At 44.9% G+C, this 50,520-nt stretch overlaps 1 protein-coding gene and 13 non-coding genes across 14 annotated transcripts; 1 reads left to right on the top strand and 13 right to left on the bottom strand.

The window, feature by feature from the left end:
* The first annotated feature begins 55 nt into the window (after positions 1 to 55).
* Positions 56 to 129, top strand: trnan-guu (transfer RNA asparagine (anticodon GUU)). Its single transcript has one exon. It is a non-coding gene; the product is annotated as a tRNA-Asn (tRNA).
* Positions 130 to 9,043: 8,914 nt separating this feature from the next.
* On the bottom strand, positions 9,044 to 11,305 carry LOC137336003 (zona pellucida sperm-binding protein 4-like). Its single transcript, XM_068001506.1, has 7 exons — positions 11,074 to 11,305; positions 10,276 to 10,454; positions 10,109 to 10,206; positions 9,900 to 10,033; positions 9,628 to 9,817; positions 9,284 to 9,431; positions 9,044 to 9,139 (listed from the first exon to the last, which is right to left on the bottom strand). The coding sequence occupies exons 1-7, from the start codon at positions 11,294 to 11,296 to the stop codon at positions 9,044 to 9,046; spliced, it is 1,068 nt and encodes a 355-aa protein (XP_067857607.1). The 5' UTR covers positions 11,297 to 11,305.
* Positions 11,306 to 16,176: 4,871 nt separating this feature from the next.
* On the bottom strand, positions 16,177 to 16,249 carry trnak-cuu (transfer RNA lysine (anticodon CUU)). The gene has a single exon. It is a non-coding gene; the product is annotated as a tRNA-Lys (tRNA).
* Positions 16,250 to 21,535: 5,286 nt separating this feature from the next.
* On the bottom strand, positions 21,536 to 21,608 carry trnaf-gaa (transfer RNA phenylalanine (anticodon GAA)). The gene has a single exon. It is a non-coding gene; the product is annotated as a tRNA-Phe (tRNA).
* A 1,018-nt stretch (positions 21,609 to 22,626) lies between these two features.
* Positions 22,627 to 22,699, bottom strand: trnak-cuu (transfer RNA lysine (anticodon CUU)). Its single transcript has one exon. It is a non-coding gene; the product is annotated as a tRNA-Lys (tRNA).
* A 2,838-nt stretch (positions 22,700 to 25,537) lies between these two features.
* On the bottom strand, positions 25,538 to 25,610 carry trnaf-gaa (transfer RNA phenylalanine (anticodon GAA)). Its single transcript has one exon. It is a non-coding gene; the product is annotated as a tRNA-Phe (tRNA).
* A 1,018-nt stretch (positions 25,611 to 26,628) lies between these two features.
* On the bottom strand, positions 26,629 to 26,701 carry trnak-cuu (transfer RNA lysine (anticodon CUU)). Its single transcript has one exon. It is a non-coding gene; the product is annotated as a tRNA-Lys (tRNA).
* Positions 26,702 to 29,558: 2,857 nt separating this feature from the next.
* Positions 29,559 to 29,631, bottom strand: trnaf-gaa (transfer RNA phenylalanine (anticodon GAA)). Its single transcript has one exon. It is a non-coding gene; the product is annotated as a tRNA-Phe (tRNA).
* Positions 29,632 to 30,649: 1,018 nt separating this feature from the next.
* Positions 30,650 to 30,722, bottom strand: trnak-cuu (transfer RNA lysine (anticodon CUU)). Its single transcript has one exon. It is a non-coding gene; the product is annotated as a tRNA-Lys (tRNA).
* Positions 30,723 to 33,571: 2,849 nt separating this feature from the next.
* trnaf-gaa (transfer RNA phenylalanine (anticodon GAA)) lies at positions 33,572 to 33,644 on the bottom strand. The gene has a single exon. It is a non-coding gene; the product is annotated as a tRNA-Phe (tRNA).
* A 1,018-nt stretch (positions 33,645 to 34,662) lies between these two features.
* trnak-cuu (transfer RNA lysine (anticodon CUU)) lies at positions 34,663 to 34,735 on the bottom strand. Its single transcript has one exon. It is a non-coding gene; the product is annotated as a tRNA-Lys (tRNA).
* Positions 34,736 to 37,584: 2,849 nt separating this feature from the next.
* Positions 37,585 to 37,657, bottom strand: trnaf-gaa (transfer RNA phenylalanine (anticodon GAA)). The gene has a single exon. It is a non-coding gene; the product is annotated as a tRNA-Phe (tRNA).
* A 1,182-nt stretch (positions 37,658 to 38,839) lies between these two features.
* On the bottom strand, positions 38,840 to 38,912 carry trnak-cuu (transfer RNA lysine (anticodon CUU)). The gene has a single exon. It is a non-coding gene; the product is annotated as a tRNA-Lys (tRNA).
* A 7,844-nt stretch (positions 38,913 to 46,756) lies between these two features.
* On the bottom strand, positions 46,757 to 46,829 carry trnaf-gaa (transfer RNA phenylalanine (anticodon GAA)). Its single transcript has one exon. It is a non-coding gene; the product is annotated as a tRNA-Phe (tRNA).
* Between the last annotated feature and the right edge of the window lie 3,691 nt (positions 46,830 to 50,520).

Genomic DNA, 50,520 nt, shown 5'->3' with positions numbered 1-50,520 from the left:
CTGCAACCTGAATTTTTAGTTCGTTGAATCAGTAGTTCAACAAGAAACGTGTGTTGTCTCTGTGGCGCAATCGGTTAGTGCGTTCGGCTGTTAACCGAAAGGTTGGTGGTTCGAGCCCACCCAGGGACGGTTGGGAAACTTTTATCTTCATGGTCTCGCATTTCCTGGTTCTGATGTTTGTTTTGGCTGCAAAACAAATGCCCGGTTTCGATGCCAGCTGAGTGCGGCCGATCTTCCACCATTTCACCTGTGATTGGCTTCGCCGAAATCTGAATTCTTCTTGACAGACAAGGTCTGACATCGATATTTCTGCAGTGACCGACACCAGACTGTTTCCACAATGAATGTCACTCCCTTTTATTTTGGAAACGCAAAATTGTATTCACATTCCGAACGGTTTCAGTTGATTTGTGAGAGATCATGAAAGGATCCTGCAGCGCTGCCTTGGATAATAACAACAGTTCTAAGCCGCATTTCAGTCGCGGCAACAAATCCTTACATCCGAGTATCTGCACCCTTAAATCGGAGTATCTGCACCTTTGCAGCAGAGTATCTGCACCCTCACACTGGCGTATCTGCACCGTTGCACCGGAGTATCTTCGCCCTTACAACCATTAACTCATCAACTGTCCCCAATCACCTTTATCAGCGTCAGGAGCCCTAAACAAAACCCAACAGTGAAGAAATTGGCTTTATGATTCTTCACTAATGTACGGACACATTTTTATTAACGGAACTTTGAAGGAGATTTGGGGAAAGTGGCCGCTGATACTCAGAAACTACTGCTTGTTTTTGTTGCTCAGCGGTCTCGTTGGTCTGGGGGTATGATTCTCGCTTCGGGTGTGTTGTTTGAAATATGTGAGAGATCCCGGGTTCAAATCCCGGACAAGCCCTCATTTCCCCCCCCCCCCCCGACTTTTGATCTTGAGCTGCTGTTCAAACTGGCAGGGTGTTTGTCGGTATCTCAACAATCTCACGTCCTCTGAATGCATTCTGCTTGCAATTGCAATTGACCTTGAAACCGCTCTCGGATTTCATCTCACTGAAGCAGAATGTGGCCCCTTTTTGTTTCAGCGTGGAGGTGACGAGGTTGTGGTTGATAACCGCGGGCACACCTGTCCGGACATTGGTATTCAGAATGTATAAAATGCTGTCTCAAATATTCTGTTGTCATCCAGGGAGCTCGAGTTTTGCATGCCCAACCTTTCCCCAAGTAAGAATGTGTCCAGTCTGTACCCGAACTATCTCCTCACTCAAAGCCTCCCATTGCTCATTTACTGTTTTACCTGCCAATTTTTGATTCCAATCCACCTGGACCCGATCACTTTTCAACTCGCTGAAATTCGCTCTTCCCAGTTCAGTATTTTCATGCTTGATATTTCCTTGCATTTTCCATAACTATACTAAACCTGCTGCAAATGCTCCCCCAGAGAATCATGCTCCACTTGCCCCACTTCTTTCCCCTAAATAAATCCAGCACTGCTTCCTTCCTCGTTGGGCTGAAAACATACAGATTAAGAAAGTTCTCTTGGACACATTTCGGGAATTGCTCGCCCTCTTTGACTTTTGCACTGCTCTTTCCCAGTCTATATTCGGATAAATGAAGTTCCCTTTTATCAATGCTCTAAAATTATTGCATCTTTCTGCAATTTGCTGCCAATTTGCTCCTCCATCTCCTTCCCACAAGTTGGCCCCCTATAGTCTGCATCCAGCAGCGTAATAGCTCCTCGATTGTTCCTTAATTCTAAACAAATAGATTCTGCCTTTGAACCCTTAAGCATGGCGACCCTTTCTACCGCTGTAACAGTACTTTTGATCAATAGTGCCTGGCCCACACGCCCCCCCCCCCCCCAACTTTTATCCCCTGCCTTTCCTGAATACGTTGTAGCCAGGAATATGTAAGTGGCCACTCCTCCGCTTGTTTGAGCCAGGTCTCCATTATTGACACAATAACATAATCCCATGTTACCACTTGTGTCTGCAGCTCACCAACCTTATTTACCAAGTATGTTAAACACAACATCAGGGCATAAGGGTAGGACAAGTTCTAATGCCCAATTAAATGTTCTATACACTAATGTCCGTAGCATAAGAAATAAAACAAGGGAATTAGAAGCGTAAATTGAGCTTATAGTGCATGACTTAGTGCTCATCACTGAGACCTGGCTACAAACTGGGCATGACTGGGAGATAAATATTTCAAGTTATAAGCCGTTTAGAAAGGATAGGGACATTGGAAAAGGCGGTGGAGTAGCGATATTGAGGAGGGATACTATTATTGCATGAGAAAGAAGACATATCAGTAAAGGTGAGCACGCAGTAGAAAGGCTTTGCGTGGAAATGAGTAACAGAATAGAATGCAAGACTTTGGTGGGAGTTGTTCATAGACTTCCGGACAGCAGTGAAAAAGTAACAGGATACACAGAAGCGGACAGGATGTTAGGGGTCTGGAACTCACTGTCTGAAAGGGTGGTCGAGGCAGAACTTAGATGTGCATTTGAAGTGCCGTAACCTACAGGGCTATGACCAAGTGTTGGAAAGTGCGATTAAGTTGGATAGCTCTTTTTCGGCCATCATAGACACGATAGGCCGAATGGCTTCCTTCTGTTTTGTAACTTTCTATGATTCTATGTGTGTGAAGGGATTCGTTCAGTCATCACACGTGCTGAGACACCAGCGAGTTCACAAGTGACTGCAGGGGTTGGATTCTGCTGTTAATCCCATCCAGGACTGAACCATATTCATTCTGACATTTGGGGTTTGTTTCTGCTGATGTTAATAACCGCTTTAACTGGGCTGGAGTTTAAGATTCTGGATATGTTAAATAAATCAGCTATGTTTTATACACCTTGTTGTAGATTTTGGTCTTTCCCACCTGAGTGTTTAGCATCACCTGACTGGAGCTCAGAAAGCACAATCTTGGGGGAGGATCGTCCGGTGGGAACAGAACTTCAGCCTGGAGACAGTCCTTCAGGGCCACACTGAGGGGGGCAAACAGCACTTTGGTCTTTCCCGTCGCTCTTCACTGACAGCAAAGTCACCGTGCGGCGTCCAGTCTAAAAATGACTGTGGTAATTATTCTATGTTTGTTTGACAGTCCTGAGTCTACCATTTAAAGCAGGCGTTAACTGATTTAAAGTAAACCCGCTTAAAAGAAATGGGTTATCAGTTGTGATATCCGTGAAGCCAGTGTTCCATTCCTTTATATGATTGATGTGCCTGATTTCCGACCGCAGTTTCAGTGGTGGAATATCAGCACTGCTCAGCCGGCTATGATCACGGTACATTTTCTTGCAACCCAAACAGATTGAAACCCTGGAACTTTGAGGCGATGAATCCTTAGAGAAAAAATAAATAAGGGTTCGAACCATCAAACTTTCTCGCTAAATGAGAGCACCACCGAAACATACAAAGAGGTCACCTGCTAAACCAGCAATTCACTGAGCGAAACTATGAGATTGCAGCCACCAATATAACAGTTGTCTACTGTCAGTTTACTTCTCCAAAATGACTGGATTTTTACTCCTGCAAGCTTCAACCAACGAGCTGGTCTTCACTCCGGAAACAGCAACTGTGAAGTTCAGAGAAACGTGTTCGATTTCAGCGCGGTGACACAAGACCAGTGTAAAGCTCAGTTAATGAGATCGCCGAGTGGCGAGAGGGTGGATTTGGAATGCCTGAGCGCCTGCACTGCGCACTTTTCAGATCTGCTTGGAGCACCAATCCCTTCAATTCATCACTTACAGGGACAGGTCGATTCTCTGTTTCTTTTCCTTGAGGCTTGGTGAAATTTTAAAAATTGATAGAGACCAATGTTAAAGCGAACCTCGTCAGTGACATGCTCACAGATACAAAGCGGCCACACTCTGCTTCAGTGAGATGAAAGGCCAGAGCGGTTTCAAGGTCGAATGCAATTGCAAGCAAAGCTCGTTCAATGAAAGTGGAAGTCATTGAGGTGCCTTTAAGGTCCTGATTGTTTGAAATGAACTTCTTCAGAAAGCGTTTGAGATTGAGGTAGAGTGATTTGGGGATTTCTTTTCCCTATTTGCAAAAGTCTGAACCGCCACTAAAGATAAAAAGTCAAGGGCTAAATTGGGGATTCTACGGGATATGGACCTCGAATCGAGAATTATACCCCGACCTCAACGAGCCCAGAAACAAGAACGTGTCCTTACATTAACGTGTTACGCTCACATTCTCTGAGGGGTCTGTCTGCAAAATAAAAGGGCATTTTGAAGAGATATTCTGAGCAGTTCCGTATTGGACCCCGAACAAAGTACAAACACCGCACGATGCTTTTGCTGGTCAAATTCACTAAACATCATAAATTCCACAAAAGCACCACGGGGAGTTGAATCTGTGACCGGAGTTCTTTAAGCAACTAAGCCACGGAGCCAATTCACGGGCACGCTTCTCACTTCCTCATTAATATCTGTGCTACACATTCTGTTGGGGGTTTAGACTGTTTTATCTTTGTCAATTTCATAGAAAATGAAAGCAAGAGTGGATCATTCAGCTCTGCCATTCAAAATGATCATGGCTGATCGTCTAGTTCTGTACCCTGTTCCCGCTTTTTCCCCATATCCCTTGAGCATTAAGAAATATATCTATCTGCTTATTGAATAAGTCTAATGACTTGGCCTCCACTGCCTTCTGTGGTAGTGAATTCCACAGGTTCACCACCCACTGAGTTAATACATTTCTCCTCATCTCGGTTCTAAATGACATACCCCGTATCCTGAGACTGTGACCCCTGGTTCTGGACTCCCCAGCCACCGGGAACATCCTCCCTGCATCTAGTCTGTCTCGTCCTGTTAGAATTTTATATGTTTCGATGAGATCACCCTTCATTCTTCTAAACTCGAGCGAATATAGGCCTGGTCGACCCAATCTCTCCTCATACGTCAGTCCTGCCATCCTCGGAACAAGTCTGCAAAACCTTCGTTGCACTCCCTCCATGGCAATGACATCTTTCCTCAGATAAGGAGACCAAAACTGCACACAATACTCCAGATGGCGTCTCACCAAGGCCCCGTACAACTGCAGTAAGACATTCCCTGTTCCTGTACTCAAATCCTCTTGCACTGAACGCCAACATACCATTCGCCTTCCTAACTGCTTGCTGCACCTGAATGCTCGCTTTCAGCGACTGGTGTACAAGGACACCCAGGTCTCGTTGCATCTCCCCATTTTCCCAATCTATCACCATTCAGATAATAAACTGCCTTTCTGTTTTGACAAAAAAAGTAGATAACCTCACATTTATCCACGTTATACTGCATCTGCCATGTTCTTGCCCACTCACCCAACTTGTCGAAATCACATTGGACGCTCTTTGCATCCTCCTCACAGCTTTGCGTCGTCTGCAAACTTGGAAATGTTACATTCCGTTCCGTTCGCTCATCCAAATCATTGACATATATTGTGAATAGCTGGGGTCCCAAGCACTGATCCCTGCCGTGCCCCACTCGTCACTGCCTGCCACCCGAGAAAAGACCAGTTTATTCCCACTCTTTCCAGTCTGTCAACCAATTCTCAATCCAGGCCAGTCTATTCCCCGAATCCCATGTGCTTTACTTTTGCACACGGTCCTCTTCTGTGGCACCATATCAAAGGCCTTCTGAAAATCCATGTATACCACATCCACTGGTTCTCACCTATCTAATCTACTAGTTACATCCTCAAAAAACTCCAGTAGATTTGTTAAGCATGATTTCCCTTTCATAAACCTATGCTGACTTTATCAAATCCCATTAATGCCTTCTAATTGTTCTGTTATCACATCTTTTAAAATAGACTCGAGCATTTTCCCCACTACTGATGTTAGGCGAACTGGTCTTTAATTCCCTGTTTTTTCTCCCCTCCTTTTTTAAAAAAAAAGTGCAGTTACATTTGCAACCCTCCAATCGGTAGGAACTGTTCCAGAGTATAGAATTTTGGAAGATGATCACCAATGCATGCACTCTTTCCAGGGCCACTTCGTTTGGTACTCTGGGGTGTAGATTATCAGGCCCTGGGCATTTGTCAGCCTTTAACTCCATTAATTTCCCAAGCATTTTTTCTTTAAAAGTAATACTGGTTTCCTTCAGTAGAAACTTGGTTCCTCACATTTCTGGAAGGTTGTTTGTGTCCTACTTTGAGAACAGAACCAAAGTATGTTTTTAATTGTCTTCACTAATCTTTTTCTCTTGACATTTAGAGAAATTTTTACAGTCAATTTTTATGTTCCTGCTTGTTTACTCTCATACTCTAATTTTTCCCTCTTAGTCAATCTCTGTCCTCCTTTGCTGAATTTTAAACTGCTTCCAATCCTCAGGCTTGTTGCTTTTTCTAGCAATTTTATATGTCTCCTCTTTGGATAAATACTATCCCTAATTTATTTTTTATTTTTGTGCCAGACAGGAATCAATAATTGTTGTAATTCCTGCACATGTTCTTTAAATATTAGCCATTGCCTATCCACCGTCATCCCTTTGTGAAGTTCCCCAATCCATCCTAGCCAACTCACACTTTCATAATTTCCTTCATTTAGATTCAGGACCCCAGTTTCGGATTCAACTACTTCAGTCTCCATCTGAAATAAGGAATTCTATCATGTTATGGTCGCTCTTCTCTAAGGGAGCCCGCAAAAGATTGTGAATCAATCCTTTCTCATCGCACAATACCCAATCTAGGATCGCCTGTTCTCTGGTTGGTTCCTCAATGCATTGGTCTAGAAATCAATCATGTGCACTCCAGGAATTCCTTCCCCACAGTATTATTGCTAATTTGGTTTGACCAAACTACATGTTAAATTAAGTCAGCGTGATTACAGTTGTACCCTACTTGCATGCGTCTCCTATTTCCTGTTTAATGCCCTCTCCTACATCACTACTGTTTGGGGGGCAATAGACAACCCCCACCGTTTTCTGCCTCTTGGTATTGTAGCTCCACCCATACAGATTCCACATCGTGATTTTCTGAGCCAATATCCTTCCTCACTATTGCGTTGATTTCCTCCTTTACTAACAACGCTACCTCACATCATTTCCCTTTTTGCCTGTCCTTCCTAAATATTGACTACCCCTGGATGTTCAGTTCCTATCCTTGGTCACCCTGCAGCCATGTCTCCATAATCGTAACTTTTTCATACCCATTAATCTCTGTGCTGTTAATTCATCGACCTTATTGCAAATGCTCCACACATTAAGACAATGCCTTCAGACTGGTCTTGAAGATTGCTAGTTATCTAGTTTTTTTTTGCACTATGGCCCTATTTGTTTTTTGCTCTTGTTTTCTCCGCCTGCCACTATTGCTTCCTCCCTTTGTCTTGTTTCTATCCTTGTTTTCCCCTCCTGTCTCCCTGCTCAGGTTCCCATCACCCTGCCATTCCAGTTTAAACCTTCCCCAACAGCACGAGCAAACTCCCCTGCGAGGACATCAGTCCTGGTCCGGCTCCGGTGTAACCCGTCCCACTTGTACAGGTCCCACCTTCTGCAGAACGGTCCCAATGTCCCATGAATTTAAATCCCTCCCTCCGACACAATCCATGCAGCCACACATTCATCTGGTCTATTCTCCTGTTCCGATAGCCGGAGAGACCAGCAGCCAGTGGTCATGCGAGGAGAGCCCAACACTCGCCAGGCTTGGCAAATTGGTCAATCGATGCAGTCAGGGAAGAGCCAATTCCGGCGACATGTGCCCAGGACCAGTGTTAGAGGCAAGTGAACCAGTCATTCCTGACCGACACTATTTTGCTACAAACCCACCACAGCTTTGCCCTGGATCTCAATGCGAATCGTTGGGGGCTGGAATTGTTTGCTGCAGCCGTGGGATGCTGCAAAAACAATTCTCAAACCAGGTACCAAGTTAACTCACTGCAAACAGTACAATCCAGCGAGCATTTGAAAGATAACGAGACCAGCAATCGTCTATAACAGGAGTTTATTATCCAACAGACACATGTACAGTTCCATAGAGCTGCACTCGGAGCCCACCCTGCGGCCCTGCTCCATTTTCCACAAAGCAACAGTCCCGACCAACAGGGCCACGGAGAGCAGTGCTACCCCAACCGCTAATCCAGGAACAAGGGAGGTGGAATCAACAGCAGTATCTGTGGGGAGAAGCCAGGGTTAGATGGGCACCAGTTACTCCATCACGAGAGACAGGTGGAAGCTCCCTGTTTACCTTTCTCATCCTGGTGGATCCGAGCAGCCAATCTCTCCTCACCTTCCAAGAAAAGGATGGGTCCATCAGCGGTCACCAAGGCCCCAGACCGGTTATCGACGCTTCTTCGCCTCTCTGGGGGCGAAGGAGAACAAGAGACAAGAGTTGATGTTGAATAATTAAATCTTCAGTTGTCTGCAAATCCTGAATCAGATGGCCTCATGCAAAAAACATCAGGGCCCTGGGTACCGGACAGAGTTTAGAATTCCGGCTATAATTGCATCTGGTTCTCACCAAACCGATTCTCAGAAGGACGCACCAACTGAGCAGAGTTTGCAATTGCTGCTGCTACAATGGCCAGTCTGGTCTCCTGTGAAGGAAACACTGTTTGATGCATTACTTTGACCCGCAGTTTCAGGAGACCTTCAAATTGGCCAGGTGTCCGGCCCCGGGACATCTTTTCAGTTGCACCCTGAATTCCCGGTGTCAGAAAGACGACAATTAGATGCTGGTAAAACGTTCTCCAGTGCCAAGGGTGGACTATTCCGAACCGGATGCGGAACACACCCGTGCCAACAATGGGAGGATTCTGCTCTTCAGCGGTCGGCAAGTAGGGCAGCTCAGCATCCGGGCAATTAGCAAGGAACCAGAAATACTTCATTCATCCCATTTCAAGGAACAGAGCGTCCTTCACAATTACTGACCTGGTGCAAGGTGTGCTCAGAACCGCTGCCCTAGATTGCCATTCTAAATGGAAACCTGCACCGAATGCAACTGGGAAAGTTCCCAGAACCGCCAGATTCAGGACACTCCTCCTGTGCCCAGTGTTCGGCCTCTTGCTGAGGGAGCCCCGTGTTCAGATGACCCACACCCACCCCTCCCCATCAGGGTTTAGTTTCTAGTCAGATTGCAGGTACTTACTGGGGCTGCAGGGAGCCGTGCAGTTCTCTCGAGTGGAAGGGTAGCAAACCTCAGCACTGCAGTGGAAATAAACCTGCAAAGCGACAGTGCAGTATGGTCAATCCCACAGCTCCCAGTCCGGAGATTAATGCTTCTACAGTCAACTGACCAACAGGGGCCTGCTCACTTAACACCCAGGGAACAAGTGACCGGGAAAGAAGCACTGAAGGAAACTCACCTCCCCGGTCAGAGCCCGGCCCGAAACTCGGTCCCAGAAAGCGAACGTGCTGACTACAAAACGATTATGGTGAGTTGGGAACCGCAAATGGGAATCAGCGTTTACCGGAAGGAGGCGGGTTTTGTAGTTATCACCAGCAAAGGGGCACCTGGAACAGAGACAGTGAGTCACACGATTATAGGTTTACATGAAACCAATTATACCAGCGTCTGGAACAAAATATCAACTTCGAAGGAATATTTCCCCAATCACTAACCCGGACTGAAGTAACGATTTCTGTATTAATCCCCGCCCATGTCGCCCCCTCCCCAATCTGCCTCAAGCCCTCTCACTCGCTCCCTTACCTCTCCACCAGGAGGTCCCATCGGATCCCCGAATACGGCTCGGCGGTGGGGGTCGCCCAGCAGTCATTGAGCACCAGCACAAGGGACGGATCGTTCCGATTCAGAACACGAACCTCCATAAACACGGGGTCCCGGAGCACACTCAGGATCGGGTAGTCACTGGCCACGTACCAGCTCCGGTAGCCACCATCTGGAAAGAGAAAGATGAAGGGCGGGCACTATTTGGAGAGAGAGCCTGAATTTGGACACTACTATCAGCGAGCACTCGTTACCTCTCGCTATTCTCAGCTCCAGAAGCAGGATCCCGGCCTCAGTGGCAGGCAGTGGTGGAGAAAGGGTGTAAACTCTGGGCTTCACCTGCAGATCAGACTCCTGGCTTCCCCTGTAACTGCACTGGACATGGAGCCTGCAAGAGAACGGACACGGCTGGAGAATTCAGGTCCTCACTGTCTCTACCCGCTGAATGTGCTCCTATTCTCACCTGAAAGGGCTGTCCCGGGTCACCGATCCCAAAGCGCCATCCAAAATCTCAAACTCACCCAACACATCCGTTTCATACAGGATGTTCACGCCGTCCAGCTACAAGAGACAGAAGGCCATCAGTCCCGAACTGAGCCATTGATGGGACTCCCAGCCCGCAATACCTACCCGCTGAGTAGCACCACATTCAGTGACTGCGAACTGAAAGAGCACAGTGTCTGCAGAGGCCACGGTCGGACTGCACTCAGCTCCGTCTCCCTCCTTCAGATGGACCGTTGTCAGGTTTACAGGAGGCAGCGTCAAATCCTTGGAGATAGCGATGAGGACCTGCCCATCCTTGGTGCAGACTGCAAGAGAGTCAATGAAAGGCGGTTAGTTGACCCACGGGGAGGGTCAAGGGAACCGTTACAGGGAAGGGGACAAGCCCCATCCATGTTTCAGTTTCTAACCCGTCCCATTATCTGTCTAACGGAAACCAGTTGACTAATTACAGCTCGTCACCACGCTGCTTGGATTTAAATTGCTCGCATCTCCGATAGAAATTAAATATCAAATTCAAATGGTCAGTGGCAACAGGGGCCGGGGCTCATTCACTCTGCCCCTCCCTCCCCCAACTACCTGGACAATTACACAGGGCAGAATTCAACCAGTGTGAGTCCCAAGTCACCGAGCAACGGTGGAATGATTCTAACTGCAGATATTGTGTCAAAGCCCGATTAACTATTTCCCTTTCTGTTTCTGATTACCAGCCCCCAATCCCACAATCAATTATACTCTGCCGGATTAGAGACTCAATCACACCACCATTTCCACTCTCCGGACTGGAAAGGTTTGAAATTCCAACTGACGTTGTAGGACAGGAAGGAGAAAGAGGAAACTGTCCAGGGAAACCCCGAGTACAGCTAGATTGCGGGTGAACCTGGAAAGTCCTGGCCCAGAATATAAACCGACTGAGAATACACCCACCTGGAAGACTGTCCAGTGAATAGAAACACGGCGGTGCATCCCGGTTCCCCGCATCAAAGCAGCAGCCTCTCTGCACACACTCACTGGCTTCAATTCCCGGAAATCCGCAGTCTTTGCGGTTTTTGGGAGACAGCCAACATTTATCGGCGGGGAAAAGGAGAGAGGGCGGCTGAGCTGAACAGATTACAACAAGTAACAAACCAAGAATGCCCGAACCCTCCATTATAACAAACAAACCCTCCCAGGTCAGTGAGAGTAGAAAACCGACTCCCTCTTTTTATCGCAGCGCTGTTAACTGGCAGTGATTGTCTGTTCCAATCAGCCTCAGTCACAGTCCGAGGCCCACGGGCTCCGGAACATAAACCAGCATTCGCACGGCTCACACGGAGATGGGCCTGTTTTTAATGGAAGAAAAAAGGTGAGACTTGGTCCAACGACAGCTCCACAATTCGCCCCCGGACTTTTTGTTTGGTTGCATTGAAATTGTTGCTTTTTTCCCCCTTGACACCTTTATTTCTTCATCACACAATTAAAAGAAACTTGAACCACATCACATTATTAGTTTCTATTTTGCTTTTTTAGTCGCTTTTATTTCTTGGACCCAACGTCACCTTTAATAGTTGATAAAAAAAATAGGCCCCATCTCAGTGTGACCCGTGGGAATGCGTTTTTTTAAAAATACTAATTAATAAACAGAGTCAAATCAATATGTTATTGTCCAGATACAGTACGGGAGCATTAGTGGTTATGTTACTGAACTTGTAATCTAGCAGGCCTGGACGAATAATCTACGTGTCATAAGTTCAAATTCAGCCACGGCAGCTGGGGAATTTAAATTCAATTGATTAATTAAAATCTGGAATTAAAATACTACTATCAGTAATGCTGGCGATGAACCGACCGGATTGTCATAAATAAAACCTATCTGGTTCACTAATGTCCTTCAGAGAAGGAAACCTGCCGTACTTACCCGGTTGGCCTATGATGTGACTTCAGGCCCACAGCAATGTGGTTGATTCGTAATTGCCCTCTGAAATGGCCTAGCAAGCCATTCAGTTGTAAAAACTCGTTTAAAAAAAGTCATACTCAGAATAAAACTGGACATGAAAAAGGCACCCAAGCCCAGTTGACCCTGCAAAGTCCTCCTCACTAAAATCTGGGGACCAGTGCCAAAATTGGGAGAGCAGTCAAGCAACAGCCTGACATAGCCATACTCACAGAATCATGCCTTTCAGCAGAGGTCCGTGACTCTTCCATCACAATCCCTGGGTATGTGCTGTCCCACTGGCAGGACAGACAAACCAGAGGTGGCGGTGCAGTGATATACAGTCAGGAGGGAATGGCCCTGGCAGTCCTCTACATTGACTCTGGACCAAATGCAAATCTCATGGCATCAGGTCAAACATGAGCAAGGAAACCTCCTGCTGATTACCACCAACCGCCCTCCCTCAGCTGATGAATCAGTCCTCCTCCATGTTGAGCACCACTCGGAGAAAGCGCTGAGGGTAGCAAGGGCCACAGAAGGTACTCTGAGTGGGGGACTTCAATGTCCATCACCAAGAGTGGCTCGGTAGCACGACTACTGGCCGAGTCCTGAAGGACAAAGCTGCCAGACTGGGCCTGCAGCAGATGGTGAGCGAACCAACACGAGGGGAAAAATTTACTTGACCTCGTCCTCACAAATCTACCTGTCGGAAATGCATCTGTACATGACAGTATTGGTGGGAGTGACCACCGCACAGTTCTCGTGGAGACGAACTCCCGTTTTCGCACTGAGGACACCATCCAACCTGTTGTGTGAACAGATCGTGGAAGCTCAAAACTGGGCCTCAGATACCTGTTATCTGGGGCAGATTAAATGGTGGAATATCAGCCGGGCTCAGCTGGCAATGTTTACGGTACATTTTCATGCAAACAGAACACACATTCGAAACCTGGAAATGCGAAACAACGAATGTTAAGGTAAAAACTCCCTGACATCCCCGGGTGGGCTCAAACGAACATTTTCAGTTAACAGCCGAACGCGCTTACCAATTGGACCACAGAGACACGACGTTTGGTTTCCTGAACCACGAATTCACCGAGCTAACGCTTCAGCTTGAAACGATCAATGTAACAGCTGTCTTACCATCAGTTTACTTTTCCAAAATAAATGGTGTGCAGCTTGCACGAGTGAAAATCAATGCTGTCTTAATTCTGAACATCAAACTCCCCTTGTCCCTCAACGCCTGTATGTTGGAAGACTCGGTCACCCAGTGGTAGAGAGGATTGATTTTTCGAGCTGTGATTCACCATTCTCTGTTCCAGTAATATTCAGGTTTGCTGAAAATGAGATGAGATGAAATGAGCAGGTCCAACGAGCAGGTCTGTGACACTACACGGTATCTACAAAGTTGTCTGTTGCACTTGCAGTGAAGCGGACGGCAGTTTTCACTCTTAAACCAGTCACTATGATGTTCAGAAAATATGTGGCCGAGAAAGACTTGATTTCAGCCGAGTGACACTGGGCCAGAGTAAAATTGTGATTGTCGAGTGGTGAGAGGGTGGATTCGGAACTCCCGTGCGGCTGCACTGCGCATTGTCCAGATCTGTTTGGAGCGATATTCATTCAATTCATCACTTACAGGGACAATTTGATTTCAAGTTTCTTTTTTCTGGTGCTTGGTGAGATTTCAAAATTGAAAGCGACCCATACCGACCCCAAACTCGTCACTTACACACTGACAGATACAAGGCGGTCACACTCTTCACTTCAGTGAGATGAAAGCCGAGAGCGATTTCACGGTTGAATGTAATGGCGAAGAAAACTCACCCAAAGAAAGTGCAGCTCATTGAGGTGCCTTTAAATTCCTGATTGTTTGCACTGAACTTCTTCCCAAAGCGTTGGAGATTCAGGTTGAGCGATTTGGGGACTTCTCCCTCTTCGCGAAAGTTTCAACCGCAGTTCGAGATCAAAAGTCGAGGGCAGAATGAGACACCTCCCTGAAACCGGGGAACAAAGAAACCAAACTTTAGAGCAAGGTTCTGTTTGTTGAGAAAAAGAAAATAAAAGATTTATTTTGGAAAGATCCAGAATGCTATCAGCTCAAAAAGCAACTGTTACCCCGGCGGGATTTGAAGACGCAGCCTTCTGGGGGAGCAATCAGTAATGCAGATAGAAGCAGGAAGTTGAAAAGTGTGAATTGATAGATTAAGTGAGTGGCCAAAACTGCGGCAAATGGAGGTCAATGTGTGGGAGAGCGAAGTCATCCATTTAAATCGAAAAAAGATAAATGGTGAGAAGCTGGGAACTGTGGAGGAGCAGAGAGATTTCCGGGTCCGTGCACATAAACCGCTACCAACCACTGTAGGCACAAAAACGATTGAAAATCGTTAATGGGATGTTCGCAACGGTTCGTTCGTTTGCTTTGACGTGTCATAATATCCCGATCGCGGTTTGATTCCTGTATGGGCTGAGAAGGGGCTTTGGTTCGTGTTTATGTGACTTTTAAAATCCAAGCTTTACAAACAGATCCACAGACTAAGTCACGGGGACAATTTTTGGAATAACATCCATTGTAGCTTTTACCCCTGGGCCGGAGAAACACGTCTTTCTATTTATTTGTCTTTCTCCGGTTTGCAGAGAAACGTTTAACTCGCGGCCTGTTCCCGTTAATGATCATCAGCAGCAACAGACAAACAGAGCGGGTCTGACCGCCCCGAGATGTGGAAAAGGCATCGGCTTTGGAGAAGTGAATCAAATCAAATAATCACCCGGCACCGAGAGAGAGAAAACCAAGAGAAAAAGATAGAAGGGAATCGAGAAATTAAAACTAAATCAAGTCGATAGAAATATTTCCCATCCTTGATGTCTCTCTATTCAATCCCCAATCCTTCAGTGGCGGGAATCAAACTTCACTGTAAATAAATGCGAGAATCGACCCAAAGAAGAAGAAACCAAATAACCAAAAACTGCCGAAACCCGGGATTGAATGAACAACCTTTAGATCTTCAGTTTAACGCAATTCCAACTCAGCGATTTTGACCCAACAGCAAATTCAACTTTGCCTCATTGTCCTGCAAGAAAATATCACCGCCGCGACGCCTTGCTCTTCCTGTTCATTACCGCACTTCATATATAAACATCGCACTCACATATACCCAACCACAGTTCATATATAAACACCGCACTCATATATAAAACCCCACAGTTCGTTTATAAACACCGCACTCATACACGCACCCACAGTTCATATATATTGACATAGCAATCAGATATACACACCTGCAGTTCATATATAAATATCGCACTCATACATCCACACCCAGTTTATAGGAGGAAGTTCGGTACCGACCGCCGATACACCTCTCAGACTGGGAGAGGCGGAAGTAGCAGCGACCGAACAAACTCTGGATCTCATCCTTAAGACAGACCGGTAGATCCACCTGTGAAATTACATCGCATTTGTGTATCAGTGAGGGTAATGGGTTCTTAGTGGCGATCGATCGGGCCAAGGGGATCTCAGAGAGGGGAAGGGACAGTCAGATGGCATCAGAGAGTGTAAGGGGGCTCAGAGAGAGGAAGGGACAGTCAGATGGCATCAGAGCGTGTATTAAGATCTGAGAGAGGGGAAGGACTGCCGAGTATGGGAGAGTGTAAGGGGGCTCAGGACGTATCTGTGTAAGGGGCACTCAGTGGGCATCAGAGCAGGTAAATGGCGCTGACAGGTTTCAAAGAGGATCATGGACTCACTGACGGTATCGGAGAAGGTAAGAGACAGAGCGTATCAGAGAAGATAAGCAGCTCAGGGTGAACCAAAGAGGGTAAGGTGGGCTCAGGAGGTATCAGAGAGGCGAATGGATCCAGAGTTGGCATCTTCTTAATATTACATTTTCTAACCTTCAACATTTTTAATAACGGCAAAAAATGAAGCGGACTGAACCGATAACCTGTCCGTGTCCCATGTGGAGGGAACGAGAAGGCAGAATCAGGAGGGAGTGGATAATTGGCAAGGCTCACGGTTTCCTTTCAGACAGCTCAGGGTTGTGTCTGGTGATATGACTGGAGAGAAGGGGTTGCACTTTGAAACTTTTATCACACAGTGTGAAAAATACAACACAAATCACCCAAAGTGGGGCTCGAACCCACGACCTTAAGATTAAGAGTCTCATGCTCGACAGACTGAGCTAGCCGGGCCGACGATCAAAATTCTTCCCATCCTATTATTGCAGAGAGACAGCTGTTGGCTTTGCTGCAGGAGTTCAGTTCGTTCCACAATCTCAGGGTATCTCCTTCTGAACACCCGTTTTTTTTTCTGGAGTTAGTCTGATGCCGTCACACTCTTCACTTCAGTCAGATGAAAGCGGAGAGCGATTTCACGATCGAATGCAATGACGAACAAAACTCATTCAATGAAAGTGCAGGTCATTGAGGGGCCTTTAAAGTCCTGATTGTTTGAACTGAACTTCATCCCAAAGCGTTTGAGATTCACGTGGAGTGATTTGGGGACATCTTTCCCCTCTTTGCAAAAGTTTCAACTGCAGGTCAAGATCAAAAGTCGAGGGCAGAATGAGACGCCTTCCTGAAATTTGAGAACTCGGGAAGCAGACTTTAGAGCAAGGTTCTCTTAATTGTGAAAAAGCAGATAAAACATTAATTCCGGAACGATCCAGAATCCAGCTCTAAAATTAACGGTTACCCATGATTTATACACGCAGCCTTCTGGTGGCACAATAAGTCATGTAGCTTAAAAACCGGAAGTTGAAAAGTGGGAATTGATAGATGAAGTGAGTGGGCAAAACTGCGGCAAATAGAGTTCAATGTGGGGGAGAGCGAGGTCATGCACTGTAAATCTGTGAAAGATAAATCAGAGTATTTTCTAAAGTGGTGAGAATCTCGGAACTGTGGACGAGCAGAGAGATTTAGAGGGCCATGTACAGAAACCGCTACCAGCCAGCGTACAGGTAAAAAAATAATTAAATAACCGAATGTGCCGTTAGTCGGGCCGGTTAGCTCATTTGCATAGAGTATACCGTAATGTCATGATCACGGATTCGATTCTTGTGATTTACTTTATTTATTTCGGGTTTTTTTAACTTTTAAAATCGAAGCTTTACAAAAAAACCCACAGACAAATGCACGGGGACAGTTTTTTTGAATAACATCCATTGCAACTTTGCCCTCGGAGAAACAAGTCTTTTTTTGTCTTTCTCCGGTTTCAGATAAACGTTTAACTCGCGGCCTGTTCCCATTAATGATCATCAGCAGCAACAGACAGACAGAGCGGGTCTGACCGCCCCGAGATGTGGAAAAGGGATCAGTTTAGAACAAATGCATCAAATCAAATATCACCCGGCACGAGAGAGACAAAACCAAGAGAAAAAGGCAGAAGGTAACAGAAATAAAAACTACATAGAGACGATAGAAATATTTCCCATCCTTGATGCCTTTCTATTCCATCCCCAATCCTTCAGTGTCGGGTATCAAATTTTACGATAAATAAATGCGAGAATCGAAGCAAGGAAGGAGATACTAAACAACCATAAACTGCCGAAACTCGGGATTGAACTAAGGACCTTAACACTCTCCCAACTGAGCTATTTCGGATCCACATCCATCGTTTATTTCGTGTTATTGTCGTGGAAGGAAATATCGCCCCAGGTGGAATTGCCCCTCCTGTTCATTCCACAGTTCATATATAAACATTGCACTCATATATACACACCCACAGAGCATATATAAGCATCGCTGTCATACATAAACTCCCAAAGTTTATCAAGCAGCAGCGCACTCATAGATCCACACCCAGTTTATAGGAGGAAGATCAGTACCGACTGCCAATAGAGCTCTCAGAGTGGGAGAGGCGGAAGCAACAGCGACCGAACAAATCTGGATCTCATTCTTAACACAGACCGGTAGATCCACTGCACTTTGAAAGCAGGGACGGTAATGTGTTCTGACAAGGCATCGGGGGTCTGATCGCTTCTTAGTGGCGATCCATTGGGGCAAGGGCATCTCAGAGAGGGGAGCGGGCATTCAGAGGGTATCAGAGAGCATATTGAGATCTCGCAGAGGGGAAGGACTGCCAGAGGGTATCAGAGAGTGTAAGGACGCTTAGGGCGTGTCAGTGGGTGAGGGGCTCTCAGCGGGTACCAGAGAGTGTAAAGGGCGCTGACATGGTTCAAAGAGGATCATGGGCTCTCTGAGGATATCACAGAAGATGAGCAGCTCATGGAGAATCAAAGAGGGTAAGGTGGGCTCAGGAGGTATCAGAGAGGCGAATGGATCCAGAGTTGGCATCTTCTAAATATTACACTTCCTAACCATCAACATTTTTAATAACAGCAAAAATGAAAACTATTGAAACGGTATCGGGCGTGTCCCATGTGGAGGGAATGAGAAGATAGTACCGGGAGGGGCTGGATATTTGGCAACGCTCACGGTTTCCTTTCACACAGCTCAGTGTTTTGTCTGTTTATATAACTGGATTTCGTGAACTGGAGATAAGAGGTTGCACTTTGAACCTTTCATCACCCACTGTGAAAAATAGAACACAAAACGCCCAAGCTGTGGTTTAAACCCACGACACTGAGGTTAGGAATTTCGTGCTTTACCGACTGATCGAGCCGGGCCAGCGACAGGGCTCCTTCTCATCCTATTATTGCAGAGAGGCAGATGGTGACGTTGGTGTTGGGGTTCAGTTTGTCCGATAATCCCAAAGTGGCTGAATCTGAACACCCACTTCTCATTCTCGAGTCAATCTGATGCCTTTTACCAGTCGTCCAGCCCCGCGCTGAGCAGGAGAGGAACATCGGGACAGGAGAAGACCATTCAGCCCCTCGAACCTGCTGTCTCATTCAATTTGATCATGAGATGATCAGTAATTCATGTCTGTTTCCCCGCCTTGGACTCATATCCCTTGGTAACCGAAACGGAAAAAGATCTGTCAATATCAGATTTGAAAATTTGATTTGAGCCACAATCCACATCCTTTGGGATGAGAGATTTCCAGCTTCCGGCTGTATTTTGTTTGCGAAAGTGATTCCTGATTTCTTGCATGATTAGTCCAGCTCCAATTTCATTTTGGATTCGGCAAACAGAGAGAGAGAAAAAGGCCGCCTTAACCGGAGATTGATCCTTTAACGATCTCTCACAAAGCAACTGAAAACTGTGGGAATGTGAATACCATTTCACTTCTCCAAAATGAAGGGAGTGACATTCATTGTGGAAACAGTCTGATGTCGCTCACTGTAGAAATATCCATGTTAGTGTGATTCAGTCTGAAGGAGCTCGCCTGCAATCTTCGAAACTTCTCTGTCAAGAAGTATTCCGAATTCGTTCAAGCCAATCTCGTTTTTTTGGATATTTTTCATATGCCTGTTATCCAACCGCAGAATAAATGGTGGAAAATCAGACGCACTAAGCTGGCAATGTTTACGGTACATTTTCTGGCAGATAAGACACACATTCGAACCCAAGAAATGCAAGACAATGAATTTTAAGGTAAAAGGTTGCTCTAGCGTCCCCGGCTGAGTTCGAAGCACCAACTTTTTAGTTGACTGCCAGAACGCGCGAACCAATTGCGCCACAGAGACAGAGTTTGCTATTGCGCAAGGACGACTTCACAGAGCTGACGCTTCAGGTTGCCGCGCTCAATGTAACAGCTTTCTTCCAATCAGTTTACTTTTCCAAAATAAAGGGTGTGCAGCTTGCACGAGTGAAAATCTGTGCTGTATTATTTCTGAAAATTAAACTCACCTTGCCATTAAACACCTGCATGTTGAAAGACTCAGTCCCCTCGGAGTAGAGAGGATTGAATTCTGAGCTGTGATTCACCATTCTCTGTTCCAGTAATATTCAGGTTTGCTGAAAATGAGATGAGATTAATTGAGCAGGACAAACCAGCAGGTCTGTGACACTACACGGTGTCTAAAAAGTTGTCTCTTGCACTTACAGTGAAGCGGACGAAAATTTTCACTCTTAAACCAGTAATTATTATGTTAAGAAAAAATGTGGCCGAGAAATACTCGATTTCAGCGCGGTGACACGGGCCAGAGTAAAGTTCAGTTCATGCGATTGCCGAATGGCGAGAGGGTCGATTTGGAACTCCTGTGCGGCTGCGCTGCACATTGTCCAGATCTGTTTGGAGCGATATTCCCTTCAATTCATCACTTACAGGGACAGTTTGATTCTAAGTTTCTTTTCCCCGGTGCTTGGTGAGATTTCAGAAATAAACGCGACCCGTGCTTAACCCAAACTCGTCACTAACACGTTGACCGATACAAGGCGGCCACACTCTCCACTTCCGTGAGATGAAAGCCGACAGCGATTTCTCGTCGATTCCAATGGCGAAAAAAACTAATTCGTTGAGGTGCCTTTAAATTCCTGATTGTTTTCACAGAACCTCTTCCCAACGCGTTTGAGATACACGTGGGGCGATTTGGGGACTTCTTCTCCCTCTTTGCAAAAGTTTCATCCGCAGCACAAGATCAAAAGTCGAGAGCAAAATGAAACGATTTGCTCAAATTTGAGCACCAGAGAACCAGAATTTAGAGCAAGGTTCTGTTTATTGAGAAAAAGCCGATGAAACATTCATTTCGGAACGATACAGAATCCTATCAGCTCTGAAGGCAACGGTTACCCCGTGTTTTGAACACGCAGCCTTCTGGTGACGCAGGAAGAAATGCAGATGGTAGCAGGAAATTGAAAAGTGGGAATTGATAGATTAAGAGTGAGGACAAAACTGTGGCAAATAGAGTTCAATGTGGGGGAGACCGAGGTCATACACTTTAAATCTAAGAAAGATAAATCAGAGTATTTTCTAAATGGTGAGAAACTCGGTGCTGTGGAGGAGCAGAGAGATTTAGGGGTCCAAGTACAGAAATCGCTGCAGGTACAAAAATTAATTAAACAGCCTAATGTGCCGTTGGTACGGCCGGTTAACTCGTTTGCGAAGAGTATACTGTAACATAATGATCACGGACTCGATTCTTGTAATTTACTTTATTTATTACCGTTTTTGTAACTTTTGAAATCGAAGCTTTAAAAAGAAAATCCACAGAAAAATTCACGGGGACCGTTTTTGAATTACATCCGTTGTAACTTTGCCCCTGGGCAGGATAAACACGTCTTTCTTTTTATTTGTCTTTCTCCAATTTGCAGATAAACGTTTGACTCGCGGCCTGTTCCCATTCATGATCATCAGCAGCAACAGACAGACAGAGCGGGTCTGACCGCCCCAAGATGGAGAAAATGGATCAGTTTCGGACAAATCAAATAGTCACCTGGCACCGAGAGAGACAAAACCAAGAGAAAAAGGCAGAAGGTAACAGTGAAATAACAGCCAAATACAAACGATATAAATATTTCCCATTCTTGATGTCTCTCTATTCAATCCACAATCATACAGTGGCGGGAATTAAATTTCACTGCAAATAAATCCGAGAATTGAAGCAAGGAAGAAGAAAGTAAACAACCAAAAACTGCTGAAACTCGGGATTGAACCAAGGACCTTCAAAGCTTCAGTCGAATGCTCTCCCAACTGAGCTATTTCGGCTCTGTACCCAACGATTACTTTGTGTTATTTTGGTGGAATAAAATATAACCACAGGAGGAATTGACCCTCCTGTTCATTCCACAATTCATATATAAACATCGTACTCATAGAGATACACCCACAGTTCATATATAAACATCGTTGTCATACGTAAACTACCAACGTTTATAAATGAACAGCGCACTCATACATCCACACCCAGTTTATGGGAGGAAGATCGGGACCGGCCGCCTAGAGAGCTCTCAGAGGCGGAAGCAGCAGCGACCGATCAAACTCTTGATCTCATCCTTAACACAGACCGGTAGATCCACCTGTGAAGTTACACCGCACTTTGATAGCAGGGACGGTAATTGGTTCTGAGAAGGCCTCAGGGCGTCTAATCGCTTCTTAGTGGCGATCCATTGGGGCAAGGGCATCTCAGAGAGGGGAAGGTACTATCAGAGGGCATCAGAGAGTGTTAGGCGGCTCAGAGAGAGGAAGGGACAGTCAGATTGCATCAGAGAGTGTATTAAGATCTGAGAGAGGGGAAGGACTGCCGAGTATGGGAGAGTGTAAGGCGGCTCAGGGCGCATCTGTGCAAGGGGCAATCAATAGGTATCAGAGCAGGTGAATGGCGCTGACAAGGTTCAAAGCGGATCATGGACTCTCTGAGGGTATCGGAGAAGGGAAGAGACAGAGCGTATCAGCGATGATAAGGAGCACAGGGAGAATCAAATAGGGTAAGGGCGGATCAGGAGGTATCAGAGAGGCGAATTGTTCCAGCGTTGGCATCTCCTAAATATTACATTTTCTGACCTTCAACATTTTTAATAACAACAAAAAGAAAATCCAATTGAATCGATACCCTGTCCGTGTCCGATGTGGAGGGAACGAGAAGGAAGAATCGGGAGGGAGTGGATATTTGGCAACGCTCACGGTTTCCTTTCACACAGCTCAGGGTTGTGCCTGTTTCGAATCTGGAGACAAGAGGTTGCACTTTATAAATTTTATCACCGAGTATGAAAAGTTGAAAACAAATCGCCCAACGTGGGGCTCGAACCCACGACCCTGAGATTAAGAGTCTCATGCTCGACCGACTGAGCGAGCCGGGCCGACTGCTGAAATTCTTCCCATCTTATTATTGCAGAGAGACAGCTGTTGGCTTTGCTGCAGGAGTTCAGTTCGTTCCACAATCTCAGGGTATCTACTTCTGAACACCCGTTTTTTCATTCTGGAGTTAGTCTGATGTCTTTTACCATTCGTCCAGCTCCGCGCTGAGCAGTATCGGAACATCGGGACAAGAGAAGGCCATTCAGCCCCTCGAACCTGCTGCCCCATTCAATTGGATCATGAGTTGATCTGCAATTCATCTCTGTTTCTCCGTCTTGGACTCATATTCCTTGGTACCCGAATCGAAAAACGATCTGTCAATATCAGACTTCAAATTATGAATTGAACCACAATCCACATCCTTTGGGATGAGAGAGTTCCAGCTTTCGGCCGTATTTTGTTTGCTAAAGTGATTCCTGATTTCTTGCATGATTAGTCCAGCTCCAATTTCATTTTGGATTCGGCCAACAGAGAGAGAGAAAAAGGCCGTCTTCACCGGAGATTGATCCTTCAGCGATCTCTCACAAATCAACTGAAACCAGTCGGAATGTGAATACCATTTCACTTTTCCAAAATAAAGGGAGTGACATTCATTGTGGAAACAGTCTGATGTCGCTCACTGCAGAAATATCCATGTCAGTGTGAAGGAGCTCGCTTGCAACCTTCGAACCTTCTCTGTCAAGAAGTATTCCGACTTCGTTCAAGCCAACCTCGTTTTTTTGGATATTTTTCATATGCCTGTTATCCAACCGCAGAATAAATGGTGGAAAATCAGACGCACTCAGCTGGCAATGCTTGCGGTACATTTTCTGGCAGACAAGACACACATTCGAACCCAATAATTTGCGAGACAATGAATGTTAAGGTAAAAGGTTGCCTTCGTGTCCTCCAACGACCAACTTTTCATTTCGCAGCGAAATGCGCTAACCATTGCGCCACAGAAACAGAACTTGCAAATGTTCAAGGACGAATTCATCGAGCTAAAGCTTCAGGTTGCCGCACTCAATGTAACAGCTTTCTTCCAATCAGTTTACTTTTCCAAAATAAAATGTGTGCAGCTTGCACGAGTCAAAATCTGTGCTGTATTATTTCTGAAAATTAAACTCACCTTGCCATTAAACACCTGTATGTTGAAAGACTCAGTCCGCTCGTGGAAGAGAGGATTGATTTTTGAGCTGTGATTCGCCATTCTCTGTTCCAGTAATATTCAGGTTTGCGGAAAATGAGATGAGATGAAATGAGCAGGACAAACCAGCCGGTCTGTGACACTACACGGTGTCTACAAAGTTGTCTCTTGCACTTGCAGTGAAGTGGACGACAATTTTCACTCTTAAATCAGTAATTATTATGTTAAGAAAAAATGTGGCCGTGAAAGACTCGATTTCAGCGCGGTGACACGGGCCAGAGTAAAGTTCAGTTCATGCGATTGCCGAGTGGCGAGAGGGTGGATTTGTAACTCCTGTGCGGCTGCGCTGCACATTGTCCAGATCTGTTTGGAGCGATATTCCCTTCAATTCATCACTTACAGGGACAGTTTGATTCTAAGTTTCTTTTCCCCGGTGCTTGGTGAGATTTCAGAAATAAACGCGACCCGTGCTTAACCCAAACTCGTCACTAACACGTTGACCGATACAAGGCGGCCACACTCTGCACTTCAGTGAGATGAAAGCCGACAGCGATTTCTCGTCGATTCCAATGGCGAAAAAAAGTCATTCAATGAAAGTGCAGGTCATTGAGGTGCCTTTAAATTCCTGATTGTTTACACAGAACTTCTTCCCAAAGCGTTTGAGATACACGTGGGGCGATTTGGGGACTTCTTCTCCCTCTTTGCAAAAGTTTCATCCGCAGCACAAGATCAAAAGTCGAGGGCAAAATGAAACGATTTGCTGAAATTTGAGATCCAGTGAACCAGAATATCGAGCAAGGTTCTGTTTATTGAGAAAAAGCAGATGAAACATTCATTCCGGAACGATACAGAACCCTATCAGCTCTAAAGGCAACGGTGACCCCGTGTTTTGAACACGCAGCCTTCTGGTGACGCAGGAAGTGATGCAGATGGTGGCAGGAAATTGAAAAGTGGGAATTGATAGATTAAGTGTGTGGACAAAAGTGTGGAAAATAGAGTTCAATGTGGGGGAGACCGAGGTCATACACTTTAAATCTAAGAAAGATAAATCAGAGTATTTTCTAAATGGTGAGAAACTCGGTGCTGTGGAGGAGCAGAGAGATTTAGGAGTCCAAGTACAGGAATCGCTGCAGGTACAAAAATTAATTAAACAGCCTAATGTGCCGTTGGTACGGCCGGTTAACTCGTTTGCAAAGAGTATACTGTAACATAATGATCACGGACTCGATTCTTGTAATTTACTTTATTTATTTCGCGTTTTTGTAACTTTTGAAATCGAAGCTTTACAAAGAAAATCCACAGAAAAATTCACGGTGTCGGTTTTTTGAATTACATCCGTTGTAACTTTGCCCCTGGGCAGGATAAACACGTCTTTCTTTTTATTTGTCTTTCTCCAATTTGCAGATAAACGTTTAACTCGCGGCCTGTTCCCATTAATGATCATCAGCAGCAACAAACAGTCAGAGCGGGTCTGACCGCCCCGAGATGTGGAAAATGGATCAGTTTAGGACAAATCAAATAGTCACCTGGCACCGAGTGAGACAAAACCATGAGAAAAAGGCAGAAGGGAACAAAGAAATAACAGCCAAATTCAAACGATATAAATATTTCCCATCCTTGATGTCCCTCTATTCAATCCCCAATCCTTCAGTGGCGGGAATTAAATTTCACTGCAAAGAAATGCGAGAATCGAAGCAAGGAAGCAACCATAAACTGCCGAAACTAGGGATTGAACCAAGGACTTTCAGATTTTCAATCTAACACTCTCTCAACTGAGCTATTTCGGCTCTAAATCCAGCCATTACTTTGTGTTATTGTCGTGGAAGAAAATATAACCCCAGGAGGAATTGCCCCTCCTGCTCATTCCACAATTCATATAGAAACTTCACACTCATAGAGATACACCCACAGTTCAGATATAAACATCGCTGTCATACGAAAAATACCAAAGTTTATAAATCAACAGCGCACTCATACATCCACACCCAGTTTATGGGAGGAAGATCGGTACCGACCGCCGATCGAGCTCTCAGAGGCGGAAGCAGCAGCGACCGATCAAACTCTGGATCTCATCCTTAACACAGAACGGTAGATCCACCTGTGAAGTTACACCGCACTTTGATAGCAGGGACGGTAATGGGTTCTGAGAAGGCCTCAGGGCGTCTCATCGCTTCTTAATGGCGATCCATTGGGGCAAGGGTATCTCAGAGAGGGGAAGGTACTATCAGAGGGCATCAGAGAGTGTCAGGGGGCTCAAAGAGGAGAGCGGGCAGTCAGATGGTATCAGAGAGTGTATTAAGATCTGAGAGAGGGGAAGGACTGCCGAGTATGGGAGAGTGTAAGGCGGCTCAGGGCGCATCTGTGTGAGGGGCAATCAATAGGTATCAGAGCAGGTGAATGGCGCTGACAAGGTTCAAAGTGGATCATGGACTCTCTGATGGTATCGGAGAAGGTAAGAGACAGAGCGTATCAGCGATGATAAGGAGCACAGGGAGAATCAAATGGGGTAAGGGGGGATCAGGAGGTATCAGAGAGGCGAATTGTTCCAGCGTTGGCATCTCCTAAATATTACATTTTCTGACCTTCAACATTTTTAATAACAACAAAAAGTGAAGCCAATTGAACCGATAACCTGTCCGTGTCCCATGTGGAGGGAACGAGAAGGTAGAATCGGGAGGGAGTGGATATTTGGCAACGCTCACGGTTTCCTTTCACACAGCTCAGGGTTGTGCCTGTTTCGAATCTGGAGACAAGAGGTTGCACTTTATAAATTTTATCACCGAGTATGAAAAGTTGAAAACAAATCGCCCAACGTGGGGCTCGAACCCACGACCCTGAGATTAAGAGTCTCATGCTCGACCGACTGAGCTAGCCGGGCCGACTGGTGAAATTCTTCCCATCTTATTATTGCAGAGAGACAGCTGTTGGCTTTGCTGCAGGAGTTCAGTTCGTTCCACAATCTCAGGTATCTGCTTCTGAACATCCGTTTTTACATTCTGGAGTTAGTCTGATGTCTTTTACCATTCGTCCAGCCCCGCGCTGAGCAGTATAGGAACATCGGGACAAGAGAAGGCCATTCAGCCCCTCGAACCTGCTGCCCCATTCAATTTGATCATGAGTTGATCTGCAATTCATCTCTGTTTCTCCGTCTTGGCCTCATATTCCTTGGTACCCGAATCGAAAAACGATCTATCAATATCAGACTTCAAATTATGAATTGAACCACAATCCACATCCTTTGGGATGAGAGAGTTCCAGCTTTCGGCCGTATTTTGTTTGCTGAAGTGATTCCTGATTTCTTGCATGATTAGTCCAGCTTCAATTTCATTTTGGATTAGGCCAACAGAGAGAGAGAAACAGGCCGTCTGAACCGGAGATTGATCCTTTCACGATCTCTCACAAATCAACTGAAACCAGTCGGAATGTGAATACCATTTCACTTTTCCAAAATAAAGGGAGTGACATTCATTGTGGAAACAGTCTGATGTCGCTCAATGCAGAAATATCCATGTCAGTGTGAAGGAGCTCGCTTGCAACCTTCGAACCTTCTCTGTCAAGAAGTATTCCGACTTCTTTCAAACCAACCTCGTTTTTTTGGATATTTTTCATGTGCCTGTTATCCAACCGCAGAATAAATGGTGGAAAATCAGACGCACTCAGCTGGCAATGTTTGCGGTACATTTTCAGGCAGACAAGACACACATTCGAACCCAAGAAATGCGAGACAATGAATGTTAAGGTGAAAGGTTGCCTTAGAGTCCTCCAGTGGGTTCGAACGACCAACTTTTCAGTTAGCAGTTTAACGCGCGAACCAATTGCGCTACAGAAACAGAACTTGCAAATGATCAAGGACTAATTCATCGAGCTGTAGCTTCAGGTTGCCGCACTCAATGTCACAGCTTTCTTCCAATCAGTTCACTTTTCCAAAATAAAATGTGTGCAGCTTGCACGAGTGAAAATCTGTGCTGTATTATTTCTGAAAATTAAACTCACCTTGCAATTAAACACCTGTATGTTGAAAGACTCAGTCCGCTCGTGGAAGAGAGGATTGATTTTTGAGCTGTGATTCGCCATTCTCTGTTCCAGTAATATTCAGGTTTGCCGAAAATGAGATGAGATGAAATGAGCAGGACAAACCAGCAGGTCTGTGACACTACACGGTGTCTGCAAAGTTGTCGCTTGCACTTACAGTGAAGTGGACGACAATTTTCACTCTTAAACCAGTAATTATTATGTTAAGAAAAAATGTGGCCGTGAAAGACTCGATTTCAGCGCGGTGACAGGGGCCAGAGTAAAGTTCAGTTAATGCGATTGCCGAGTGGCGAGAGGGTGGATTTGTAACTCCTGTGCGGCTGCGCTGCACATTGTCCAGATCTGTTTGGAGCGATATTCCCTTCAATTCATCACTTACAGGGACAGTTTGATTCTAAGTTTCTTTTCCCCGGTGCTTGGTGAGATTTCAGAAATAAACGCGACCCGTGCTTAACCCAAACTCGTCACTAACACGTTGACCGATACAAGGCGGCCACACTCTCCACTTCAGTGAGATGAAAGCCGACAGCGATTTCTCGTCGATTCCAATGGCGAAAAAAAGTCATTCAATGAAAGTGCAGGTCATTGAGGTGCCTTTAAATTCCTGATTGTTTACACAGAACTTCTTCCCAAAGCGTTTGAGATACACGTGGGGCGATTTGGGGACTTCTTCTCACTCTTTGCAAAAGTTTCATCCGCAGCACAAGATCAAAAGTCGAGGGCAAAATGAAACGATTTGCTGAAATTTGAGATCCAGAGAATCAGAATATAGAGCAAGGTTCTGTTTATTGAGAAAAAGCAGATGAAACATTCATTCCGGAACGATACAGAACCCTATCAGCTCTAAAGGCAACAGTTACCCCGTGTTTTGAACACGCAGCCTTCTGGTGACGCAGGAAGTAATGCAGATGGTAGCAGGAAATTGAAAAGTGGGAATTGATAGATTAAGTGTGTGGACAAAAATGTGGCAAATAGTGTTCAATGTGGGGGAGACCGAGGTCATACACTTTAAATCTAAGAAAGATAAATCAGAGTATTTTCTAAATGGTGAGAAACTCGGTGCTGTGGAGGAGCAGAGAGATTTAGGGGTCCAAGTACAGAAATCGCTGCAGGTACAAAAATTAATTAAACAGCCTAATGTGCCGTTGGTACGGCCGGTTAACTCGTTTGCAAAGAGTATACTGTAACATAATGATCACGGACTCGATTCTTGTAATTTACTTTATTTATTTCGCGTTTTTGTAACTTTTGAAATCGAAGCTTTAAAAAGAAAATCCACAGAAAAATTCACGGGGACCGTTTTTGAATTACATCCGTTGCAACTTTGCCCCTGGGCAGGATAAACACGTCTTTCTTTTGATTTGTCTTTCTCCAATTTGCAGATAAACGTTTAACTCGCGGTCTGTTCCCATTAATGATCATCAGCAGCAACAGACAGACAGAGCGGGTCTGACCGCCCCGAGATGTGGAAAATGGAACAGTTTCGGACAAATCAAATAGTCACCTGGCACCGAGAGAGACAAAACCAAGAGAAAAAGGCAGAAGGTAACAGTGAAATAACAGCCAAATACAAACGATATAAATAATTCCCATCCTTGATGTCTCTCTATTCAATCCCCAATCCTTCAGTGGCGGGAATTAAATTTCACTGCAAATAAATCCGAGAATCGAAGCAAGGAAGAAGAAAGTAAACAAACAAAAACTGCCGAAACTCGGGATTGAACCAAGGACCTTCAGATCTTCAGTCTAACGCTCTCCCAACTGAGCTATTTCGACTCTGTACCCAACGATTACTTTGTGTTATTGTCGTGGAAGAAAATATAACCCCAGGAGGAATTGCCCCTCCTGTTCATTCCACAATTCATATATAAACATCGTACTCGTAGAGATACACCCACAGTTCATATATAAACATCGTTGTCATACGTAAACTACCAAAGTTTATAAATCAACAGCGCACTCATACATCCACACCCAGTTTGTGGGAGGAAGATCGGTACCGACCGCCGATAGAGCTCTCAGAGGCGGAAGCAGCAGCGACCGATCAAACTCTTGATCTCATCCTTAACACAGACCGGTAGATCCACCTGTGAAGTTACACCGCACTTTGATAGCAGGGACGGTAATTGCTTCTGAGAAGGCCTCAGGGCGTCTAATCGCTTCTTAGTGGCGATCCATTGTGGCAAGGGCATCTCAGAGAGGGGAAGGTACTATCAGAGGGCATCAGAGAGTGTAAGGGGGCTCAAAGAGGAGAGCGGGAAGTCAGATGGCATCAGAGAGTGTTTTAAGATCTGAGAGAGGGGAAGGACTGCCGAGTATGGGAGAGTGTAAGGCGGCTCAGGGCGCATCTGTGTAAGGGGCAATCAATAGGTATCAGAGCAGGTGAATGGCGCTGACAAGGTTCAAACTGAATCATGGACTCTCTGAGGGTATCGGAGAAGGTAAGAGACAGAGCGTATCAGCGATGATAAGGAGCACAGGGAGAATCAAATGGGGTAAGGGGGGATCAGGAGGTATCAGAGAGGCGAATTGTTCCAGCGTTGGCATCTCCTAAATATTACATTTTCTGACCTTCAACATTTTTAATAACAACAAAAAGTGAATCCAATTGAACCGATAACCTGTCCGTGTCCCATGTGGAGGGAACGAGAAGGTAGAATCGATAGGGAGTGGATATTTGGCAACGCTCACGGTTTCCTTTCACACAGCTCAGGGTTGTGCCTGTTTCGAATCTGGAGACAAGAGGTTGCACTTAAAAATTTTTATCACCGAGTGTGAAAAGTAGAACACAAATCGCCCAACGTGGGGCTCGAACCCACGACCCTGAGATTAAGAGTCTCATGCTCTACCGACTGAGCTAGCCGGGCCGACGGCTGAAATTCCTCCCATCTTATCATTGCAGAGAGACAACTGTTGGCTTTGCTGCAGGAGTTCAGTTCGTTCCACAATCTCAGGGTATCGACTTCTGAACACCCGTTTTTTCATTCTGGAGTTAGTCTGATGTCTTTTACCATTCGTCCAGCTCCGCGCTGAGCAGTATCGGAACATCGGGACAAGAGAAGGCCATTCAGCCCCTCGAACCTGCTGCCCCATTCAATTGGATCATGAGTTGATCTGCAATTCATCTCTGTTTCTCCGTCTTGGACTCATATTCCTTGGTACCCGAATCGAAAAACGATCTGTCAATATCAGACTTCAAATTATGAATTGAACCACAATCCACATCCTTTGGGATGAGAGAGTTCCAGCTTTCGGCCGTATTTTGTTTGCTAAAGTGATTCCTGATTTCTTGCATGATTAGTCCAGCTCCAATTTCATTTTGGATTCGGCCAACAGAGAGAGAGAAAAAGGCCGTCTTCACCGGAGATTGATCCTTTAGCGATCTCTCACAAATCAACTGAAACCAGTCGGAATGTGAATACCATTTCACTTTTCCAAAATAAAGGGAGTGACATTCATTGTGGAAACAGTCTGATGTCGCTCACTGCAGAAATATCCATGTCAGTGTGAAGGAGCTCGCTTGCAACCTTCGAACCTTCTCTGTCAAGAAGTATTCCGACTTCGTTCAAGCCAACCTCGTTTTTTTGGATATTTTTCATATGCCTGTTATCCAACCGCAGAATAAATGGTGGAAAATCAGACGCACTCAGCTGGCAATGCTTGCGGTACATTTTCTGGCAGACAAGACACACATTCGAACCCAAGAATTTGCGAGACAATGAATGTTAAGGTAAAAGGTTGCCTTCGTGTCCTCTAACGACCAACTTTTCAGTTCGCAGCGAAACGCGCTAACCAATTGCGCCACAGAAACAGAACTTGCAAATGTTCAAGGACTAATTCATCGAGCTGACGCTTCAGGTTGCCGCACTCAATGTAACAGCTTTCTTCCAATCAGTTTACTTTTCCAAAATAAAATGTGTGCAGCTTGCACGAGTCAAAATCTGTGCTGTATTATTTCTGAAAATTAAACTCACCTTGCCATTAAACACCTGTATGTTGAAAGACTCAGTCCGCTCGTGGAAGAGAGGATTGATTTTTGAGCTGTGATTCGCCATTCTCTGTTCCAGTAATATTCAGGTTTGCGGAAAATGAGATGAGATGAAATGAGCAGGACAAACCAGCAGGTCTGTGACACTACACGGTGTCTACAAAGTTGTCTCTTGCACTTGCAGTGAAGTGGACGACAATTTTCACTCTTAAACCAGTAATTATTATGTTAAGAAAAAATGTTGCCGAGAAAGACTCGATTTCAGCGCGGTGACACGGGCCAGAGTAAAGTTCAGTTAATGCGATTGCCGAGTGGCGAGAGGGTGGATTTGTAACTCCTGTGCGGCTGCGCTGCACATTGTCCAGATCTGTTTGGAGCGATATTCACTTCAATTCATCACTTGCAGGGACAGTTTGATTCTAAATTTCTTTTCCCCGGTGCTTGGTGAGATTTCAGAAATAAACGCGACCCGTGCTTAACCCAAACTCGTCACTAACACATTGACCGATACAAGGCGGCCACACTCTCCACTTCCGTCAGATGAAAGCCGACAGCGATTTCTCGTCGATTCCAATGTCGAAAAAAACTCATTCAATGAAAGTGCAGGTCATTGAGGTGCCTTTAAATTCCTGATTGTTTACACAGAACTTCTTCCCAAAGCGTTTGAGATACACGTGGGGCGATTTGGGGACTTCTTCTCCCTCTTTGCAAAAGTTTCATCCGCAGCACAAGATCAAAAGTCGAGGGCAAAATGAAACGATTTGCTCAAATTTGAGAACCAGAGAACCAGAATTTAGAGCAAGGTTCTGTTTATTGAGAAAAAGCAGATGAAACATTCATTCCGGAACGATACAGAACCCTATCAGCTCCAAAGGCAACGGTTACCCCGTGTTTTGAACACGCAGCCTTCTGGTGACGCAGGAAGTATCGCAGATGGTAGCAGGAAATTGAAAAGTGGGAATTGATAGATTAAGTATGTGGACAAAACTGTGGCAAATAGTGTTCAATGTGGGGGAGACCGAGGTCATACACTTTAAATCTAAGAAAGATAAATCAGAGTATTTTCTAAATGGTGAGAAACTCGGTGCTGTGGAGGAGCAGAGAGATTTAGGGGTCCAAGTACAGAAATCGCTGCAGGTACAAAAATTAATTAAACAGCCTAATGTGCCGTTGGTACGGCCGGTTAACTCGTTTGCAAAGAGTATACTGTAACATAATGATCACGGACTCGATTCTTGTAATTTACTTTATTTATTTCGCGTTTTTGTAACTTTTGAAATCGAAGCTTTAAAAAGAAAATCCACAGAAAAATTCACGGGGACCGTTTTTGAATTACATCCGTTGCAACTTTGCCCCTGGGCAGGATAAACACGTCTTTCTTTTGATTTGTCTTTCTCCAATTTGCAGATAAACGTTTAACTCGCGGTCTGTTCCCATTAATGATCATCAGCAGCAACAGACAGACAGAGCGGGTCTGACCGCCCCGAGATGTGCAAAATGGAACAGTTTCGGACAAATCAAATAGTCACCTGGCACCGAGAGAGACAAAACCAAGAGAAAAAGGCAGAAGGTAACAGTGAAATAACAGCCAAATACAAACGATATAAATAATTCCCATCCTTGATGTCTCTCTATTCAATCCCCAATCCTTCAGTGGCGGGAATTAAATTTCACTGCAAATAAATCCGAGAATCGAAGCAAGGAAGAAGAAAGTAAACAAACAAAAACTGCCGAAACTCGGGATTGAACCAAGGACCTTCAGATCTTCAGTCTAACGCTCTCCCAACTGAGCTATTTCGACTCTGTACCCAACGATTACTTTGTGTTATTGTCGTGGAAGAAAATATAACCCCAGGAGGAATTGCCCCTCCTGTTCATTCCACAATTCATATATAAACATCGTACTCGTAGAGATACACCCACAGTTCATATATAAACATCGTTGTCATACGTAAACTACCAAAGTTTATAAATCAACAGCGCACTCATACATCCACACCCAGTTTGTGGGAGGAAGATCGGTACCGACCGCCGATAGAGCTCTCAGAGGCGGAAGCAGCAGCGACCGATCAAACTCTTGATCTCATCCTTAACACAGACCGGTAGATCCACCTGTGAAGTTACACCGCACTTTGATAGCAGGGACGGTAATTGCTTCTGAGAAGGCCTCAGGGCGTCTAATCGCTTCTTAGTGGCGATCCATTGTGGCAAGGGCATCTCAGAGAGGGGAAGGTACTATCAGTGGGCATCAGAGAGTGTAAGGGGGCTCAAAGAGGAGAGCGGGAAGTCAGATGGCATCAGAGAGTGTTTTAAGATCTGAGAGAGGGGAAGGACTGCCGAGTATGGGAGAGTGTAAGGCGGCTCAGGGCGCATCTGTGTAAGGGGCAATCAATAGGTATCAGAGCAGGTGAATGGCGCTGACAAGGTTCAAACTGAATCATAGACTCTCTGAGGGTTTCGGAGAAGGTAAGAGACAGAGCGTATCAGCGATGATAAGGAGCACAGGGAGAATCAAATGGGGTAAGGGGGGATCAGGAGGTATCAGAGAGGCGAATTGTTCCAGCGTTGGCATCTCCTAAATATTACATTTTCTGACCTTCAACATTTTTAATAACAACAAAAAGTGAATCCAATTGAACCGATAACCTGTCCGTGTCCCATGTGGAGGGAACGAGAAGGTAGAATCGATAGGGAGTGGATATTTGGCAACGCTCACGGTTTCCTTTCACACAGCTCAGGGTTGTGCCTGTTTCGAATCTGGAGACAAGAGGTTGCACTTAAAAATTTTTATCACCGAGTGTGAAAAGTAGAACACAAATCGCCCAACGTGGGGCTCGAACCCACGACCCTGAGATTAAGAGTCTCATGCTCTACCGACTGAGCTAGCCGGGCCGACGGCTGAAATTCCTCCCATCTTATCATTGCAGAGAGACAACTGTTGGCTTTGCTGCAGGAGTTCAGTTCGTTCCACAATCTCAGGGTATCGACTTCTGAACACCCGTTTTTTCATTCTGGAGTTAGTCTGATGTCTTTTACCATTCGTCCAGCTCCGCGCTGAGCAGTATCGGAACATCGGGACAAGAGAAGGCCATTCAGCCCCTCGAACCTGCTGCCCCATTCAATTGGATCATGAGTTGATCTGCAATTCATCTCTGTTTCTCCGTCTTGGACTCATATTCCTTGGTACCCGAATCGAAAAACGATCTGTCAATATCAGACTTCAAATTATGAATTGAACCACAATCCACATCCTTTGGGATGAGAGAGTTCCAGCTTTCGGCCGTATTTTGTTTGCTAAAGTGATTCCTGATTTCTTGCATGATTAGTCCAGCTCCAATTTCATTTTGGATTCGGCCAACAGAGAGAGAGAAAAAGGCCGTCTTCACCGGAGATTGATCCTTTAGCGATCTCTCACAAATCAACTGAAACCAGTCGGAATGTGAATACCATTTCACTTTTCCAAAATAAAGGGAGTGACATTCATTGTGGAAACAGTCTGATGTCGCTCACTGCAGAAATATCCATGTCAGTGTGAAGGAGCTCGCTTGCAACCTTCGAACCTTCTCTGTCAAGAAGTATTCCGACTTCGTTCAAGCCAACCTCGTTTTTTTGGATATTTTTCATATGCCTGTTATCCAACCGCAGAATAAATGGTGGAAAATCAGACGCACTCAGCTGGCAATGCTTGCGGTACATTTTCTGGCAGACAAGACACACATTCGAACCCAAGAATTTGCGAGACAATGAATGTTAAGGTAAAAGGTTGCCTTCGTGTCCTCTAACGACCAACTTTTCAGTTCGCAGCGAAACGCGCTAACCAATTGCGCCACAGAAACAGAACTTGCAAATGTTCAAGGACTAATTCATCGAGCTGACGCTTCAGGTTGCCGCACTCAATGTAACAGCTTTCTTCCAATCAGTTTACTTTTCCAAAATAAAATGTGTGCAGCTTGCACGAGTCAAAATCTGTGCTGTATTATTTCTGAAAATTAAACTCACCTTGCCATTAAACACCTGTATGTTGAAAGACTCAGTCCGCTCGTGGAAGAGAGGATTGATTTTTGAGCTGTGATTCGCCATTCTCTGTTCCAGTAATATTCAGGTTTGCGCAAAATGAGATGAGATGAAATGAGCAGGACAAATCAGCAGGTCTGTGACACTACACGGTGTCTACAAAGTTGTCTCTTGCACTTGCAGTGAAGTGGACGACAATTTTCACTCTTAAACCAGTAATTATTATGTTAAGAAAAAATGTGGCCGTGAAAGACTCGATTTCAGCGCGGTGACACGGGCCAGAGTAAAGTTCAGTTCATGCGATTGCCGAGTGGCGAGAGGGTGGATTTGTAACTCCTGTGCGGCTGGGCTGCACATTGTCCAGATCTGTTTGGAGCGATATTCCCTTCAATTCATCACTTACAGGGACAGTTTGATTCTAAGTTTCTTTTTCCCGGTGCTTGGTGAGATTTCAGAAATAAACGCGACCCGTGCTTAACCCATACTCGTCACTAACACATTGACCGATACAAGGCGGCCACACTCTGCACTTCAGTGAGATGAAAGACGACAGCGATTTCTCGTCGATTCCAATGTCGAAAAAAACTCATTCAATGAAAGTGCAGGTCATTGAGGTGCCTTTAAATTCCTGATTGTTTACACAGAACTTCTTCCCAAAGCGTTTGAGATACACGTGGGGCGATTTGGGGACTTCTTCTCCCTCTTTGCAAAAGTTTCATCCGCAGCACAAGATCAAAAGTCGAGGGCAAAATGAAACGATTTGCTGAAATTTGAGATCCAGAGAACCAGAATTTAGAGCAAGGTTCTGTTTATTGAGAAAAAGCAGATGAAACATTCATTCCGGAACGATACAGAATCCTATCAGCTCTAAAGGCAACGGTTACCCCGCGTTTTGAACACGCAGCCTTCTGGTGACGCAGGAAGTAACGCAGATGGTAGCAGGAAATTGAAAAGTGGGAATTGATAGATTAAGTGTGTGGACAAAACTGTGGCAAATAGAGTTCAATGTGGGGGAGACCGAGGTCATACACTTTAAATCTAAGAAAGATAAATCAGAGTATTTTCTAAATGGTGAGAAACTCGGTGCTGTGGAGGAGCAGAGAGATTTCGGGGTCCAAGTACAGAAATCGCTGCAGGTACAAAAAATAATTAAACAGCCTAATGTGCCGTTGGTACGGCCGGTTAACTCGTTTGCAAAGAGTATACTGTAACATAATGATCACGGACTCGATTCTTGTAATTTACTTTATTTATTTCGCGTTTTTGTAACTTTTGAAATCGAAGCTTTAAAAAGAAAATCAACAGAAAAATTCACGGGGACCGTTTTTGAAATACATCCGTTGTAACTTTGCCCCTGGGCAGGATAAACACGTCTTTCTTTTGATTTGTCTTTCTCCAATTTGCAGATAAACGTTTAACTCGCGGCCTGTTCCCATTAATGATCATCAGCAGCAACAGACAGACAGAGCGGGTCTGACCGCCCCGAGATGTGGAAAATGGAACAGTTTCGGACAAATCAAATAGTCACCTGGCACCGAGAGAGACAAAACCAAGAGAAAAAGGCAGAAGGTAACAGTGAAATAACAGCCAAATACAAACGATATAAATAATTCCCATCCTTGATGTCTCTCTATTCAATCCCCAATCCTTCAGTGGCGGGAATTAAATTTCACTGCAAATAAATCCGAGAATCGAAGCAAGAAAGAAGAAAGTAAACAAACAAAAACTGCCGAAACTCGGGATTGAACCAAGGACCTTCAGATCTTCAGTCTAACGATCTCCCAACTGAGCTATTTCGACTCTGTACCCAACGATTACTTTGTGTTATTGTCGTGGAAGAAAATATAACCCCAGGAGGAATTGCCCCTCCTGTTCATTCCACAATTCATATATAAACATCGTACTCGTAGAGATACACCCACAGTTCATATATAAACATCGTTGTCATACGTAAACTACCAAAGTTTATAAATCAACAGCGCACTCATACATCCACACCCAGTTTGTGGGAGGAAGATCGGTACCGACCGCCGATAGAGCTCTCAGAGGCGGAAGCAGCAGCGACCGATCAAACTCTTGATCTCATCCTTAACACAGACCGGTAGATCCACCTGTGAAGTTACACCGCACTTTGATAGCAGGGACGGTAATTGCTTCTGAGAAGGCCTCAGGGCGTCTAATCGCTTCTTAGTGGCGATCCATTGTGGCAAGGGCATCTCAGAGAGGGGAAGGTACTATCAGAGGGCATCAGAGAGTGTAAGGGGGCTCAAAGAGGAGAGCGGGAAGTCAGATGGCATCAGAGAGTGTTTTAAGATCTGAGAGAGGGGAAGGACTGCCGAGTATGGGAGAGTGTAAGGCGGCTCAGGGCGCATCTGTGTAAGGGGCAATCATAGAATCATCGAATCATAGAAGTTACAACATGGAAACAGGCCCTTCGGCCCAACATGTCCATGTCGCCCAGTTTATACCACTAAGCTAGTCCCAATTGCCTGCACTTGGCCCAATAGAATCATAGAAGTTGGCCCAATAGAATCATAGAAGAATCATAGAATCAATCGGTATCAGAGCAGGTGAATGGCGCTGACAAGGTTCAAAGTGAATCATGGACTCTCTGAGGGTATCGGAGAAGGTAAGAGACAGAGCGTATCAGCGATGATAAGGAGCACAGGGAGAATCAAATGGGGTAAGGGGGGATCAGGAGGTATCAGAGAGGCGAATTGTTCCAGCGTTGGCATCTCCTAAATATTACATTTTCTGACCTTCAACATTTTTAATAACAACAAAAAGTGAATCCAATTGAACCGATAACCTGTCCGTGTCCCATGTGGAGGGAACGAGAAGGTAGAATCGATAGGGAGTGGATATTTGGCAACGCTCACGGTTTCCTTTCACACAGCTCAGGGTTGTGCCTGTTTCGAATCTGGAGACAAGAGGTTGCACTTAAAAATTTTTATCACCGAGTGTGAAAAGTAGAACACAAATCGCCCAACGTGGGGCTCGAACCCACGACCCTGAGATTAAGAGTCTCATGCTCTACCAACTGAGCTAGCCGGGCCGACGGCTGAAATTCTTCCCATCTTATCATTGCAGAGAGACAACTGTTGGCCTTGCTGCAGGAGTTCAGTTCGTTCCACAATCTCAGGGTATCGACTTCTGAACACCCGTTTTTTCATTCTGGAGTTAGTCTGATGTCTTTTACCATTCGTCCAGCTCCGCGCTGAGCAGTATCGGAACATCGGGACAAGAGAAGGCCATTCAGCCCCTCGAACCTGCTGCCCCATTCAATTGGATCATGAGTTGATCTGCAATTCATCTCTGTTTCTCCGTCTTGGACTCATATTCCTTGGTACCCGAATCGAAAAACGATCTGTCAATATCAGACTTCAAATTATGAATTGAACCACAATCCACATCCTTTGGGATGAGAGAGTTCCAGCTTTCGGCCGTATTTTGTTTGCTAAAGTGATTCCTGATTTCTTGCATGATTAGTCCAGCTCCAATTTCATTTTGGATTCGGCCAACAGAGAGAGAGAAAAAGGCCGTCTTCACCGGAGATTGATCCTTTAGCGATCTCTCACAAATCAACTGAAACCAGTCGGAATGTGAATACCATTTCACTTTTCCAAAATAAAGGGAGTGACATTCATTGTGGAAACAGTCTGATGTCGCTCACTGCAGAAATATCCATGTCAGTGTGAAGGAGCTCGCTTGCAACCTTCGAACCTTCTCTGTCAAGAAGTATTCCGACTTCGTTCAAGCCAACCTCGTTTTTTTGGATATTTTTCATATGCCTGTTATCCAACCGCAGAATAAATGGTGGAAAATCAGAAGCACTCAGCTGGCAATGCTTGCGGTACATTTTCTGGCAGACAAGACACACATTCGAACCCAAGAATGTGCGAGACAATGAATGTTAAGGTAAAAGGTTGCCTTCGTGTCCTCTAACGACCAACTTTTCAGTTCGCAGCGAAACGCGCTAACCAATTGCGCCACAGAAACAGAACTTGCAAATGTTCAAGGACTAATTCATCGATCTGACGCTTCAGGTTGCGGCGCTCAATGTAACAGCTTTCTTCCAATCAGTTTACTTTTCCAAAATAAAATGTGTGCAGCTTGCACGAGTCAAAATCTGTGCTGTATTATTTCTGAAAATTAAACTCACCTTGCCATTAAACACCTGTATGTTGAAAGACTCAGTCCGCTCGTGGAAGAGAGGATTGATTTTTGAGCTGTGATTCGCCATTCTCTGTTCCAGTAATATTCAGGTTTGCGGAAAATGAGATGAGATGAAATGAGCAGGACAAACCAGCAGGTCTGTGACACTACACGGTGTCTACAAAGTTGTCTCTTGCGTTTACAGTGAAGTGGACGACAATTTTCACTCTTAAACCAGTAATTATTATGTTAAGACAAAATGTGGCCGAGAAAGACTCGATTTCAGCGCGGTGACACGGGCCAGAGTGAAGTTCAGTTAATGCGATTGCCGAGTGGCGAGAGGGTGGATTTGTAACTCCTGTGCGGCTGCGCTGCGCATTGTCCAGATCTGTTTTGAGCAATATTCACTTCAATTCATCATTTACAGGGACAGTTTGATTCTAAGTTTCTTTTCCCCGGCGCTTGGTGATATTTCAGAAATAAACGCGACCCGTGCTTAACCCAAACTCGTCACTAACACGTTGACCGATACAAGGCGGCCACACTCTCCACTTCAGTGAGATGAAAGCCGACAGCGATTTCACGTCGATTCCAATGGCGAAAAAAATTCATTCAATGAAAGTGCAGGTCATTGAGGTGCCTTTAAATTCCTGATTGTTTACACAGAACTTCTTCCCAAAGCGTTTGAGATACACGTGGGGCGATTTGGGGACTTCTTCTCCCTCTTTGCAAAGGTTTCATCGCGGCCTGTTCCCATTAATGATCATCAGCAGCAACAGACAGACAGAGCGGGTCTGACCGCCCCGATATGTGGAAAATGCATCAGTTTAGGACAAATCAAATAGTCACCCGGCACCGAGAGAGACAAAACCAAGAGACAAAGGCAGAAGGTAACAGAGAAATAACAGCCAAATACAAACGATATAAATATTTCCCATCCTTGATGTCTCTCTATTCAATCCCCAAACCTTCAGTGGCGGGAATTAAATTTCACTGCAAATAAATCCGAGAATCGAAGCAAGGAAGAAGAAAGTAAACAACCAAAAACTGCCGAAACTCGGGATTGAACCAAGGACCTTCAGATCTTCAGTCTAACGTTCTCCCAACTGAGCTGTTTAAGCTCTGTCCCCAACTATTACTTTGTGTTATTGTCGTGGAAGAAAATATAACCCCAGGAGGAATTGCCCCTCCTGTTCATTCCACAGTTCAGATATGAACATCGCACTCATAGAGATACACCCACAGTTCATATATAAACATCGTACTCATAGAGATACACCCACAGTTCATATATAAACATCGCACTCATAGAGATACACCCACAGTTCATAGAAAACATCGCACTCATGGAGATACACCCACAGTTCATATTTTAACATCGCACTCATAGAGATACACCCACAGTTCATATATAAACATCGTACTCATAGAGATGCACCCACAGTTCATATACAAACATCGCACTCATAGAGATACACCCACAGTTCATATATAAACATCGTACTCATAGAGATACACCCACAGTTCATATATAAACATCGTACTCATAGAGATACACCCACAGTTCATATATAAACATCGTACTCATAGAGATACACCCACAGTTCATATATGAACATCGCTGTCATACGTGAACTACCAAAGTTTATAAATCAACAGCGCACTCATACATCCACACCCAGTTTATGGGAGGAAGATCGGTACCGACCGCCGATAGAGCTCTCAGAGGCGGAAGCAGCAGCGACCGATCAAAGTCTGGATCTCATCCTGAACACAGACCGGTAGATCCACCTGTGAAGTTACACCGCACTTTGATAGCAGGGACGGTAATGGGTTCTGAGAAGGCCTCAGGGCGTCTAATCGCTTCTTAGTGGCGATCCATTGGGGAAGGGCATCTCAGAGAGGGGAAGGTACTATCAGAGGGCATCAGAGTGTGTAACGGGGCTCAAAGAGGGGAGCGGCCAGTCAGAGGGTATCAAAGAGTATATTGAGATCTCACTGAGGGGAAGGACTGCCAGAGGGTATCAGAGAGTGTAAGGACTCTCAGGGCGTATCAGTGTGTGAGGACTGCGGGTATCAGAGAGTGTAAAGGGTGCTGACAAGGTTGAAAGAGGATAATGGACTCTCTGAGGGTACAAGAGAAGATGAGGAGATCAGGGAGAATCAAGGAGGGTAAGTGGGTATCAGGAGGTATCAGAGAGGCGAATGGATCCAGAGTTGGCATCTTCTAAATATTACACTTCCTAACTATCAACATTTTTAATAACAGCAGAAAAGAAACCTATTGAAACGGTATCTGCCGTGTCCCATGTGGAAGGAATGAGAAGATAGTATCGGGACGGACTGGGTATTTGGCAACGCTCACGGTTTTCTTTCACACAGCTCAGTGTTGTGTCTGTTTATATAACTGGATTACATGAACTGGAGATCAGAGGTTGCACTTTGAACCTTTTTCACCCACTGTGAAAAATAGAACTCAAAACCCCCAATATTTGCTTTAGACCCAAGACCCCGAGGTTCGGAATTTCGTGCTTTACCGACTGAGCTAGCCGGGCCAGCGGCAGGGCTGCTTCTCATCCTATCATTGCAGAGAGGCAGGTGGTGACGCTGCTGTCGGGGTTCAGTTTGTCCGACAATCCCAAGGTGGCTGAATCTGAACACCCGAGTTTCATTCTGGAGTCAAGTCTGATGACTCTGACCAGTCGCCCAGCCCCGCACTGAGCAGGAGTGTAACATCGGCACAGGAGAAGAACATTCAGCCCCTCGAGCCTGCTTGCCCATTCAATTAGATCATGAGGTGATCAGTAATTCATCTCTGTTTCCCCGCCTTGGACTCATATCCCTTGGTAACCGAACCAGAAAATGATCTGTCAATATCAGACTTGAAAATTTGAACTGAGCCTCAATCAACATCCTTTGGGATGAGAGAGTTCCAGCTTCCGGCCGTATTTTGTTTGCGAAAGTGATTCCTGATTTCTTGCTTGATTGGTCCAGCTCCAATTTCATTTTGGATTCTGCCAACAGAGAGAGAGAGATAAAAAGGCCGCCTTAACCAAAGATTGATCCTTGAAAGATCTCTCACAAATCAGCTGAAACCAGTCGGAATGTGAATACCATTTCACTTTTCCAAAATAAAGGGAGTGTCATTCATTGTGGAAACAACAAGTAATCCGAATTCTTTCAAGCCAATCTCGTTTTTTTTGAATATTTTTCAGACAGCAGATTAAATGGTGGAAAATTAGACGCACTCAGCTGGCAATGTTCACGGTGTAGAATCATAGAAGTTTACAACATGGAAACAGGCCCTTCGGCCCAACATGTCCATGTCGCCCAGTTTATACCACGAAGCTAGTCCAAATTGCCTGCAATTGGCCCATATCCCTCTATACCCATCTTACCCGTGTAACTGTCCAAATGCTTTTTAAAAGACAAAATTGTACCCGCCTCTACTACTGCCTCTGGCAGCTCGTTCCAGACACTCACCACCCTTTGAGTGAAAATATTGCCCCTCTGGATCCTTTTGTATCTCTCCCCTCTCACCTTAAATCTATGCCCCCTCGTCATAGACTCCCCTACCTTTGGGAAAATATTTTGACAATCTACCTCATCTATGCCCCTCATTATTTTATAGACTTCTTTAAGATCACCCCTAAACCTCCTAATCTCCAGGGAAAAAAGTCTCAGTCTATCCAACCTCTCCCGATAAGTCAAACCATCAAGTCCCGGCAGCATCCTAGTAAATCTTTTCTGCACTCTTTCTAGTTTAATAATATCCTTTCTATAATAGGGTGACCAGAACTGTACACAGTATTCCAAGTGTGGCCTTACTAATGTCTTGTACAACTTCAACAAGACATCCCAACTCCTGTATTCAGTGTTCTGACCAATGAAACCAAGCATGATGAATGCCTTCTTCACCACCCTCTCCACCTGTGACTCCACTTTCAAGGAGCTATGAACCTTTACTCCTAGATCTCTTTGTTCTATAACTCTCCCCAACGCCCTACCATAAACGGAGTAGGTCCTGGCCCGATTCGATCTACCAAAAATGCATCACCTCACATTTATCTAAATTAAACTCCATCTGCCATTCATCGGCCCACTGGCCCAATTTATCAAGACCCCGTTGCAATCCTAGATAACCTTCTTCACTGTCCACAATTCCACCAATCTTGGTGTCATCTGCTAACTTACGAACCATGCCTCCTAAATTCTCATCCAAATCATTAATATAAATAACAACGGACCCAGCACCGATCCCTGAGTCACACCGCTGGTCACAGGCCTCCAGTTTGAAAAACAACCCTCTTCAACCACCCTTTGTCTTCTGTCGTCAATCCAATTTTGTATCCAATTGGCTACCTCACCTTGGATCCCGTGAGATTTAACCTTATGTAACAACCTACCATGCGGTACCTTGTCAAAGGCTTTGCTAAAGTCCATGTAGACCACGTCTACTGCACAGCCCTCATCTATCTTCTTGGTTACCCCTTCAAAAAACTCAATAAAATTCGTGAGACATGATTTTCCACTCGCAAAACCATGCTGACTGTTCCTAATCAGTCCCTGCCTCTCCAAATGCCTGTAGATCCTGTCTCTCAGAATACCCTCTAACAACTTACCCACTACAGATGTCAGGCTCACCGTTCTGTAGTTCCCAGGCTTTTCCCTGCCGCCCTTCTTAAACAAAGGCACAACATTTGCTACCCTCCAATCCTCAGGCACCTCACCTGTATATTTTCGTTCAGACAGGACACACATTCGAATGCTGGAAACGCGAGACATTGAATGTTCAGGTGAAAGTTACTACCCAGCGTCCACCGGGTGGAGCTTGAACCAACAATTGCGCCACAGAAACACAACTTTGTAGTTGCTGAAGGACTAATTCACCGAGCTAAAGCTTCAGCTTGCCGCGATTAATATAACAGCTGTCTGACTATCAGTTTAATGTTCCAAAATAAAGGGTGTGCAGCTTGCATGAGTGAAAATCTGTGCTGTATTATTTCTGCACATGAAGCCAACCTTGCCATTAACCACCGTATGTTGGAAGACTCAGTCCCCTCGTGGTAGAGAGGATTGACCTTTTGAGCTGTGATTCGCCATTCTATATTCCAGTAATATTCAGGTTTGTTGAAAATGAGATGAGATGAAATGAGTAGGTCCAAGGAGCAGCTCTGTGACACGACATGGTGTCTACAAAGTTGTCGCTTGCACTTACAGTGAAGCGGACCGTAGTCTTCACTATTAAACCAGTAACTATGATGTTAAAAAAAATGTGTTCGAGAAATACTTGATTTCAGCGTGGCGATCCTGGGCCGGAGTAAAGATGTGATTGCCGAGTGCCGAGAGGGTGGATTTGGGACTCCTGTGCGGCTGCGCTGCTCATTGTCCAGATCTGCTTGGAGCGATATTCACTTCAATTCTTCACTGACTGGGACAGTTTGATTCGAAGTTTCTTTTCCCTGTTGCTTGGTGAGATTTCAAAAATAAACACGACCCGTGCTCACCCCAAACTCGTCAATTACACGCTGACAGATACAAGGCGGTCAAACTCTTCACTTCAGTGAGATGAAAGCGAGAGGCGAACAAAACTCATTCAATGAAAGTGCAGGTCATTGAGGTGCCTTTAAAGTCCTGATTGTTTGCACTGAACTTCTTCCCAAACCGTTTCAGATTCACGTGGAGCGATTTGGCGAATTATTTCCCTCTTTGCAAAAGTTTCAACTGCAGGTCAAGATCAAAAGTCAAGGGCAGAATGAGACGCCTTCCTGAAATTTGGGAACCAGGGAAGGAGACTTTCGAGCAAGGTTCTGTTTATTGAGAAAAAGCAGATAAAATATTCAATCCGGAACGATCCAGAATCCGATCAGCTCGAGAAGTAACGGTGACCCGGTGTTTTGAACACGCAGCCTTCTGGTGGCGCAACAAGTCATGTAGATGGAAGCAGGACGTTGAAAAGTGGGAATTAATCGATTAAGTGAGTGGGCAAAACTGCGGCAAATAGAGTTCAATGTGGGGGAGAGCGAGGTGATCCACTTTAAATCTAATAAAGATAAATCAGGCTATTTTCTAAATGGTGAGAAAAAAGGAACTGTGGAGGAGCAGGGAGATTTCGGGGTCCAAGTACAGAAATCGCTACCAACCAGCATACAGGTACAACAATTAATTAAACAGCCGTTCGGACCGCCGGTTAGCTCATTTGCAAAGAGTATGCCGTAATGTCATGATCATGAATTCCATTCTTCTAATTTGCTTTATTTATTTCGGGTTTTTGTAACTTTTAAAATGCAAGCCTTACAAACAGGTCCACAGACAAATTCACGGGGACAGTGTTATTGAATAACATCCATTGCAACTTTGCCCATGGGCCGGAGAAACACGTCTTTCTTTTTTATTTTTCTTTCTCCGGTTTGCAGAGAAACGTTTAACTCGCGGCCTGTCCCCATTAATAATCATTAGCAGCAACAGACAGACAGAGAGGGTCTGACCGCCCCGAGATGTGGAAAAGGCATCGGTTTGGGACAAATGCATCAAATGAAATTGTCCCCCGGCACCGAGAGAGAAAAAACAAGAGAAAAAGGCAGAAGGTAACAGAGAAATAAAAACTAAATCAAGACGAAAAAATATTTCCCATCCTTGATGCCTCTCTATTTCATCCCCAATCCTTCAGTGGCGGGTATCAAATTTCACTGCAATGAAATGCGAAAATCGAAGCAAGGATGAAGAAACTCAACAACCAAAAACTGCCGAAACTCGAGATTGAACCAAGGACTTTTAGATCTTCAGTCTAACGCTCTCCCAACTGAGCTATTTTGGCCGCTTGCTAAAGTGCCCCTTTACATCATTGTCTTGGAAGAAAACATAACCCCAGGAGGAATTGCAGCTCCTGTTTATTCCGCAATTCAAATAAAAACATCGCACTCATATGTGCACACCCCCAGTTCGTATATAAACATCGCACTCATATATACGCACCCGCAGTTCATATATAAAGATCGCACTCATATATACACACCCGCAATTCAGATATAAACATCACACTCATATAGAAACACCCACAGTTCATATATAAACATCGCACTCATGTTTCCACACCCACAATTCATATACAAACATCACACTCATATATATATATACACCTATGGTTCATTTGCAAACATCACGCTCATATATACACACCCACAGTTCATATATAAACATCGCACTAATATATGCACACCCACAGTTCATAAACAAACATCACACTCATATATATACACCCACAGTTCATATATAAACATCGCACTAATATATACACTCCCACTGTTCATGTGTAAATATCACCCTCATATATATACACCCACAGTTCATATATGAATATCACACTCATATATACACTCCCACTGTTCATGTATAAATATCACCCTCATATATACACACCCACAGTTCATATATAAATATCACACTCATATATACACACCCATTGTTCATATTTAAACATCACACTCATATATACACACACAGTTCATATATAAACATCGCACTCATATATGGACTCCCACACTTTATAAAACAACAGCGCACTCTCACTACACGTCCTGTTTTGTATTTTCAGCGTTAAATTTGCTGAAGTCTGGCAAAGGGGGCGAGATGTCGGTCCTGCTACTTCGACGGATGTGTCGGTGTCCAGGGGATTGGAAAGCTCCTGTGCCACACGAAGTGTCTGAAAGGCCCGGATACACATGAAGATCATGAGCGCGGTGTCTACACCTCGTGCTGCAATGTTAGCGAGCCTGATCAACTTAAAAGGCGGCTTGTTGCAAACACCTTGTGGTCTCAGTTTCTTTTTGCACAGAACTGAACCTCAATCGTTCAAAATGCAATGTTTTCTTTGCTGTTTCACAATAAACAATATCTTATAATAAAGTTTCGCTCATTGGTTCCTCAGTGTCAGAGGGAGAATTGTCCAAAACTCCTCATTTAATTCATGGTTTATTCAGAATCAGCCCACGATTGACACAGAGAGATAAACACACCGAGAGATACAGATTATCGGTAAACACAGCAAAAGATACAGAGTATCGGTAAACACAGCGAGAGATACAGAGTATCGGTAAACACAGCGAGAGATACAGAGTATCGGTAAACACAGCGAGAGATGCAGAGTATCGGTAAACACAGCGAGAGATGCAGAGTATCGGTAAACACAGCGAGAGATACAGAGTATCGGTAAACACAGCGAGAGATACAGAGTATCGGTAAACACAGCGAGAGATACAGAGTATCGGTAAACACAGCGAGAGATTCAGAGTATCGGTAAACACAGCGAAATAGACAAGAGAAATAGAAAAATACAAACTACCTCAAACGCTAACAGACAGTGAGAGGTAGATATCAGGAAGTGGAGGTGGGGTCGTTGCAGCTTAATTTGTATCATCAATTTGCAAAAGCTGGGCAAATTGCCATTTTCTTCACAAGAGGTCCTCGGTTCCATTCCCAGCAGTGCCTTTTTATTCTATCTGATATTTACCCCATTTCTGAATTAAACAACAAAGTAACACAAACCGTATTTGTATTAATTCCGGAGCCAATAAGGAAAGGACTGCTGAACTGTAACGCGGAAGTGCTCGTTCTTTGTACAGACGGACCTCTCACTGAAGTAGCAAGCACTTTGAGCTTGACAAATCATAGAATCGTTGGAGTTTGGAAGGATGCCATTCGGCCCATCGAGTCTATGCCGTCTCTTTGTAAGAGCAATCCAGTTAGTCACATTCCCTCTCTCTTTCCCCGTAGGCCTGCATTTTCTTCCCTTCTACTATTTATCCAATTCCCTTTTGAAAGCCACGATCGAATCTGTTTCCGCCATCCTTTCAGGCAGTGCCTTCCAGATCAGAACTTCTCGCTGCTTTTTTTTTTCCTGATCTGTGCTCTCTGGTTCCCGATCCTTCCGCCAATGGGAACAGTTTCTTTCTATTTACTTTATCTAAACCCGTCATGATTTTGAACACTTCCATCAAATCTCCTCTCAAACTTTTCTGTTCTCAGGAGAACAACCCGAGCTTCTCCAGTCTATTCGCGGAACTGAAGTCCCTCATCCCTGGAACCATTTCTGCACCTTCTTTTCTGCATCTTTTCTGCACCCTCTCTAAGGCCTTCACATCCTTCCGAAACTGCGGTGCCCCGAATTGGACATAATGCTCAAGTTGTAGCTGAACCAGTGTTTTATAAAGGTTTAATATAACTTCCTTGCTTTTGTGCTCTATGCCTCTATCTATAAAGCCCCAGATTCCGTATCCTTTTTAACCGCTTTCTCAATCTCTCCTGCCACCTTCAAAGATTTGTGCACAGATACCACCAGGTCGCTTTTCCTGCACCCCCTTTAGAATTGTACCACTTAGTTTATTTTGCATCTCCTCGTTCTTCCTTCCAAAATGTATCATTTTGCATTTCTCTGCATTAAATGTTATCTGCTATGTGTCCGTCCACTCCACCAGACTGTCTATGTCATCTAGGAGTCTATTACTGTCCTCCTCACTGTTTACTGCGCTTCTAAGTTTTGTGTTATCTGCAATTTGAAATTGTGCCCTGCACACCCAAGTCCAATTCATTAATATATATCAAAAAAAGCAGCCATCCTAGTACCGACCCCTGGGGAACACCACTGGATACCTTCCAACCGTTTACCACTACGCTCCGTTTCCCGCCAGTTAGCCAATTCGCATCCATGCTGCCACTGCCCCTGTTTGTTCCATTGGCTTCAATTTTGCTGACAAGCTGATTACTGGACTATTCCAATGGTCTCCTGGCTCGTCTCCCATCTTCCACCCTCCATAAAACTGAGCTCATCCAAAACTCTGCTGCCCGTATCCTAACGCTCAACAAGTTCCGTTCTCCCACCTCCTCTGTGATCACTAACCTACATTGGCTCCCAGTCCGGGAAAGCCTCGATTTTAAAATGCTCATCCATGTTTTCAAATCCCTCCATCTCTTCACCTGTCCCTATCTCTGCAACCTCCTCCAGCCCTACAATTCTCATCCTTCTTTTCAAATGCCTCTATGGCCTCGCCCCTCCCTGTCTCTGTAACCTCCTCCAGCCCTACAACCCTCCGAGATGTTAGCGCTCCTCCAATTCTTCCTTCTTTTGCATCCCCGATTTTAATTGCTCCACCATTGGCGGCCGTGCCTTTAGCTCCCTCGGCCCTAAGCTCTGGAATTCCCTCCCGAATCCTCTCCACCTCTTTACCTCTCTCTCCTCGTTTAAGATGCTCCTTAAAACCTACCTCTTTAACCAAGCTTTTGTTCATCTGTCCTCATACCTCCTTATGTGGCTCAGTGTGAAATTTTGTTTGATAATCTCACCTGTGAGTCGCCTTGGGTCGTTTCACTCCGTTAAAGGCCCGAAATAAAGTTGTTGTTCTTCTTCTTCTTGTTGTCGTCGTCGTCGTCATCAAACGCATTGCCCTCATAAACCCTCTCTATTACCTCACCAAAAAACTTAATCAAGTTAGTTGAACACGATTTGCCTTTAA

Source organism: Heptranchias perlo, chromosome 20 (assembly GCF_035084215.1).
Source record: "Heptranchias perlo isolate sHepPer1 chromosome 20, sHepPer1.hap1, whole genome shotgun sequence".
NCBI lineage: Eukaryota > Metazoa > Chordata > Chondrichthyes > Hexanchiformes > Hexanchidae > Heptranchias > Heptranchias perlo.
The sequence above is the reverse complement of the archived record's forward strand: the minus strand, read 5'-3'. Positions and strand labels throughout refer to the sequence as shown.

Coding starts and splice junctions, on each gene's coding strand:
- LOC137336003 (XM_068001506.1), bottom strand. CDS start 11,296: ATGGAGGGTTCGGGCATTCTTGGTTTGTTACTTGTTGTAATCTGTTCA. Junction 10,455..11,073: donor TTCACTGGACAGTCTTCCAG/GTGGGTGTATTC, acceptor ACTCTCTTGCAG/TCTGCACCAAGGATGGGCAG. Junction 9,818..9,899: donor GGAGCTGAGAATAGCGAGAG/GTAACGAGTGCT, acceptor TTCTCTTTCCAG/ATGGTGGCTACCGGAGCTGG.